Source organism: Oryza sativa, chromosome 3 (assembly GCF_034140825.1).
Source record: "Oryza sativa Japonica Group chromosome 3, ASM3414082v1".
NCBI lineage: Eukaryota > Viridiplantae > Streptophyta > Magnoliopsida > Poales > Poaceae > Oryza > Oryza sativa.
Window position 1 is genome coordinate 32,326,260 of NC_089037.1, and position 64,565 is coordinate 32,390,824.

General features: G+C 42.7%; 10 protein-coding genes across 13 annotated transcripts in view; 7 read left to right on the forward strand and 3 right to left on the reverse strand.

The window, feature by feature from the left end:
* LOC4334173 (uncharacterized) overlaps nt 1–1,717 on the forward strand; it is a 2,814-nt gene extending 1,097 nt beyond the window's left edge. The window contains exons 3-5 of the mRNA XM_015773218.2: nt 271–395; nt 896–1,042; nt 1,412–1,717. Coding sequence (XP_015628704.1) covers nt 271–395; nt 896–1,042; nt 1,412–1,546 — 407 coding nt within the window. The 3' untranslated portion in view covers nt 1,547–1,717. The remainder of the gene's footprint in view (nt 1–270; nt 396–895; nt 1,043–1,411) is intronic.
* A 1,983-nt stretch (nt 1,718–3,700) lies between these two features.
* On the reverse strand, nt 3,701–4,733 carry LOC4334174 (early nodulin-like protein 16). Its single transcript, XM_015773547.3, has 2 exons — nt 4,428–4,733; nt 3,701–4,292 (listed from the first exon to the last, which is right to left on the reverse strand). The coding sequence occupies exons 1-2, from the start codon at nt 4,594–4,596 to the stop codon at nt 3,964–3,966; spliced, it is 498 nt and encodes a 165-aa protein (XP_015629033.1). The 5' UTR covers nt 4,597–4,733; the 3' UTR covers nt 3,701–3,963.
* A 14,346-nt stretch (nt 4,734–19,079) lies between these two features.
* Nucleotides 19,080–25,710, forward strand: LOC4334175 (uncharacterized). Of its 2 annotated transcripts, none has more exons than XM_066308379.1 (5): nt 19,080–20,177; nt 20,621–20,866; nt 21,362–21,596; nt 21,726–22,488; nt 23,478–25,710. In XM_066308379.1, exons 3-5 carry the CDS (start codon nt 21,372–21,374, stop codon nt 25,460–25,462), a joined length of 2,973 nt encoding a protein of 990 aa, XP_066164476.1. In that variant the 5' UTR covers nt 19,080–20,177; nt 20,621–20,866; nt 21,362–21,371; the 3' UTR covers nt 25,463–25,710. The 2 variants fall into 2 exon arrangements, with proteins under 2 accessions (XP_066164476.1, XP_015631139.1); XM_015775653.3 differs by having other exon boundaries at nt 19,080–19,578.
* Nucleotides 25,711–26,552: 842 nt separating this feature from the next.
* LOC4334176 (mitotic checkpoint protein BUB3.3) lies at nt 26,553–31,455 on the forward strand. 2 transcript variants are annotated; one of them, XM_015775480.3, is made up of 9 exons: nt 26,553–26,702; nt 26,956–27,086; nt 27,655–27,737; nt 28,088–28,342; nt 28,820–28,892; nt 29,357–29,437; nt 29,552–29,630; nt 30,096–30,196; nt 31,052–31,455. In XM_015775480.3, exons 1-9 carry the CDS (start codon nt 26,598–26,600, stop codon nt 31,095–31,097), a joined length of 954 nt encoding a protein of 317 aa, XP_015630966.1. In that variant the 5' UTR covers nt 26,553–26,597; the 3' UTR covers nt 31,098–31,455. The 2 variants fall into 2 exon arrangements, with proteins under 2 accessions (XP_015630966.1, XP_066164478.1); XM_066308381.1 differs by lacking the exon at nt 28,088–28,342.
* Nucleotides 31,456–32,647: 1,192 nt separating this feature from the next.
* LOC4334177 (eukaryotic translation initiation factor 5A-2) lies at nt 32,648–35,030 on the forward strand. Its single transcript, XM_015775481.3, has 6 exons — nt 32,648–32,710; nt 32,818–32,967; nt 33,950–34,072; nt 34,158–34,214; nt 34,499–34,573; nt 34,665–35,030. Exons 2-6 carry the CDS (start codon nt 32,842–32,844, stop codon nt 34,767–34,769), a joined length of 486 nt encoding a protein of 161 aa, XP_015630967.2. The 5' UTR covers nt 32,648–32,710; nt 32,818–32,841; the 3' UTR covers nt 34,770–35,030.
* Nucleotides 35,031–35,667: 637 nt separating this feature from the next.
* On the forward strand, nt 35,668–38,314 carry LOC4334178 (uncharacterized). Its single transcript, XM_015775477.3, has 7 exons — nt 35,668–35,985; nt 36,125–36,219; nt 36,434–36,551; nt 36,637–36,755; nt 36,844–37,030; nt 37,117–37,263; nt 37,679–38,314. The coding sequence occupies exons 1-7, from the start codon at nt 35,725–35,727 to the stop codon at nt 37,967–37,969; spliced, it is 1,218 nt and encodes a 405-aa protein (XP_015630963.3). The 5' UTR covers nt 35,668–35,724; the 3' UTR covers nt 37,970–38,314.
* An 890-nt stretch (nt 38,315–39,204) lies between these two features.
* LOC107276591 (probable WRKY transcription factor 58) lies at nt 39,205–43,486 on the forward strand. Its single transcript, XM_015775479.3, has 4 exons — nt 39,205–40,052; nt 40,463–41,121; nt 41,259–41,402; nt 42,756–43,486. The coding sequence occupies exons 1-4, from the start codon at nt 39,777–39,779 to the stop codon at nt 42,994–42,996; spliced, it is 1,320 nt and encodes a 439-aa protein (XP_015630965.1). The 5' UTR covers nt 39,205–39,776; the 3' UTR covers nt 42,997–43,486.
* Nucleotides 43,487–43,535: 49 nt separating this feature from the next.
* Nucleotides 43,536–48,341, reverse strand: LOC4334179 (uncharacterized). Of its 2 annotated transcripts, XM_015775474.3 has the most exons (11): nt 47,806–48,341; nt 46,288–46,589; nt 45,882–46,170; nt 45,686–45,784; nt 45,217–45,576; nt 44,930–45,065; nt 44,684–44,846; nt 44,465–44,590; nt 44,184–44,378; nt 43,934–44,056; nt 43,536–43,849 (listed from the first exon to the last, which is right to left on the reverse strand). In XM_015775474.3, the coding sequence occupies exons 3-11, from the start codon at nt 46,147–46,149 to the stop codon at nt 43,736–43,738; spliced, it is 1,584 nt and encodes a 527-aa protein (XP_015630960.1). In that variant the 5' UTR covers nt 46,150–46,170; nt 46,288–46,589; nt 47,806–48,341; the 3' UTR covers nt 43,536–43,735. The 2 variants fall into 2 exon arrangements, with proteins under 2 accessions (XP_015630960.1, XP_015630962.1); XM_015775476.3 differs by lacking the exon at nt 46,288–46,589.
* Nucleotides 48,342–55,145: 6,804 nt separating this feature from the next.
* On the forward strand, nt 55,146–57,608 carry LOC4334180 (origin of replication complex subunit 1-like). Its single transcript, NM_001418720.1, has 4 exons — nt 55,146–56,078; nt 56,223–56,648; nt 56,735–57,047; nt 57,171–57,608. The coding sequence occupies exons 1-4, from the start codon at nt 55,294–55,296 to the stop codon at nt 57,219–57,221; spliced, it is 1,575 nt and encodes a 524-aa protein (NP_001405649.1). The 5' UTR covers nt 55,146–55,293; the 3' UTR covers nt 57,222–57,608.
* Nucleotides 57,609–58,508: 900 nt separating this feature from the next.
* LOC107276688 (probable receptor-like protein kinase At5g61350) lies at nt 58,509–61,673 on the reverse strand. The gene has a single exon (XM_015772854.3). It carries the CDS (start codon nt 61,452–61,454, stop codon nt 58,776–58,778), a length of 2,679 nt encoding a protein of 892 aa, XP_015628340.1. The 5' UTR covers nt 61,455–61,673; the 3' UTR covers nt 58,509–58,775.
* Between the last annotated feature and the right edge of the window lie 2,892 nt (nt 61,674–64,565).

The following is a 64,565-nucleotide window of genomic DNA, read 5'->3' on the forward strand; positions in this document are numbered from 1 at the left end:
TGCCGCGCTAGTGTGCATATACTGCAAGAATATTTAGAGCTGACATGCATAACTAGAGAAGGATTGTTTTATAGAGGAATTTTGACATTTCTATTTTTGAATATTATTGTTCTTTGTGAAATTGCCTCAGTTGCCATGTAGTAGATATGTCTTTAGTAGCAAGCATTACAGTGGCATCTTTGCTTTTCTTCTGTTTAACATTTAAATAGTCTTATATTTATTATTTGTATGTTCTTGCTGACTGGTGTAATGATAAATTTGCAATGTCAGGTGCTAATGTTGATTTGACAACCGATGCTGGCCGGACTGCTCTTCATTATGCTGCCAGTAAAGGACGGCTTAATATAGCAGAAACACTAATAGCGCACAGTGCAAATGTCAACAAGAAAGATAAGGTATCTTAAACTACTCAGTACTAACAATCTAGGAGAATATTCTTGTTATATTACCAAGTCTCATTTTCCTGAATAATAGCATGGTTTCATTGATCAAAACACAAACAATAGAAATAAGGAAATATTATTTAGTTAGGGGTGTGCTAGTATGAACTAATCAACATCAAGTTTGCCAAGAAAACTGACTATGCTGTAAACTGCCTGTATAATAATGTAATATGGATTCTTCTATATCGAAGAATATGTTTTGTAAACATCTACGTATTTTTAAAATATTTCATCATATTATGTCTGTTTAGTGAGCTGATCCGCTAATCCGCATATAGCTTATTTTAAGCGGATTGACATGCTAACAAGCAAAAAAAAGACAAGTGGGTTGACGGGTCAGCTCATGTACACTCCTAGCTAGTGTTTCTGTATATGTCTACCACTTCTTACATTTTCACTGTACTGTAATTGAATTTTTCAGACATGTAAACACTGAATTACTCTCTTTTCAGTTTGGGTGCACACCCTTACATAGAGCTGCCAGTACAGGAAATGCTGAACTGTGTGAATTCCTAATTGAGGAGGGGGCTGATGTTGATGCAGTTGACAAAACAGGACAAACACCACTAATGCATGCTGTTATTTCTGAGGACAAAGCGGTAATCTTCATTGCCTCCCTTGCCCCAATGTGTTGATATGCATAATTTTTGTGATGGCTCCATTCTTATATTATATATGATGTTCTGCATGAATACCCCTTAGGTGTACATTTATATTTCTTTCTTTTTGCTGGGAACATTTATATTTCATTTAATAGTTCCTGTCAATGTTTCTAGCATTTTCCACTGACTTAGAACCTATTGAATATTTATTAGAAACACGGTTGCTTCCAAATGTCAAGTAATACACCTGACTCTCCAGTAGTTTGTTTTATTGCACAATATTAAGGACCTGGTTGATTGCCTCTGGTTTCCTGAAGTATGTGGATGTAGATTATAACTTATTCTTGTATGGCAATCATTCTGTAGGTTGCTCTTCTGCTAGTTAGACATGGTGCTGATGTTGCCATTGAGGACAAGGAAGGCTATACCGTACTTGGTCGAGCATCTGATAGCTTTAGACCTGCACTAATTGATGCAGCCAAGGCAATGCTTGAAGGCTGAAAATGTTATGCTGCACAAAGGTTAACGAAGGGGAACAAATTTTGGTATCGAAAACCTGTACTAATTTTTTTTGGTTGAATCCTGTCTTTTTTAAGTATGAACCATTCTGATCTAGAATCAGATTTGATCAACTGGACCATAATTCATACTAGCCAAGAATTATTGTAGTAACTGTCATGTCAGTTTGCTCTTGCGTTTCCTTAGCTATTTTATCAAGTTCTCCACCCAAGCTCAACAATCATCATAGTTTTGGACAAAATAAGAAGCCCAGCTAAAGTTCGTGCTACTTACATGTTAGCCCAGCTAAAGTTCGTGCTACTTCATACGGGCCATTACTCCCATTAGACGTGGGTAATTCTGGCTAACCTAGAAAAAGATAGGCAGGAAAGTACCCAGCCTTTTCTCGATCTGCTGATAACTTCTTGATAGTAAGACTTTAGACGAGTAGTACTATGTTGAAAAACTGTTTCCAGTTAATCCGCATCATACGCCTGTAATGTGCCGGCCATTCATTCAATGATTTGTGCTCCACTCAGCTAAAACAAAGGCATTGTGTCGCTGACAGTAATGATACCTGGTGCACCGTCCACGCTGGAGGAACGCAAATCGCGCAGCGATATCGGCGGCCACTGCAGGGAGCCGTGCAAACCGGATGTGCCTTCATTGATGTCACATGATCAGTAGTAGTACTATCTTTCATTATCGCTTGCATGATTATAGCTAAAACTACTTATGATCGGCAATTCGATGTGCCCCTTTGCAATATCCAGCTCCTATCTTTTTCCCTGCATTCCCAAGAAAATGCGGCTGTTTGGTCTGCTGCATCTACACGCTATACCTGTTTTCCTTTTGATTTCGTGCTTGCTAACCATAGGGTGTATTTAGTTCACGTTAAAATTAGAAGTTTAATTGAAATTGGAACGATGTGACGGAAAAGTTGAAAATTTGTGTGCGTAGGAAAGTTTTGATGTGATGGAAAAGTTGGAAGTTTGAAAAAAAAGTTGGGAACTAAACAAGGCCATATTTAGAACAAATTTTGGTGTCTACTCCCTTTATTAAAAAAAACAACCTAGTATGTGACTTTTTTTTAATGATACGGAGGGAGTATGGCTCATTCCATTCAGGTTGGCTGGGTGGGCGAGCATTTGATACGCTTACACAACCTATAAATGAGAAGCTGCAATGCATAAGCTAGCTATACATGCATGGTCTCCTGTTCTGGTGTATCTTCCTGCTGTTTCCTTCTCCTTGTTTGAGAGATCATAACCGCCCTGGTCCAGGGATGAAGCGGAAATGCACTATCCAAAAAAAAAAAAATACGTGCAAGCTGCATTCAAACAAGGGCACGTGATGTCCAACGCAGATGCATGTGATTCGACCACAATCTGCCCACTGAGCACACTGGCTCGTCTGGATCCTGACCATGCTGCTGCCTGTGGGTAGCTCTCTCATTGAAGACGAGCAGCAGCTGCTCGAGCAAGCAAGTACTCCGCATTTATCCACGATGATTAGTGCATGTATTATTAGGTGAGAAAAGAAAACGCTAGCGTAGTGCTGAATAAGTTTGGCTCCTAATAAACCATCAGATTATGTTGGTCTGTTGCAGCTTCTGAAACAGCCTTCTCACTAGGAGTAGTATCACTGAACAAGTGAACAGCCAGTGGCCCAAGCCAAGCACTGCATCGGATAACTCTGCGGTTGCCAGTATTGCGGCCACAGTAGCGTTTTTCGCGCACTTGTTCGGTGCACAAAACACGGAGAGGCTGTAGACTGTAGTTACGGACAAGCCAAGCAAAATCGTTACGCTCCAACGAACCGTCTAGAACGTCTTCCCAGAAACTACTGCTTCCTCCGTCTCGGATTTTGAGTTTTATTTGCAACGTTTAACCATTTGTCTTATTTAAAAAAATTTTAATTATTATTTATTTTATTTGTGACTTACTTTTTTATCATTGGTACTTTAAGCACAACTTTTCGTTTTTTATATTTGTAAAAATAATTTGAATAAGACGAGTGATCAAACGTTACAAGCAAAAAATTTAAAATCCCTTGTACTGTAGAAGAGAGGGAGTAGCACTGTTAATACTAAACCATTATCAATGCGGCATTTCGAAGATACTACTGGTAGTAAAGTGGAAAAGGAGAGACAAATGGTGGATTAAAAAATGCTGTTATCTAGATTCAAGATGCAGAGTCAAAACTACTCCGTCTCTGGACCTGCAGAGTAGCTCTGAATTTCTTCACCTTGGTAGAATGATTGACTGATCTTTGCTCAATTGACAGCTTACGGCTTACGCAAATCCACACTAATAATCGAGGTTCTACTAAAATTTCCAGGGTTCCAAACACACTAAAAAAATCAGGGGAGGACCTCCAAATCAGACGAAGACAGCAGACAACGCTACTACTACTAGCAGCTAAAACATCCTGAGAATCGCGGCGAGCACGGCGGCGGCGGCGGCGTAGAAGAGCGAGGCGCGCGAGGCGGTGAATGCGGCGGCGGACTTGTCCTTGGCGGCGGCCGGCGGGGACGGTGGCGGGAGCTTCTCGGTCTTGATTTGGAGGCGCATGCCGCCGAAGCAGTAGCCGTAGCTGCAGATGAAGTAGTAGGTCTTGGTCTCGTTGAGCTCGAAGGCGTAGGTGCGGCCCTTGCTGTAGTTGGAGATGGCGTTGGTGGCGTCGCACGTATTGTACCCCGCCGCGTCCACCTGGATCACGTCCGCCTGCCCCGCCGTGTAGTAGAACACTGCCCACATCCCAAATCAGAGATGAGAAGAATCAAAATCAAACCAAATGAGAAATCAAGCGTTTCATCTGCCAGATCTGGGCACACGAGAGGCGGGTGAAGCAGGAGGAGGAGGAGGGGGAGAGGGGAGAGTACCGAGCCAGTCGCCCTTGTAGAAGGGGCCGTGCTGGGCGGGCCAGTCGGAGTAGTTGGTGTTGGGCTTCCAGTTGATGGAGAACTTGTTCGCCGTCGTGGTCGACGGCAGCGCCGCGCACGCGCACATCGCCACCACCAGCAGCGCCGCCCTCCTCCTCGTCATCACCATCGCCGTTGCACTCACCTCCTCCCCCTCAAAAAAAAAACACAAATCGAGCTGAGAGAATTCGCTTGCTCTCCCGCTCTCGCCGCCTGAAACGAAACGAGAGTGGTGAGGTGGCCGGCGTGGCGGGGGGAAGCTCTCTCTCTCACTCGCCTCGACGCGGCGGGCTTAAAGAAGCCGTGGGGGTGGCGAGAGGCACATGGGTTGCAGGGGTGGGGGGTGCAGACACCGTTGGATCGCGACCGTCCGTTGGGGCATCGTACGGGCAAGGGGGGGGGGCAAGAACATACACTTCACAGTATAACGCGGTAGGGGAGCGGGGCCCACGTGCGCGTCGTTGGGGGGCGGGAAGGCTGGCGTGGAGGGCGTCACTCTCGACTCCACTCTCACCTGTGGTGTGGTGTGGTGTGGTGTGTGACTGGACTGTGGCTGTCCGCGTCGGTTTAGGGCAACACAAAAACAAAAAAAATTTGTCCCTCCGCACCACGTCGGATATACGGACGCACAACACAAAAACAAAAAATTTTGTCCCTCCGTACCACATCGGATATACGGACGCATATTATATTTAAAGTATTAAACATAATCTAATAACAAAATAAATTATAGATTCCGCTAGAAAACTGTAAGATGAATTTATTAAGCATAATTAATCGGTCATTAGCAAATGTTATTATAGTACCACATTATCAAATCATGGCGCAATTAGGTTTAAAAGATTCGTCTCACAGTTTTCTGATAAACTGTATAATTACTTTTTTTTATATTTAATACTTCATAAATATCTCCCAATATTGAATGTGACAGCGAAAAAAATTTGTTTGGAACTAAAGATGCCCTTAACTCCGACCGGGATGTCCCGTTCACATCACACCGGACTACTATGACGTGTACTCCCCCGTAAAAAAAAAGTCAAAGACTGGTTTTCCTTGTCCAACTTTAACCGTTGATCTTATAGTAATTTTTTTTATAATTCGTATTTTCATTGTTGTTAGATGATAAAACATGATTAATATTTTATGCGTGACTTTTTAAAAAAAATTCATATTTTTTTCAAATAAGACGAACATTCAAACGTTGGGCACGGAAACCAGGATTTATCTTCTTTTTTTTGGACGGATGGAGTAGCCGTGTGCCCCAGCGTAGCCACGCTGCCAGGGGTAATCTTCTTTTTTTTTAATAACTTTTTACGGCAAAATATACTTATAGTATATCCGGTCAGTATAAATAGTCTAATTACGTAAAATTGACTGTATTATAAAATTAAAGGGGTGGGGTTGGGGGAGGGTAAAATGGTCTTTATCTATGCCAGATAATCTCTCACACTCTAGTTATCCAGCACGAGTTAATGTTTTACGCGTTTGATGAATCTATTGATCCGATCAGGAGGAATTTGATTGTGCCATTAATCAACTGTGTATCCGGCCAATAATCCGATCTAACGCGCAAAAAAAAATGATATTACTATCGCAGTGAAGATAATATCATACCATAGCAGCTCCCACATAGAAAGCGCTCAATACAATTTAGAAATAAAGTAGTAAACAATGGAAATCGGTTTGAAATTTCCGCTTTTTTGCAATTTGGTTGGCCTAACAAGCGTTTGTCAACTTGAGCGTGGTCGAAAACTCTAAAATTTCATTAAAAAAAACGGGTGGATTTCGTCAGTTTTAGTAAACCCTAATTCGAGCCATCAAAACACAGAAACAAAAAAAATATTCTTCCAATATAAAAGGATCTTATAATAGACGAGTATTCCCTTTGTCCCATAAAAAACTAAACTAGTACTGGATGTGACACTATTACGAATCTAGACATACCTCTGTCCATATATCATAACCAGTTTTAAATTCTTTTTTTTTTTGACAAAGGGAGTATATGTCTGAGTAACTTTTATGCATAATTTCAATATGGACTTGTTTTAGGGCAGTGGGTGTATGATAGATCTGGTTTCCATGATCCATCCAAAGCCTTTTTTAAAAAAATCAAATAAGAAACCTCTTTAGATTTGTATCGCACTACTTTAATACAGAACTACCTCTGGTCTTTTTTGGTTGATGCCCTGAAAGTTACAACTGAACTCACCTTTCCAGGTATTACATCCGTTGAAATGTTTGACGCCGTTGACTTTTTTAAACATATTTGACCGTTTGTCTTATTCAAAAAATCTAAGTAATTATTAATTCTTTTCCTATCATTTGATTCATTGTTAAATATATTTTTATGTAGGTATATAATTTTACATATTTCACAAAAGTTTTTGAATAAGACGAACGGTCAAACATGTGCTAAAAAACCAATGATGCCAAACATTTCGAAACGGATGGAGTATCAAACACATGTTGGGACTTGGCAGGTGCAGTACTCCACAGTCCACACTATCCTGCGGTCGAAGAAGAGTCGTACTACATCAAACTCACGGCCTAAAAACGTCGTAATTTCAAACCTAGCATAATATAGGTCACGATTCAAATCTAGCGAAACCCAAAACATTCCTACCAGATCTGGACGCTTGGCTAATCAAAGCGCAAGTGCTGCTTTGATTTGAGAGCTTTTTTTTTTCTTTTCTCTTGCGGTTCTTTTCGCTTTGGTTGCTCAGTGCTCAGTGGCACACTGGCAGTGCTCATATGGTTTGCAGCCAATTGGGCCGCTAGTAGAAGTGTGGTCCACATACCAGTCTTTTCTATCTGTAGCCCGTCCCTTTTTGTCTCTTGCAAGTTGCACCCAGATTGGATCGAAATAAGGGCCTTTTCATGGGCTATATGAAGCCGAGAAGCCCATTCGGCCAGTGCCTGATTGAAATCAGATGAAATAGGCCTCCAAGACAAATACTAACTTTGGATTTAGTAGATATAGGCCCATAACTATAGACACATTGTACCATTTATCTAAACTTTTTGCACACCACGTTACTCCCTCCCTTGGAAAATACTCCATCCGTTCAAAATATAATAACCTCGTACCGAATGGGACACATTCTAATACATATCCAGATAGGATATATCTAGGTTATTATATTATATTATGGGACAAAGGGAGTACAAGGCACGCATTTTAGTATTTAAACTACATTTTGACAACTAGCAATCAATTAGTAAAATATATTTTGTGATATAAAATAGTGTGGTTGAATTCCAATTAAGATGTACATTCATTTTCATATGATATAGTGCTACCACCGTCTCGGGAAAACTTCATCGTTTTTATACACGAATTTTGACAAATATATCTATAGATTTGTGTCTAAAAGTGAATCCTTTTGGAACTGGGAAGTAGGTCTCACTACCGATGACAATATACCTTAAAATAATTGGTGGTTAAAGTTCGATGTTAGAGACGGGAGAGCCCTTATATTTACACACGGATGGAGTACCTTTCTTCTTCAGTTGTTCTCAACAAATGGGTGAAAATTATCTATCCCTTTTATTTAAGGACAGGACCAATAATCAGAATAGAAAAGAAGATGACACGACAAAGCACTGAAACCGAGACGATGAGTTGCTCCAAGAACAGGGCAATGATCGATCTAGACGGCCAGTTTTGTTAAGTGATCATCATTGGCCGATGTATAGATGCTAGCTAGCGTTGTTAAGTGTCGGACGTGACGCGTCGCCATCATCGAGTTCTCCGGATCACCACGAATGCTAAAAAGCTCTCTTCTCTTCACTGTCCATCCATGCCCCTGGGCTGTCTTCCAATTCCATGCCGTTCTCTCAAAATTGTCCGCATCCATTTTTTACATAGCTCACCTGTCCATAGCAGTAAACATTTGTCATGAGTAGTGGAAGATCCAAACTGATTCCCTGCTCACCTTGTTGCAGCTTACACGCATCCATGGGAACTTTTTCAAGTTGTTTTTTCTGAGGTGTATCTTTTTTTATCGGAGGTTGAATTGATCATCAGAAGAAAAACTAGGCAGCTAAAAGTTAGAACGTATTTTGAAATAAAAAATAAAAAATCCCTACTAGAAGAGAAGCAATGAAATGTTTTTACAAAAATTCTCATAGAGTCGAGAACTTCAGAGATATTGCCTCCTATATAAATATGGGATCCCTATAAATATTTAGTATACTGATTCAAATATGCTAGAATTCGAGCATTTTTACCCAATCAGGTACAGCATGAGTAGAATTCAAGCAATTCAAAAATTAACCATGGAAGTATTTATACTCCTAACAGTTCAAAAATATTTAAGAGGTAACAGTAGACGAAAGCAGAAGGACAAGAACTGCAAAAATATTTGGTGTGATCGGGCGGGTTCAGGATTAGTGCAGCCTTTGCAGTTTTTTTTTTCCTGCACAGTACTGAGACAAGCAATGCAGGATGTTGCAGTTGCATTGCAGCAGAGGACCGGAGTAGTAGTACTGTCTGAAACTCTGAATGACTGAACCGTTCAGTTGTTGACCGGGGTACTCCACTGCCTAGCTCATCACAGTAATCTTCAGAGTTCTCTCTGTGGCCGATGTGTGTTGTGGGTTTGATGTGTGTGTGTGTGTGCAGGGACAGGGAGGAATTAAATGCGTAACCTAAATTTGCCAGTTCTAATCTGGCAGTGTGGGGCCCACAAGTGCCCCCTGTCATGTGAGAAGTCTTTAACTTTGCTCGGATCTCGTGATCCGTATGATTGCACACTCGCCGCCTACTTGTTGTTTGATTATGTTTAGCTAAAGTCTGTGTTCGTTGCCTTTCATGTTACTCCAAACCACCATTTCTTTATTTCCTTTTAGATTTGCAGGCTTGTTTAGAGTTGTAGTGGCAGTAGTGCTTGTGAGCATTTTGAGAATGGGTTATTCTCGACTCTCTCTTTTTTTTTCGGTTTGATTTAGATTATTGCCATGGATTATTTAACTTAATTGTACTATTCCATCAAATATATTAGAAATTAAAGTAAATAAGGGCTTATTCACTTTGCTACCATTTTCAACCTTACCAAGTTTTGGCATTGCCAAATTTTGGTAATACTGCTAAAATTTTGGCAATGTTACTAAATTTTGACAAGATTTCATATGTAGTTACTAAAATTTGGCAACAAACTAAAGCTATTTTTTATAACTTTGCCAAAACTTGGTAAGGTTAAAAATGGTAGCAAAGTGAATAACCTTAAGATTGTTTAAAATGAGTGGTCTAAGTTATGCGGTACAAGAAAGTATTTTAAGGAAGTGTACTTCTTTAAGCGTAGAACAAATAATTTGTTTTAATAATTCAATAAATAAGATGATTATTTTTTCTAACAAAGTCTCCACCTAGTATGACATACACATGTACTAGTATTTTCTCGAATAAAAACATCACAATGGACAATCTTTTTAAAATATTACATTTTCTTAAAGAGAAAATTCTGAAGCACGTGAGCCCTACAAATCTATTGTGTTTGACCCTTTCGGTATCAAAATCTTACGCAACCGCTGTGTTGAGGGAAAAAAAAAACAGATCTGAACGTGACCTTTGATCACAACATAAGTATTTTGCAGAGGAGAGATGTGCCGACAGGGCAATTAGTTAGGCGTCCTCTAATTCCACAATCATTATCATCATTTCCATTACTGCAAAGGTGTCAATGCAAAGGCAAGTGACACAACTTCTGAAGAAAACCCAGTCATACAGCTGCTGCTTAGATCCTTTCTCCCAAATGGACAATTGAGAAAGAATGTCATGACCCATTCTCACATTGGAAAAGGGAAATAAAGCAATTCATCAGAAGCACTCTCAGCAAAACGGCAGCAATTCCTGGATAAGATCCAGGGCTTTCTTCAGCAGCCACATGAACCCTAGACTTGGAGCTTTTCAAGCCAACCAACAGGAGCTAAAAGGCTTAAAAAGGAGGAGGAAGAAGAAAGGCTGCAAAGCTACTCCTTCTCTTGTCATGGAGTGTTTGCTTGCCTGTCTGTCTGTGTCACTGTGTGTGTATGTGTGTGTGAGTGCCACTACTGTTTGATAGTATATGTGATTAAATCAGTCACTGGCCAGATAAAGTTGTGAGCAGGGTAAAGCTGGTGCTTAAACATTGTTGCTTGCTATACTTTTCTTGTGACAAGCTTTTTGGGTTCTCCTCTCCCCCCTGGACCTTTTTGGGTTTCCATTTTGCACATCTCCAAATGTACAAATGCTACTCAAGTAGACACCTGTAATTCTCACTTTTTTAACAAATCCCTTGTTGAAAGTAGGAGGAGCATAATAAGTGCACCGTACGTCATGTCGTTATGGTGTGATGATAATCTTCAGTTTATGGTGACAATAGTATGACTCATTTTTTAAATTATGGTAAAAAGAAAATGATAACTTTGACCTTTACACTAACTAACAATAGTACATATAACCATATCTAATTATCACTACGATTTAAGCCTCGATGGATGGATCGAGTTATACACTTTATACTCCACTGCTACACTAATAGTAGTACTAATGTTTTTTTTTTCTTGAAACTGCTTTTCATGGCACACTGGCTCCCCCACCAGTTGAAAAGTTACCACTTACAAGTACAACTGGTGTCACACTATAGTTGGTAATCTGTAAATGGACAAGAAATTATTATCACGTATAATATACTTTCTCTGTTTTAAAATATAGTAGCCTAATATCAAATTAGATACATTATTATAGTGTTAAAAATTTTGAACGACGTTATATATTTTATAACGAATGGAGTATAAGGATGTGACGAAAAAGTTAGAAGTTTGTGTATATTTTATAACGAATTTTAAAAGTTTTGATGTGATAGAAAAGTTGAAAGTTTGAAGAAAAAAATTGGAACTAAACTTAGGCATAAATTTACGCAAACAGTTCGATTGCCGTAAGAATCAATAGATTTCTCGAGCTCCAAACAGGACCAGAATCTGATACCTCTTCACCACCAACCAACCGGTTGGCGTTTTCCCTGGTATAACAGCCAGTTGTTTTGGGATAAACACAGGTGCTCTGCATCACAGACTTACCGAGTCTGCTAACATTGCCAACCACGCCAGCTACCAATATTTTTTTACTGTCAACTGTATATCACATAATCTAATCTAAACTCAAAAAAATAACTATGCTAATCTTGTTCCCAATCCCATCATCCCATGATAACTTACAGATATCAATTCCCATGGCAACAAGTGGGGACTAGTACTACTCCAGCAGCAGCGGCATCTGGGCCCAAAGTTCCAAGAGAGTTGGTTGCTTTCACAGGAAATGGTAGGGTGCCAAACTGCCACCCGGCCACTAGATACTAGTCGTACCACCAGTACTCCCCAACATCAACATGCGTGTCCTTTTTCACGCCCACACATACTCCCTCCGTTAGGAAATAAACTAATTTATAGAGTTTAAAATTTATCTCAAAATAAATTAATTTTTACCCTCTTACTCTCTTCATCAAAAAAATCAACCTAATATATGAAGTGGTATATCCTAGCACAATAAATCTGAATAAGTCTTTATACAAATTCATTGGTATAGGATAGATCACATTCTATATTACATTGATTATTTTTTGAACGGAGAGAGTACCTACTACTCCATCCAAAAAAAGACCAATCGTAACAATGAATTAGATTTTTTGGGACGGAGGTGTACCATAGATCCGTAAATCGAGAAAGTTTATATTTTCAATACCTTTCACCTACCACCCATCAATATAACTTTATTATTAATTAGAAGTATTTTGATCCTTTGACTTTCCCTTAAATCCACCATGGAAAGCTAGGGTTGGAGTTTTTAAAGTACAAAGAGTATTTTGTTAAGTATTAAACTCCTAAATTTAATTTCAGTAATTAGATCTGGAGTAGAGTTATAAAGCTACATGAACCCAGTTTTATCTCTCTAATTTATTTTATTTTGTGAGAACACTCTAAACAGCTCCATTCCCCTTTTGGGTGGCCTTTGGTTGAGCTCCTGCTGGAGCTAAAATTGTGCCAAATGGACCTATACTCACACACACATGATAGTATGATACTGCTGCTGGGCCCCACCTGCAGGGACCAAAGGCCTCTCCTGGCTGGCTGTACCGCTGTAGTAGTATCTCTGTATCTCCTGCCCAAAGAATTTATGGATGTCATGTGTGTTGTGTAGTACTCCTCGGATGTACTACAGTAGTAATTGTACGTACGGTTTGTAGCGTTGATGTGGTGTATTATACTCCTCGTATGTATGGATGGATATATGTACGTACAAGTTCTGTAGTCAGGCAGGATGGCATGGGCGTGCTCTTAATTTGTACGGTGTATTTTCTGTAGATACTGGGCCACTAAGGAGACATGTAGTATCTTCTTTTGTTTGGGTAGCACTTTGGGAAAGTTTTGGGCATGTTCACTTTGATGCCAAAAAATACCTTACCAAATTTTGGCATTGGCAAGATTTTTTATATAGTCACCAAAATTTGATAGCAAACTAAATATAGCCATTTTTTTAGCAACTTTATCAAAATTTAGTAAGATTTAAAATGGTATCAAAGTAAACATACCCTTTCTTTTCTGCTGGTTTTTTCGCGTACTGTATGTTTTATTAATGCGTGTGGGTCCTGTGAAAGTGTGAATTAGTTTGCGTGTGTGTACGGTGGAGCAGTGTGATTTCGCCCTGCAACAGGATATGATGGGAGTTTAATTAGCGTAATCAAGTCAATCATTGTCGATGTACAGTACAATGCACAAACAAATGTCCATGTACTAGTATCTTGAATGTACACAAAATAGTAACTTTCAATTGTATTGTGTTTGCCAGTGTGCATACTTTTTCTCTTAGAGATTGCGTGTTATCCTTCACCCGTTTCATATTATTAGTACGTGTCACATTATGTTTAAGATCAGTCTAATTTAGGACAGACAGAGTAGACACTCTCTACATTACTGTAGTAGCATTACCATGCTGTAGATTAATGCCACAAATAATTGTAGCAATAGTTGTCAAATCTATTGCTTTAACGCTTGATCTGAACCGTCGACTACAGATCTAAGGGTGCACAATACAGATAATGATATACTTTATTTGTCCAAAAAAAAATCTCGTACTCCATATTAGAATGTGACACATACTAATACAACGAGCCTAAATATACTATATATCCAATTTATTGTATTATGATATATCACAAGTTGTCTTTTTTTTTCTTTTTACGGAAGAAGTATTCTTTTCCTCTGCCGGAGCAACGTGCCAGGGCAGAGCTGCAGAGGATACCGTTCCGTCGGGATTCATGTTTTTGAGCAATATTGTCTTATGAAAAACACCATGTCCATTTTTAATGTATTTTTTTAGTACATACTCTAAGAATATCAGAAGTCAATAGTATAAGGTAGTAAGATTATAGAGTAATTAAAACGACCAGTATAATTCACTCCGTGAATAGAAAATTCACCACCACTCTGAACTTTGTTTTTTTAAAAAACAAGTGTATTCTCTGCAAGTGGTAGGATAGCTCGTGGATCAGCACGTGCTCAAGGATACACTTCCTCGTATCTTCCGTCCTTTTCCTATTATATTTTAGGGTCAAATAAAAATGATATAATAAGATGGTGTAAACGATCTCAACAAAAATTATCACATTATATTTATGCTGAGTTAAAAGAGAGAAGAGAAAAGAAAAGACAAATACATAGATTTGTAGCCAACTACGATATAGCCTTCAAAAAATCATGAGGTAGTGAAGTGGGATAAAGTATTATGGCCTCTTCGGATTGAGGGATTTTTAGAGGAGTACTATAGATAGGAAATATTTCCTTTCATGTCGTTCAGTTCACATGAATCAATCCGAAGGAAAATTAAAGGAGACATTCCTTTCCTGTGGAATCAATAGAGAAACAAAGAAAAATTTACATCCACTCCTACCTCATTTTTTCCATTTCCTACGTTTTTACTCTGTCTATCCGAACACATGTTTACCAATCATAGCTACAGAATTTCTGTGTTTTTCAATCCTCTATTTTATCTATGCATTCCTATCATATTCCTATGATTTTTCTATTCCTACATTTTTACAATCCCGTGATCCGAATAAGCCCTTAATGCTGTAGTCTGAATAAATAGCTAGCTAATGTGTATTATTAGGCTATTAGGTTAAATGAAGATGATATGGCAAGATATAGGGATTCTACTATTAACTTTGCTCTAGCTATATGCAGCAGTTCCATTTCAGCAAAGGACAGAAAAAAAAAGAACTATACTATAACAGGGAGCAGTCGCTAAAACCATGCTATTTCTCGTAAACAGACGGTGATAAATGGTTTGCCACCATCTAATTAGCCCTTCAGATTGCAGGGATTTGAAAAGAACAAGTTCGTCGAGCCAAATACCCTTTTCAAAGGAGACCTTTACAAATAGAAAAACTACGCTATCATGTGTTTCATCATGCATGTGAGGAGGATATCGAAAGAAGATGCCGAATAACAAGCTTTCGGAAAACTATTTTCTTGCATTTTCACAACATGCATTCCATGTGCACGCGAACGTCCTTTTTCGCTTACGCGTGAAGAGATCGTGAAACAAGTTTAAGGTTGATTCTAAAGAAAGCCATAGGAGAAAAAAATCAACATATAACTAGTACTATCTCGGTCGACAAGTATATCAAATATTCTTATAAAAGATTCTATTTTTTAGAGAGTACTTTTTTACCCAACCTATATATTCAATCGGATATATATAGTCTTTTTAAATTTAAAACTTAACCCATCAGATAACTCAATCTGAAATTCACTTATATAGAAATTTAAACTTAGAAATTTGGGGTGCTACTCAGATCGATCCCGTAGCAGGTTCAGACAGGCCACAGCGCTGAATGAGTTCTCTGTACGCAGATCTCACCATAAATATGCCCGTAGATGTCTTTTCGCTATAAAAGATTCTATGTAATTTAATTAAGGCTAAAAATAAGTTTAATATATCACAAGTCATCTATATAGCCAGCTTATCCTCTACTTTATGCAACCCAACACAATTTTGATGTTATAACTTTTACCATATTATTTATACTTGCATCAACTTATTATACTTGTTATAAGATAAGATCATCTATAATTTACTTGATCAGAAAAAAAACATGTTTAGGAGTGGTTTTGAAAAAAAACTATAATCAAAGTCCTTTGTATTTCTGAATAAATTTTTAAGCCTGGAAATCCAGACAAAGGGAGCATTATACTTCCTCCATCAAAGAAATTAAGTTTGTTTTCACCATCTCACACATATCAATATAAAACAAAAAAATATAACACCTCATTTATCAAATTACAATGCAATTATTCTTCTCTTTATTTACTCGCAAATACATTTATCTTCTATTTAAACTATGATGTGCTAATTACTAGTAAAAACAAACTTATTTTAATACAAACAGAAAAGGAAAAAGAAAAGGAACTTGTCTGAGTCGAAAAGAAACGCACGTGAGCTAGGCGTGCCTATGTACGCAGTCGCGTGCAGTACGTCGCGTCAAGGGAACGCGACCACCCAGGCGTGGCCTATGAACAGTGACACCCTACCAGTGCTCTACTACCGGTACATGCGAATGATGGTCAGCTTGTGTACATCGCCATTAATAACTCCAAAAGAAAAAAAAATATGTGTACTGTTTGGTGCACATATATACCGTGTCGTGAAGAGCTCGTAGCCTCGTACTACCTCTGTTCAACCACACCAGTACACCGCAATTTAATTGATGGTCCGGTCGAGCCCATCCACCATTGAGCATGCGGCTCCTTGTTTTTACACGGATTATTTACTGGTAATTACTTCGGATTATTTCCTTCACTCTTTTATGGCCGTGGATTATTTCCTCTGTCCCAAATTATAGGACGCCCCTTTTTCAAGAAAATAAAACTTGATAGATTTTGACTAATAATCATACTAATTATATCTATACTAAGTATTATACATGTTATACCACTAAATTCATATTTTTAAGTACTTACATATGATGCTAATTTTATATTTGTTGGAGAATGAAATAAGAATGCTTGTCAAAGTATGTTATTATAGATCGTGCAAAAAAAAATATAAGCCTTATAATTTGGAACAGAAGAAGTATTTAGTAAGTTTATTTCTATTCCTAAATTTAATGTACTGTTATTATAATTACGTATTATCCCGTCCTAAAATAAAATATAGTAACCTAAAACTTGATGGAACATATCCTATCCTAGTCAACGAATCTGGACAACCTCTTATCCAGATTGATCTATCTAGGATATATCACTCTAATATCAAATTATTATATTTTAGAATGGATAGAGTAATAATTACTAAATAGTAAAACTATTCGGATAAATCCGGTAAATGAAAAGGGCCAACCTGCTAGGCTGTTACTGCTAACTGTACATGTGCAAGTGTGGTTGAAAAAGTACACCGACATCAATACGACTATACGAGCCACAGGCTCTGCGGTGCCCGGCTAAATATCTTGAACTGCAGTGCGACCACATCAATTTTCATTGAAGTTGCGATTGAGGAAATGGTATGGAAATTTTTGCTGTACTTTGTGCCGGTTAATAATGGCAGGTTATATCCATATCGGTGTTTTAAATAAAAGAGATCCAACAGGGTCTGTGTAATCAGTTATATCAAATATTAGGTGGGTAACCTGTTGAGTAACGATGTTTGTACGTACAATCGGCTTTAGAGCAGTGTTGCAATATCTCGGTAATTTTACGTTTTTTTTAACCGAACCGTAGTAACATATCTTGATTATCTCTTTTGCCTTACAAAAATTGTAATAATCCGTACAACTTTTATCGGCAAATCTTAAACTTTTCACACTAACCGTGCTATCGCTGGGTCAGATAACTCCCTCTTCGAGGTTATTTACAAACATTATAGTCATGATTCTCGATTATATTTCGGACTACTTTTTTTATAAATAAAATCTCAACATCATAGTATAAGATTTTCCATACCGTGCGGCGTAAATTTTCATTCTCTTTTCCTTTTCTAATTCTTCCAGCATGATCTGGTTGCTGTTGTGTTGAACAATCAATGTGCTATTATCCCTTGTGATGGAAGCATTCGTTTGCCTCGCTGCCCCGATAGGGGACCGAGCTCTGTGTGTTCCAGGCGCGTATTGGAAACCGGACGCCTCTCCTGCCTCTTGGCTCAGCTCAGCTCGAGGAATCCGAGGCCGAATCGGCAAAATCCCCACGCCCAAACCAAAACCGGCCGGGTCGCCGTCGCGAGGACGAGCAAGAAGCAGCTAGCAGCAACATGAGCTGGGAAAAAAAAGCTTCATATCGTATCACGCCCGGTTGGACGGTCCAGATCACGGAGAATGAGGATGAGATGACAATTGATTAGTGAATGAATCAGACGAATTGATCGGATAGTGGGTTATCATCATAATTATGGATATGCTTTAAATATTTTGATAAATAAATCTACCACACACTAACTTAGTTTCGTCCCAAATACAAGAAGTTTTGGTTGGATGATACACATATGTTCAGATTCGTAGCACTGTGATATGCCTCACCCCATCTAACCAAAGCTTCTTATATCTTGGGATAAATAGAATATTACTTATTAGAAGAGTTTATAGTTGCGGTAACTTTTCCCGAAATCTCCGGCCTACAAAATCAGATTCCCACTTAAAATTTTTGAATTCATAGATATAGAATTAAAAAAAAGTAAAAAACTATAAGCCACAAGTTTGAAAACCCATCTCAGTAGAATTTTAGAATCTAATTACTAACTAGCTGATTCTTAAAGTATTATAGAGCCATCATTTCACTTGGAATAAGCAAAACAAAATATTTGCAAATCAAAAGTAATATGTGAATAAAACTTTTATATACTTGTTCTTAGCGACTTAAAAGTAAAGACTGAGAAAAAAAACTTCGATGAAAAACCTCAAAATTAGCTCCAAATCTAAAGGTGGAAATTCAAATGTTAGCTGATAAGTATAAGCATAAGCGAAAAAATGAGGCTCTTAAGTTCCCGAAATAGTCCAATAATGGATCTAAGCAGTATATATGCATTTTTATAAAAAAAAAGAGAGAAACTTTAGAGGTGGAACAAATAATCCGCGACAATAATCGGGTGAAGTGGTGAAAAGCTCATGATGTTTGCTCCCTCTTGGTGAGACTGACGAGGTGGCCCCACATGGCAGAAACAGCTAAGCTGAAACTGAAGGAGGTGGACACTCGCCAGATTGCCAGATTCTCTCAAGTCCCAATCCTCACTGGCTCACTGACCGAAAGGGACAGAGATAATATAACTAGTCTAGCCAGCATCAAGTTAAACAACAACTGTCTGGTCTGATGATCCCACAGGGAAATCAGATCCTTAACAAGACTCCCCTCCATAATTAAATCCGGCTTGAAATGCATACTTTCACACCGAAATTATGAAAGAGACAGCAGCAGGTGCGCAGGGGAAAAAAAGAGATGTTAGGAAACATTAATTCTTGATGAGAGAGAAAGTGAGAGAAGGATAGAGAGAGAAAGAGAGTGGGTGAGAAGGATCAGCAGGAAGAGCTAAGAGGAGGAGGAGGAGGAGGAGGAGAGAGAATAAAAAGACCAGATGCCAACAAATCTGCTGTGATTGCTCGTAGTTTAGAAGAAGGTCGTTCCATTCTCTTCCTCAGAGGAGAGAGAGAAAGGGACCAAACAACACCCATCCAAGAACCCCACAAAAGGAGAAAATTTCCATTATTTTTATTTTTTGGGGGGAGAAGGAGAAGAAAGAAGAAGTGCGTCGTCATTCTTTGAGGCAAGAACAGCAACAACAGCAAGAACCAACCACCCCCTTCCTCCTCATCCTCCTCCTCTTGCTTGTTCTTCTTCCTCCGTGGCCCATCGAATCCAATTATCCTCCACCTCGATCGATCGCCTCTCTCTCTCTCTCTCTTACCCTGGAATTTTGGTTCGGATTTAGCCCATAAAAAATCCTGCCTCTTGAGGTCAACCTGGGACTCTTTGATGCTGGGTTTCTAGCGGGGACATGGCCGTGGTGGTGCCTGCGAGGCTGTTCGTCCTCCGGATGCTGCGTGTCGTCAGGCTCAACCCTCTCCAGCGCGGTGCCGCGAGCGTCGTCGAGGTGAACCAAATGTTATGAGAGCTTGGGTTTTATCACTTGTGTGATGCTTTTGTTGCTGTAAAAAAAAAGAAAAGAAGAAAAAAAACCGTGCAGTTTTCCTGCCTTTTCTGCTCGGGCAATTCGATTTTGCGCTGTGGGTTTATTGGCTGAAATTTTCGGTTGAAGTTGGTGAAAATTTCGACTTCTTTTTTGATGAACTGATGGCGATGGATAAAATCTTTCTTTCTTTCTTTCTTTCTTTCTGCCCTGAAAGGCGTGATTTTTAGAGGGAGGGAGTGACTTTGTCCGAGTTGGTTGAGCTACCGCGTATCGAGGGGGGTTGACTTGTATTGTCTCCCGCACGACGACGAGCCGACAGCCGCGCCGCCGCCGCCGCCATCCATGCATGTCTTCTCCGGCCACGGCGGCCGGCGGTGAGGTCGTCACCCAGATCCGGCGACTCGGTCGGGGCCGGCAGCCGCAGATCCAGTGGATCCATCGGAAGCCGCCCCGGATCGAGGTCCCCGCGTGAGGGATACACCTGGCCTCGAGCTCTGCGACGCTGGATTTGCTCGTGGAGGCCACATCCCCGGTCAAGTTGGGCTCCTGAGCTCGAGAAGGCAAGTTGGGGGGCACCCAGATTTCATGGGATTTCTTCGCCTCCGCTCTCGCCTGCCTTCTCAGATCAGATGGAGATGGCCTTGTCTGGGAATGCTTGAATTCGATCATAGCATCAGGAAAAAAAAGTTGCAAACTTCTCCTAGAAGCTCACATTTGGAAACGAGTGATAGGACCACCTGAAGATCATCATAGGCTTTAGTGGCTCACGCCATAGCTTAGTGTTCTTTCGTTATGTTTTCTCTTGAATGGAAAAAAAACTGAACTACTCTCCTTCAATTTCTTAAAAATGTAAGCTGCTTCTTTCGATGCAAAGTTCGTTTTCTGGGGGGAATATTAGATAGGAATGGTGCGCTTTGATATTGTGTTTCATCCGTGCTATGATACACTTTCGTATTTTGTTTGGTAGATCATCGTAGTACTCACTACAGTATTTCTTGAACAGGATATTTCTTGAAGCACCATTCAAACTGGGAAGCCATATTGGTTGATCATACAGCTGGATTGGTTGAGCTATCCATTTGGCTGATCAGTTCAGAACAGTGAAGAGTCGCATTGTATATTTCCGTTGTGTCGACTCTCCAATTTTTGACTTGGTGCACTTGATGCGAAGATTGCAAAACACTCACAGGCTGGTTCCATTCCACGGCAACGGGGGATCGTATATGATCAATGCAGGCGTCTTGTTTTGGTATTTATTCTATGGAAGCTTGAAATAACTTATTTTTGCATGTCTCTGTTTGACATTACTTAGCTGCTCTACTTATGCTGCTTGCTGCCAATTTTAAGTACCGCAATTTAGCTGATCAGATCGTCTTAAATCTTATCAATTTTCCTTTGCTGAATTGTTGCTTAGGGTGATGCTCTTAGAATTACCTGTGAGTAGGTACTATGCTTATGTTACTTGTATTGAAGCTTTTGTGCCTCTCAAATTTGTTGTAAGAAAATGTGATTTGGCATTATGCCTGTAAATGTACTACAAACCATGAAAGTGAAGTTTTGTCTTTCTCAGCGTTTATGGTTGACCATCGTGTTAGTTTCCAGTTTACTCTTTCTGTTTCCTTCTTCAAGAAAATTAAAAATGCCCATTTGTTGTTTTGCTATATTTGAGGTTGATATTGCAAAAGTGGTAACTGGTCTTGTTTCACTTTGTATAATTCAAAATTTTGAATGTTCTGTTGAACAGATTAGCAAGAATGGGAGCAAAGGTAGAAGGTGACAATTACATGCTTGGATATTATGCCATGGGGGATTTCAACATGGATGCAAATGGTAGGTGGTCTCCATACCATGATGAGAAGATGTCGAATGGTCATATGTGCAATGGCTTCATGACAAAACCAGCAAATGGTTATTCAGAATACGACAAAGAGATGCTCACGCGTACTATGCTTGAACATGAAGCTATATTTAGGCAACAAGTGAGTATCCTGACATGACTTACATAAGCATCTTAATCCATCATTATAAGGCAAAACAGCACAGCAGTAATTTTCATTTCCCCCCTCATGTTTCCTTATGTCATACCTGACAATCCTGCCAATATCCAGGTGTATGAATTGCACCGGGTTTACAAAATACAGAGAGACCTGATGAAACAATATCAAAACAAAGATATATATGCATACCCAATGCTGGAAGATGCATCAAAGACGAATTCACCATCACAGCTTCCACCAAATGGTGCAAAGATGAGTTGGCCGATTCAGACACCTCCTATGTCCATAACATACAAAAAGGCTTCTATTGCAGAGCATGGTGTTATGAATCATCCCTTGAAGTTCCTTAGAGAAGGCAGTGTACAGTCCTCTCCAAATGGATTTCCCCCAAGCGATGTTGCTTTGAACGCCAGACAAGGCACTTTTGACCTTCAGCTTTCTGCTGATCATTATGTTGATGATGACAATGCATCAGATAATGGCCCTATAGATTTCCTTGGTGTAGCACCAGACAAAAAACCTCAGAATAATGCTGACCTCACATTAGTTAGTCCGGAAGGTTTAGGGAGGTTCAGTGATAATAGTTCAACCTCAGGATTGCATGCTACAAATAATGTAGGAGGCCGGCAAGTTGTTGACCTGAATGAGCCAATTACAGGCACATATATGGGTAGAGCTAACGGGTCAGTATCCAGAGGTCTTTCCTATACCTTGGAAAACTCATGGCACCAATCTATATTGAAACCAAGCACAGCTAACTTCAATTACAATAAAGAATACTCCAAAGAGAAACATTTGGATGAAGGAACAAGCTCAAATTTCTTTGCTGCAAATGCCAAGACAAAGCAGGAGGAGAAACAGTTGATTGATAAAGGTAATGATATGCATTATGCAAACTTATTTATTCATGGCCAGATGAGTCATTTTTATGTTTGGACGATAAAAATCTTAATACCATACTTACCAGATTTATTTTACTGGAAACAAATTTGTGTGCATGGTATGGGTTCATTGTGGAATTTGGGACGAAATGATCAGCAGAAAGCTGAAGGTCAAAAGTACTACCATTTGTTTTACAAGGACGTTGATACTAGAGTGACTAGATTCCAACGTCCTTGTAACTATGGTCAATACAGTACTACCATTAGTACAGTTTTCTAATTTTCTAAGTCCAATAGGGACATAACTAGTTGCGACAACAAGCAGCAAAGAGAAACATACCATGCGTGTTAGGAATGACATAGCAGCCTATTGCTAAGCTGAAAATGATAAATATATTGAGTTTCTAGTCTCAGTTGTGTGTAACAGTTCTCTCCTGTACATTCAAAACTGTGTTTCCTTTAACTATGCTAGTTTCTCATTCCCATGCTATACTTGATTGTGGTTGGAACACCTTCATGAGTCATGACCTTAAACCTTTCTTTTCGTTCAGTCAGTGCTTTGACCTGATAGATGTGATTTATAGCATGGACCATATAGTGTGCAGGTTGGTTTTTTCTAGTCCTGTAGTTCTGCATTAATGTAGTAATTGATAAATTAATAGTTACTTCTTGTCTGTGGCTTCCTAGCATTCTTGTTTTGTTGATTAAACTTGTAACCCTTTTTTCTTTCTGATACCGTAACCTACTTGTGTTTGAATGCACTGCATATCCATTTTTTGTGTGTGTTTCATATGTTGCTCTCCACTTCTTTAGTCTCTACTACATGTGGACACTTGGGTATCATTATGCATAGAGCCTAGGAAGCATATGTGGATGCTCTTTTCAGTAGCTGGCACATTTGTTTACTGGTCTTTTTCTTACAACTGATTCGATCCAGTCTAAATGTCTTAACATTTATTCTGTCTCTTGCTTCATCCATCAGGTAAACAGGTCAGCAGCATACATGTTTTCACACCCAGATACAGCGATGCAAATCCACAAATGTCCATGAAAGGTGTTGATGGGAGATCTGCAAGCAATAACCAGTTTTTTCACCAAGGTCAAAATGGTTCAATTGGATGGTTTGCAAGAAGTCCTCTGGAAGCCCCTGCCATCAATAATTTTCCTAGGCTTGATCGGTCACATAATTCAAGTCTTGGTGCACTTGCTCCTCCGATGTCTATTCCTCGCATAGACCATCCTTCAGGTGCTTCCCCGATAGGTTCCTGTACGGTAGATCCAAGGAGCAGTGCTATCAATAACGCTACATTCCAACCGATTCCAAGCTTCAAAGGTTCTTCAACTGTGAACCAAAGCATTGGAACTTCGATTCTTAAGGTGAAGAAGAATGAGGACTTAGATGGCAACTGTCCAGGTTTTGCACTTGATCCGTTTTGTGCATCAAGGCCACAGCATCAGGTGGCAATTTCAAGTGACGAGGAGCAAACCGAGTGCTTGATGTTTGAACATTCAGCACGGCATCGTGAGAATCCTCATTTTGCAAATGACAAGGGCCCAAAGAACTTTAACTTGAATGAAGCATTATCGGATGGACAGGAAGATTATCTTGTAGAACAAGATGGGGGAAGCGTTAGTAGCTTACCACAGAGTAAAGCCAGTGGGTTCCCGTGGCTCATAAAAACAACAGATACATGTACTCGCCCATCAGATTTGCAAAATCCAAGGAAGGTTTTTGCCCATTCAAATAGGATTGTAATCGATCTGAACAGCAATACTGATAGGAAAGAAGCAGCTTTGACTATTCATAGCCTGTCAGATTCTGCTTCAACATCCCTAGACTGTGGGGTTAAGAAGGAATCCCAGGATTGCGGGATTAAAAAGGATGAGGCGTTCGGGGACATTACCACTAGAACTGAGGTGGCATGTAATACGACTCAGGAGAGTGCTACATGTTTACCTGTTCTATGCCAGGAATATGTGCCTGGAGATGATAAAGCTGCTAATGGAGGTGACAAGAAAAGCAGTGCTCCTGTAAGGAATTTCATTGATCTGAATGATGATGCACCAAATGAAGACAATTCAGAGTCATCTGTGGTGTCACATGAATGCCATGTGGTCTCCTTACAGAACAACCATGGTAAACGCAAATTTGTCATTGATTTAGAAGTGCCTGCTTGTGAAGAAGGTGTGGCCTGGGATTTTAATCAGGAATGTTCTCCTTCTGGCAAACTTGATGTAACTCAGGAGGCTGATGATGCACATTTTACATGCACTAAAATTGCAGCAGAGAGCATTATTGCTTTGTCCATGCATGTGCCAACAATTGCAGAGACGCCTGATGATATGCTGCAGTGGTTTGCAGATCTTGCTTTATCAAGCACTGATGACCACGTTGAGCAAGCAGAAGCCCATGATTGCGTGAATAATTCCAGTGATGATGGTCTGGATTCATTTGAATCGTTGACACTGAAGCTGGAAGAGACCAAGATTGATGAGTACTGGAGCAGGCCACAGGCTCCTGAAATACCAAATGATGAACAAGCAGGATTATCAGTGAACCTTCTCACTAAGCCAAAACGAGGCCAGCAAAGGAGGAGGCGGCAGAAGCGCGATTTTCAGAAAGATATCTTGCCTGGCCTTACATCACTTGCGAGACCTGAAATCATAGAGGACATTCAGTTACTTGAGGGGTTAGTACAGGCATCTGGTGGATCTTGGCAATCAAGTTTAACTAGGCGAGGAAGATATGGTGGGCGGCCAAGAGGAAGAAAACCTCGCAAGAATCTGTCAGAAACTATAGAGGAAGAAGAAGTCCCGGTTAGTCCACCGGCAAAACCGGATACTGCAAAGCCAGATGCTGCGGAGATAGAAGCTAGTGATAGGGGGATCATTGGTTGGGGGCGAACAACGAGACGTTGTCGCAGACCGAGGTGTCCATCAGGCTACAACATTTCTGCCGCATCTTGAAAAGATGCCGACAGAAAACATCGGACTATATTTGGATTTGTAGTAGAGATCTTGATGGAGTGGTATAAGAAGGTAAGTATAGCCATGAGTGCACATACCTCGTTGGCCTATTTGGGCTCCCAACTTTCATGCTTTGGGGTTGAGACATGGTGTACATTTTTAATAAGAAATTCTTAAATTAGTTCATAAGATATTTCTGCAACAACATTGTATTAAGCTGTTCCGATGAAATATGGTATGATTCGTTATGAGAATTGCCAGGGATGTAACTCTGGCTGATATCTGAAGAAAAGCCTATGAAGAATGATAGCAGCAAAATGGGTGTACAAATGAGAGTTCTAGCCTGTATGAGTGTACTATGCTTTAGCAGGTTATGCATGTGCTGAATTGCCAATATTCAGAAACTGAAATACCAATTGATTCTTCCAATTCCCTGAATCTTGCATGCTTGTAGTTTTTGGACAGCTTGCAAGTGATGCTTCGGTGTATGGCTGTATCAAAAGGAGGTTGATAAATGGAGCACAAAAACTTGTTCAAAGCGGCAACAAAAGATGCAATCTTGTCACCTGAATGTTGCTTTCTGGATTAATTGCGGAATTAGAGAGTTTGATCATAACCTTTATATGTGCTAATAACAGCTCTTATATAAATGCATTTTCGTCAAAATGTCTGTCCACGGATGGAATCAAAAGCGTGTGTTTATTGACTCTGAACACAAACTTTACTTTCCGATCTGATGCGTGTTACATACTTGGCATGTCAAACAATTTGACCCTGACTTACCTAGATTCAAATACTCAATACATGCGTATAATTTATACAAACATTCCAAACCGGATCCTAATTTGGCGAATTACATGCCAGACCAAAAGGGGCTCACAAACAAAAATGTATATTTGGTTTTAACGTTAAAAAACCAAATAAAATCAAACTAATCGACGGAGCCCAAACACGAAAGCCCAACATTACTGGGCCAAGGTGGCCCAACAGCAGGTGGCCTGCTTGCTGCGGCCCACGGACAAGGCAAGTTCACCAGCGGGAAAAAAAGAGCGGCTAAAAACTCAAAACTCGAAACCCCACCACTCTCCTCGAAGTCTCCGGCGCTCGCAGCAAATCCAGCATCGGCGGTGAATCGATGGGATGGCGGCGGCGGGAGGGCGGCGGCGCCGTCGCCGGCGCGGCCTCGAGGCTTCGGTTCGCGCCGTCCTCCAACCACCTGCTCGTCTCCTCGTGGGATTCGGTGAGATTCCTTCTCCTCCTCATCCCCTCTCGTGATTTAGGGTGGCTTCGCCGTTTGGGGTTGGATGGATTGGGCGCGTGGGGGTGCTTCTGACTTGGTCCAGTTCGTAGGAGGAACCTGGGCGGGTTCTGAATTGTTTGCGAGCTTCCGGTTTTGAGTTGTCTCATCTCGTGAAAATGCGAAATCGGAGGAGGACGGAGAGGCCTGATTAGTGTTTTTTTTGCTTCCCATTTTGGTGGGATTTGTTCCGTAGGGGCTGAGGCTGTACGACGCAGACGCGTGCGAGCTCCGGATGGAGGCGAAATCGGAGGCGGCGCTTCTAGACTGCTGCTTCCAGGATGAGGCCGTGGCGCTCACAGGTGGCTCCGATGGATCCATAACCAGGTAACATTCCTATAAAAGTGGGCTGCAATCGGTGGTGCGATGGTGTTGTACGTTGGGCAGTGCAAGATAGGAACCCCTCCCCACGCACGTAAAATAGAGCAACGGATTAGTGCATGATTAGTTAAGTATTAGCTTAAAAAGACTTCAACATGGATTAATATTTTTTTTAAAGCAACTTTCCGACAGAAACTTTTTCTACAAAAAAAAAACGTACTAGCATTTAGCAGTTCGAGAAACGTGCGGGTGGAAAACGAAGGACCCAATAGCTTAAAAAAACTTCAAAATGAATTAATATGTTTGGAACTCACCCTTAGTTAATATGCTCACTGCTTCATTTCCTTAGATGATCTTTATCTGCTGAATTTTGGACCAAGTTAAGAGTTATCAGCTCGTGTTCGCATGTATTGTTGTGGGGTGCATGACGGCACTAGTCCTATTAGGTTGTTTATACTGATATTGAATTCTATATGTAGCATTTCGTGCAAATACTAAGCAATGCTCCATTCTCCATGTTATATAATTTAAATATGGAAATTTTATGTATTAGTACTTTGGGAAATGTTCTCAGGTATGACTTGCATTCAGGGGCTCAAGGTACTATTGGGCAACACCACGAAGTGGTTTCCTGCATCGAGTTCTCCCAGATAACTGGTAAGGGGCAGTTCATTGCGTTGATGCTTTTCTTGGTTCGATGGACGCTTGGCCCGGGCATCCAATAGGTGAAAACTTTAACACTGCCTGCCTATGTGTCCTTATTTGCTGAAAAGTTTTCAGCATCTGACATTTTCTGTACGCAAATAATAATAATGATACTAGGAAAGAAAGTTATGCTAGTATGTGACTATAGTTTTTTTGGTATTTGTAAATGGATTCCTGTAATAATTATCTATTTAGTGAGTTCTTTTTATTTTTTGCGTCGAATCTATTTAGCGAGTTTCATAATAGAAATGACAACCTTTACTTATTAATTTGTGTTTATTGTTGTGTCGTGTTCTTATCAGGTCAAGTTGTAACTGCTACCCTTGACAAAAAGTTAATGTTCTGGGATTCTCAAACAAGAAATGTGAACCCGAACAGCATAAAAAATTTGGATTCAGATGTGGCATCACTTTCAGTCTGCGAAATGTATATATTAGCAGCAATTGAGAGAGAAGTTTACATTTATGACATGAGGAACCTGATAGGACCAGTAAAAGTAAAAGATTCCCCTGTGGAATATCATTTAAGAAGCCTTCACTCTTCTCCAGAGTGGAAAGGTAGGGTTTCTATTTATATTTATGAGTTCTTATATATTTTTCTTGATACTAATGAAGGCTAAGACTAGTTTCCTTTCCGAAGTTCTCAATGCGAAGATGAAATTTGTAACAACAGTAGTTGTTATAAATATTACCATTGTTGTCCCGCTATAAAACCTAGCCCAGAGCCCTCTTTGTTTCGTCTTCCTTAAGAAAAAGGAAATCCTTACCAGTGATGGTCATCATCTTGTAGATGGTGATATCTTTTCGAGAATGGGGACACCCATGTAACCTAGTATTAAAACATACGATATTGTTGATGGTATGTGTTGAAGTCTCCATTCTCGTTTAAATCAAACATATGTACATTCAGACGTTCTCGTACTTATTCTTTTCTTTATTTTATATCCTTCCAAGGTGTTACTGATTGTTTGTTTATCTGAAACAGTTATTTTTGAACAACAGATAATCAACTTATGATTGGCTTTTTTTCCCCAGGATACGCAGCAGGATCTGTGGATGGAGTTGTTGCAGTGAAGTACTTTGATCGTGGAACCGATGGTGATATGGGGTATTTTTTTGTGCTTTCACTAGAGAAATCAATGGCAAATGTTTAAAACAAATAATCGATGACCGCTAATTCACTATAAAGAGAAGATCATTTCTTATTTGAATAGAGATAGCGTGGAAATTTACTCACATTTTCAGGCCTCTTCTCTCAAACTATATCTATTTGCTGTGAAGTAGAAACTTATTCTAATCCAAAAGACAAGAATAATAACACATAATTTTTTTGCATGATATATCTTTTTAGACAAATTTCTTATGTGCTGAGTTAGTTTGTCTTTTTTTTTTGTGTGTGTGTGTGTGTGAAAGGACCAACTTGGAACAAAAGGTGGTGATGCATGAATCAATCTTGACGTCTTATTAAGTTTTATGTAGCGGAACCAAAACAAGTCCTATAATAATGTATTATGTATAGATGCCCAAAGTACTCACCCTCAGAACTTAATTGAGATACTTGTATTTTTGCAGATATGTTTTCCGGTGTCATCCAAAATCTAGAGATGGAAGATCCAGTATGGTTCCCATTAATAGCATCGGAATTCATCCGTTGTATGTTTTGTATTTTTTTTTTGTGCATCTTCCAGCTGTCCTGTTCCTCAAAGTGATTTTTTTTTTTGAAACGAACCTCAAAGTGATGTGGACACACTGGTTTCTGATTGGCAGTGACAAAACTTTTGTTACTGGAGATAATGAAGGATATGTCATTGCCTGGGATGCTCAATCAAAAAAGAAGCTGCATGAGGTAACATGTGATCCTTGAGGTGAAAGCATATTGTCTGCAACTGTTTTGATTGTGGCAATTTAAAATTGACTAAGAATGAAATGACTTACCTGTAGGCCCTTCTGCTAACTCTTCTCTCACCCTGCTTTCACTTATCTCTCCTATTGCCTTCTGTAAATACTGTTAGCATCTATTTTCTGAGGACTTAGTTGCAAAAGAATATTTCTAATGTTATATATATATTAGAGCAATGTTGCAGAAGTGTACACTGCAAATGTCCAGTGATCAAGATTGGATTGTTCTTAATTCCTATGGTTCTCTGTGTTAAATGACGGATGCTGTCTTGAACAACTATAAATGAAACTTGGCTGTTGTATCCTGTGTGCAATAGCAATTCAATTTTCCTAACGCAGTTTAGTTAATCAGTATATGTACCTCTTTTCTGTTGGCGGGTTAATAATTTAGATCTGTATTTTACCTGTGCAGTTTCCTATCTACTCAGGCAGTGTGGCATCGATAGCGTTCAATCATAATGGTCAAATTTTTGCAGTTGCTTCAAACAGCAACTATCAAGAATCAGATAAAATGTGAGTAGCTACTGAACCAGAAAATTACCTATTGCTTCATTGTCATCAATAATTGCCATTACATTCAATATTTATTCAGATGTAATCATGTGATGGTAGAACATGGTTTCCTATCAAAATCTATTGCACAAGACGTTTCCACTTATAAGTTATAAATATCTAAATTTGGCTGGTGAACCCCCTTTTTTTTTAGAAAGAGAGGGGTCGTCTCCCATTTTCATTACCAGAAATGAAGGTTCAACAAGCACTAACCTGGCAACCACGACTAAACCAGAGTCACCAAAGTGCTAATTAAGGTGCCATCTCACCATTATAGCACTTCTGGTGAAAGTTTTCTACTAAATAATCTACTGTCAGCTATTTAGGCAAATAGGAAAGCAGTTTACAGCCTACTATGTTTAACCTATTGCATTCCCAGGAAGAGTTTTGCTTCCAATATATAAACCACATGTGTGTTGTACATGGAAGGTATGCATGGAGGGGTCTGGTAGTTGAGCGTTCTGATTATTTCATTCAACCAAGTAACCTTTCCATTTGCTGCATACGTGCAGCAATCTTTTCTTAGTTGATCAGTACGCTGATTACTTGATGCTTGGTCTTTTGTCATTGCCTTCAATTTGTGGTTGTTTGTTTTGGAAAAAAGTGGTCCACTGTCATACCTAACTATGCTTCTTTCTGATGAGAAGCACTTCTCCTCATTCTCTGATATGATTACAAAGTATCCTAAACATTTGGATTTGGTTACTATAGTGATAGTATTTCATCTTTGTTGAATCGAAGTATCATGTTTGTTCCACCTCATCATTAAGAAAGCATTCAATCTACCTACTGATCATCTCGCTTGCACGTTTTCAGGGTAGAGGAGCACCAGATATTTTTCGAAATGAAGCAGCACTTCTAAGGAGGTGTGCCTCACCTTTTAGCAGGAGGTCCCTACCTTCATGTTGTACAACTAATCGAGCTAAACTTATTCGTAGGTATTCTTTTCCACCCCATCATTTTGTTAGCTGCGCAGGATGTAGCTGAACGTTGTTGTATTGTTGTATGGGGAAGCATTATACTCATACAAATTAGCAGGTTTACCTATCTCAGCTTGTGTAGGCATGTGATTGTTCTCAAGCAAGGGCAGGGTAGATTTGTAGCGACTGTGTGTAAACTAGTACATCATGTACTGTATGTTCAAACTGCTATTAGGAAATGTAACACATGTTATTGGACATTTGGACTTGGATCTGGTTATGCAAAATGGTTGAAGCAAATTTGAGTTTTTCTTTTCTGCTAGTAGGGAAACGAGTAGGAATATTTTCTCGAGAGGAATCTTTTGCTTCTCAAGCACATTCTTTCTTTTGGAGTTGATCCAGACATTGAATTGTGTCTCTTTTGGTGTTGCTCCAGACATATTGAAGTGTGTGTATCTGTTTGACCTGATGCGTTTGCGTCTGGAATCTTTGCTGCACTAGGATGCTGTGACTTCCAGCTAGTGCTATGTTGCTAGTATCTGGCTTTCCCCTTTTCTGGGTTTTTCACCATTTGATCTTTTAGAACATTTATTTAACAAATAGATAAAAAAAAGACTTATTCTGATTCTTTTTTTGGCACCACCGTTATTGGTCTCGTGGTTCAACATGACCGTGCCAATGACATTGGCGCTGTTCTACATTCTCCGGTGGACTAATGTGAAGTGATGCCAATATCATTGGCGTTGTTACGTTGGACCACAACGTCAATAATGTTAATGTTGTGAAAATGATTTATTCCTAAATATGTTTTTTTAATTCTATTTTTAAAATCAATTTTTTAAAAGGATTATAATGTGAAAAATCTGGCTCCCCATTCTTAGGGATGTAAATTTTCAGACGGTAACCTTACTGCTTAAAAGTATTATGGAAAGGCTCACCGGGGGTATGTATGGATCATGTCAAATGACTCAGTAGAGCACAAAAGTGCTTTCTGGGTTTATCTTAACCTTTGTACCGTCCATTTATCGGTAGGAGAACACGTGCCATTTTTTGCTGGCTTACAGATATATCGTGACAGGTGACAAACACGCAAAGGTACATTTCAGCCGACCAAAAAAAATGTTGTACAGTGAACTGCAATCTGCAATTTTCATCGTGCACTACTCCTGCTAGTGCACCACGACGACACGCAATCCCAGGCGAAGCGGCTTCTGCGCGCTGCGAAAAGTCAGCAGCAAAACCGCCGCCTGCCGTTGGGTGGGCCCCACGTCTATGAAAAGGACGAGCCGCTTTTGTCTCACGTGCGGCCGGATCCGGCTGGACCCTTTCGATCCGACGGCTACGCTAGGTACGCGCGGGCGCCACCCGGCCGACCAAAGTAACTATCACGACGGGCCGAGCCGAATGGGCCGGCGGAAAAGCCCATCCCACGGCCCGCTCTCCGCGGATGCGGCGCCTCATACATAAATGTCTCGCTGAGCTCCGCCCGTCCGGAACCCTAGTCGCCGGATCGCGTCTCTCCCATCCTCTCGCGCATCCTCCTCCGACTACCTCGGTGAGCCGCCGCCGCCTCTTCCACTCTCGTCTTCTTGATCTGATCTAGGGGGTCGCGGCGTTCCTGACCTGTGCGCGCCTGGTGGTGGTTGTTGTTGTTGGTGGCAGGTTGGGTTTTGGGGGCGGCTGGAGATGTCGGACTCCGAGGAGCACCACTTCGAGTCGAAGGCCGACGCCGGCGCGTCCAAGACCTACCCGCAGCAGGCTGGTACTATTCGCAAGAACGGTCATATTGTCATCAAGAACCGCCCATGCAAGGTCTGGATCCCCGTTTCTGTCCCCCTCTTTTTCGCTTAGATTTGTTTTGAGTTAGGAGTTGTCCTCTGTGTTCTTGTCTGCTCTGTAAACTCGAAAGGTTGGCGCTGATTACTGCGGGATTCGGCTGGTTTGTTAGTTCCAATAATAATCTATTAGTAGCCATTTGTAAATTTTTATACCTTATATGTTCATACGTTTAGATTTATCTGTGTAGTCTGAATTGTGCTTATGCAATTTTCTGGATAGTGTCGCAACTGTGGGTTTAATTCCCCTTTTGCACTTTCTTTTTTTTTTTGCGTCAGCAGTGACCAGCCATTTTTGTTATACAGCGCTAACTAGTCAACTTTTTGTTGTTGAATCTATTTTGTTTTGTTTCGTTCATCATGGAAATGATGATTTTGCAATTGTGGTGTTTGTAATGCATGGTATTTGCTGATTTGGGGTTGTGCTCACTATTTCTCTTGCCGGGTGTATTTTCATCCATATATAGTCACTGTCATTGTTGTAGTGTGGATATGATTATGTTATCTCAAAGGCAAAAGTACTGTTTCTGCGGGTGACTTGACTATTGATGATTTCAGCCAAAAGGTTGAAATGAAATTTGCACGCCCTTTTTAGCTTTTTGTTAGTGCAACGCTTTGCCTGTTACCAAACTAATACCTCATTTCATCACTGCGATTCAGGCCTTAATTTAAAATACTCATTTTGTCAATGCGACGTGTGCTTTAATTTAAAATGCCTTAATGTGGTTATCATATTTTGTGCTATCTTCTTGCAATTATTGGTTGGTGAACGACTCCTGTTTTCTTTTCTTTGATGAATGTTATAGTGGAGTGGGAACCATGCTAGTCTTCTTGTTGATACGAAGGTTTGATGACCACATAATGCATTTATACAAGTATCTTATCTTCTCCTTCCTTTTGTAGGTTGTTGAGGTCTCCACTTTTTATACAAGTATCTTATCTTCTCCTTCCTTTTGTAGGTTGTTGAGGTCTCCACCTCCAAGACTGGGAAGCATGGACATGCAAAATGCCACTTTGTGGCCATTGACATCTTCAATGGGAAGAAGCTTGAAGATATTGTGCCCTCCTCCCACAACTGTGACGTAAGTATAAATTCTTAACCATGTTAAGACTACTGTTTGCTTGGTTCGTGCTGTGTGGTTTACTTGTTTTCCTTCTTCTGTGCAGGTCCCCCACGTGAACCGTACTGATTATCAGCTGATTGACATTTCTGAAGATGGATTTGTATGTTTCTTTAGTCCTTTTAGCTATCTCTTGATTATTTCTCTTTTAGCTATCTCTTGATTATTTCTGAAGATGGATTTGTATGTTTCTTTAGTCCTTTTAAGATGGATTTGTATGTTTCTTTAGTCCTTTTAAGATGGATTTGTATGTTTCTTTAGTCCTTTTAGCTATCTCTTGATTATTTCTGAAGATGGATTTGTATGTTTCTTTAGTCCTTTTAGCTATCTCTTGATTTGGCTCTTGGTATTATTTAGTCTGTAATGCACGTCTCACACATTCCACAGGTCAGCCTCCTGACTGAAAGTGGAGGCACTAAGGATGACCTGAGGCTCCCTAGTGATGAGGCTCTGCTTACTCAGGTTAGTGATTTGGTCTTAAGCTGTAGCTTTGGCATCCACATCTTCTTTCCAGAATTGCTCAAACTCTTTTTCTTGTTGTTGTTGCTATAAGATCAAGGATGGATTCGCCGAGGGGAAGGATCTGATTGTTACCGTGATGTCTGCCATGGGTGAGGAGCAGATCTGCGCTCTGAAGGATATTGGCCCCAAGAACTAGAATACCTTGTTACCGTGTTTGGCTACCTGTCTGGTCGCTTTAAGTTTGGAGCTGGTCTTGAGATTATATATAAACTTTTGATTTGAGCGTAAGTTAAGAAGACATATGGGCCGTTGTTCCATCTTGCGGTTTATACCGAATGATTTGGATGTACCTTTGCTATATGTAATGCTATTTTGAACCAGTAGTTTTACAGTCTTTATGGTTATTTATATACAATGTTCTTTGGGTTATATGCAAAATTTCTTGTAATCCATCCTATATTCTGTTGCATCATTTTTTGGGTGCTCTTTGACTTAGTCGAAGTGATCCTCTTGACTTCTTACGTATCGGTTTCGATTATTTTGGTTATTGTGTTGAACAATTGTGAATTTCTGTGAGCCATGTTTGCAAGTCCTAAACGGTCAAATTTTGCTTTCCACTTTCAAAATGAATCGCATGGAGCTTAGCTTTACAGGTGAAAATGGTCTCAGATTTCAATCAATGTCATTTTTGGTCAAATTTTGCTTTCCATTTTTGGTCAGATTTTCACCTTTTGGTGGCAACGTTGTTTTGCCAGGCGTGACAAAGTGAATTGGCCGCGCCAGGCCGTACCTTGTAGCCAAAAGGTTTATATTTAAAAATACTTTAGAAAAAGACTATTAATAAAATTAAAAATAAAGAGTCTAAAAAATAAAAATATTTTTAAGTTTGGATGTGTTTGCTTCATGCTAAAATTGGAAGTTTGGTTGAAATTGGAACGATGTGACGGAAAAATTGGAAGTTTATGCATGTAGAAAAGTTTCGATGCGATAGAAACTTTGGAAGTTTGACGAAGTCCGTGTGCGTCACCGACATATGGGTCCCTTCTAGCGGTGCAGAAAGTGATAAGGTTCAACCAAAGTCGCAAGTCCGCAACGCGACTGTGCACACGAGGCCACTCCACTCCTCTCCTTTGCGCTCGCTCTGCTCTGCCATGGCGGAGGCGCTCGTCGCCGTCCTCCGGCTCGCGGCGTCCGCCGCCGCCACCGCACGCCCTCAAAGCCGCAGCGGCCGCCACGGCTCCTGCGCGGCGCGCGTCCCCTGCCCCGGCCCGTCCCCGTTCCGCCGCGGCAGGCTCTGCGCGCGGGCCGCGGTGGCCGGCCCGCCGGAGGTGGACGACGACGACGCGATGACCATCGACAATCTCCGCCGCTTCTTCGACGTCAACGTCGGCAAGTGGAATGGAGCATTCTACGTGCGCGCTCGCCTCCCTCTAGTTCTTCTTCTTCTTCTTCTTCTTCTTCTTCTTCTTCTTCTCTGGGTTTGTAGTCTGCAAGACTGAGACGCTGAGTGTTCTTGTTCGTGTGCCTGTGTGCTTGTGTTCTTCTCGTCAGCAATTCGATGCGCACGGGAGGGTGCTGCAGGGGATCAGCACGCGGCTGTCAGTGAGCACCTACGGGGAGGACGACCTCATCAGCCTCCTGCAATCGTAATGACACTCCACTTACTCATGTTAAATCCTTTTTTGTTCAGTTCTGATAGCACACTTCAATTATCGCATTTTTTTATTTAATTCAGTATTGTTTCATGTGTTCCATGTTTATATCATATCCTTTGTGATTGTCAGTAATCAAGAACAATGTTTTGGCCGTTCTGTTGTGGCCAGGGATCCTTACGGCATATTTACCTATTGTGTTTTCCAGGCTGTATATCAAGCAAGCTTCTTCTCAGATATCGTTTGTAGATGAGGAGGATTCTGAAGAGTGGGTGGAGTACAAAATCAAAGAGACAAACATGTTCACTGTAGATAAATACCAGCAGGTGCACTGAAGTTTGATGATCTCTTGACATTTTTAAAAAATTTGTGTAGTTCTGAGTATTTTTAATGAGCGGTGTTGTTTAGTAGGTAGGATTCTTTCAAGAGGAAAAGGCATTTGCTCTGAGGTATCAGACTGCTGGAATGCTGGAGACTGTCCTTCGGGCTGGTGTGCTAGGAGAAGATGATACTGGTGAAGAATCCCCCAAGTAAACAACCTAGAAACATTGTTACATGCTTACTGCACTGCGATGCTTGTATAATGAGCTGTTACTTATCTGTTTTGTACTTCACCAGAAACTTGAAGATCCCTTCTCGTAAGCCATCTATTGTATGTGAGAATTGCCTTTACTCTCGTGAAGGCAATGGCCGAGTAAGGGCTTTCCACATCATGGACCCAAAGGGAGTGCTCGATATGCTTATAATTTTCCATGAAAAGCAGGGATCTGAAGTCCCACTTATGTACTCTTCAGATGATGCAGATGTGAGTTCTTATATAAGCAAATGCTATAGTTTCAAACGATCTGACAATGGGATGATGCTAAAAATAGCCCTTTTCTTTTGCACTAGATCACCAACAGTGATAGAATAGCTCCACTACTGGGAAGATGGGAAGGCCGTTCTGTGACTAAGAGGAGCGGGGTGTATGGAGCAACACTTTCTGAAGCTGATACGGTGGTTCTCCTTGAAAAGGACCGCAATGGTCAGCTAATTCTGGTATGCTGCAGAATTACATTTTGCGTATCATTATTCTCCTTAGACTTTTAACTATGGAGTATGGAAATATGTGCTTCTATAAAGATGATAATCCCAATCAGTGTCTTGGCAAAAATTGACCTAAAACACAGCCGTAAACCTATGGGTGATGGATTTCAAAATTTGCATGCAATGGGTGGACAAGCGGGTGTGTCTGCACTAGTATGTGCATCAGCATATTGTGTTCGTTCTTTACCTTACAGTTGCATTCATATAATTAGGTAGATTTATAGTTTACAGGCATTGGAAAATTTCTAATCAGGTCAATCTTATGATTTATAAAAATTATAAATGCACTTGCCTAAAAAGTGTTTGTTTTCAGTAGCACTATATCGTGTTCATAACTTGTGTTACATGTTGTTCATGCTGTTCATAGGATAACATGTCAACAAAATCTGGATCTAGCACAACAACAACTGTTCACTGGACAGGATCAGCAAATAACAACTTGCTTCAGTTTGATGGAGGATATGAAATGACCTTGTTACCTGGAGGAATGTACATGGGATATCCGACAGACATCGGTAAGATTGTGAATGACATGGATTCTTTTCATTTGGAGTTCTGCTGGATGGAATCACCAGGAAAGAGGCAGCGGCTTGTGCGGACTTATGACTCAGCTGGTTTGGCTGTTTCATCAACTTACTTCTTTGAGACTAAAGTATGAAGGACAACTTTTACTTCGATAATTCGTAGATTTTCTCCAATGATCTCATTGAAGTGTGCGTACTTAGTCTTGCGGCTTGTTACTCGGTATGCGATAGCAGAGTATATATTTTTGGACAGCTTCATCCTATGCGAATAGGAGAAACTTATGAGAGCAGTGTTTTGCTCTTCATTGGCTAAAATTCTACTAGCATGTCGCATTCATATATTTCCAAGTGGCTTTTTTTCCCTGGTGTGGCTGGGGTAGTTAAACCTTTAGGTTTGGAATTTGTCTCCCCTTGTAAATGCCGATATCATCCTGGTCGAATTTGGTTTTGTTGAATACAAGTATTTTGAAACTGAAAAAGATTATGGCCGTGGATCGTTCTTCATATTTCTGCTGCAAAACTTAGGAGTCAAAATTTCTGACCAATTCGTTATGGGGAGGGGGAAAAACTGACTAATTATGCTGGTTCAGTCAGTTGTTGTACCAAAGCCAATTTGAAACCATAGTCTAAAAGACAATGGAAGACATACTCTACCTAGTAACAAAAGGTGACTTTCTGTCTCAAAAAACAACGTCATAGGGATATATATGTGATATGGATGGAGTGATGTTACAAAGGCATACTCCTACCTCTGTGACTGCTGTTACCATCACGACATTCTAGGGTCTACCATATGATATGGATGGAACATAAAGGTGATTTAACTCCCTGGAAGGAAACCTCTGTTGGTAATCCAGGAATATTTTACTCTACAATAACCGTGTTCTTGCTTCTGTCTTGTAGTACTCCAGTGAAAAGAGATATACAGCTAGAAATTACTAAAGAATTAGATGTCTCTAATCAAGGAATTAATGTGTAATACTTGTTTGGCCACCAATGGCGCCAGCAAACCGCGTGGAAAGATCTTTACATAGAGCTGGAGAAAGCTGCTGTTTATCAAAGAAATGAAATATGGTATTTGACCATGATGGTTGCAAAAATATACTTTTGCCAACAGTTTGAAAGAAACGTGTAGCATTATAAAACTGCCTTGGGGGTTAGTGCGATACATGTATATATCTCATATTATAAATGTGCCAAGACATTCCACTGGCTAAGAGATACTGGTGAGGTTATATATATAGCGTGCACAAGATGGAGATTTTTTTTTTTAATCTTGCCTCAAATCCTCAATGTTGTAGAGAGGATTACACTTGTAAGTTTTTGGCTTTTGCATTTGATCCTATGAGAACCAATTGGTCCACGTTGTGCAATGCCCCTCCACAATTATCCCCCACACACAGCTCCCAAATCTCTGTTCTTGAGAAAATAATGCTGCTTAATTAGTTGTACACAGCAGGCAGAGGATGCAGCTAATCTTCCAGATAATCAAACTGTAAACTTAAAAGCTAGCTTAAGCTAATATAGGAACCCCATATGTCACATCGTTGAAGAGGCTCTCAAGTCTCAAACCTCATCATCATCTTCGTCGCCGTGTCGGCGACCATGGCCGGACACCTGATCTGAGCAATGCCAATCGTGTCGCCGGTGAAGGAGAAGGCGGCGATCGCTTTCGACGCCGGCGAGTAGCCGCCGTCACCGCCGCCGCGATCGATCGAGCAAAGTCACCGGAGGAAGGAGACAGCTTCCGTTGGTTTTGGAAATATTCAGCTCAAGCAGTTGGAGCGAGTCAGTCCAATCCCAACACATCTCGCTCGGATCCCCTCTCTTGGTCGGCAGCCGTCGTTGTCATCGATCGGGAGGCGTTGCCATTGCACGTTTCAGCTTGTTTTTGTCGCTTAGTAGAAGCAAAGGAAGCTAACGCGGGCGGCGGCGGTGGCAATGGCCGATCGGCGCCGCAGCGACGGCGGCGGCGGCATGCAGCAGCAGCCGTTCACGTCGCCGGGGCAGGAGAGGGTGTTCGACGGCGGCGGTGTTCCTGGGCAGGTGGCGGCGCCGTATGGGAGTGATTTTGATCAGAGCTCTTACATGGCGCTTCTCGCCGCCGGCGCCGTCGGCGTCGGCGTCGGGGTCCAGCCGACGGCGGCGCCGTGGGCTGTCGAAGAGGACGTCGCCGCGGCGCCTCCTGGGATTAGCTTGGCACCTCAGTTCTCCATGGTAATGTTGGTCTCTTGGATTCTCTTCTCGTGATTAATTTGGTGGTGAGAATTTGCTGCTGCTGATACTTACTTCTGATTAATTCTGAAGAATTCTTCTCGAAATTGGAATCCCGTGGTATACAGATATTTGATCGGTATTTGCTATCGGGTTATTTCATGAGATTCTAATTGCAAACAAAAGCTCCGTTTTATGTTCTTACTGAGATTAATTTGCAAGGTTTACTGTAGCAACTAGTTACATAATTTGAATTACATTTGTTACTTAGTTTGACACTTTGACCTACTTGCATGAGATATATACTTGCATCATCACAAGCAAAAACACAGTGAGAAAATTCATTCAAGAAAATTCACTGAAGAAAAAAAAAGATTTGCACCTTAATTTGTTCGCCATGGCTCCATGCACAGGCGAACTATGCGCCGCCGCCGTCGTACCAACACCCTGCAACCCTCGTCTCCCCGCCGCTCGCCGCCGGCCTCCACCCCTACCCGCCGTATCTCCACGGAGTCGACGCGCCACCGCCGCAATGGCCTCCACGACCGGCGCCGCCGCCCAGCTTCAGCGTCCTCGACCTCGCCGCCGCGGCTGCTCCGCACGAGCAGCGCCACAGCATGCAACAGCTGCTCCTCCGCGCCGCGGCGTTCGGCGGCGGCATGCACGCGGCGGCGGCGCCGGCGCCGGCGGCCGCCGCCGCCATCGAGCAGCCGGCGAAGGACGGGTACAATTGGCGCAAGTACGGGCAGAAGCAGCTCAAGGACGCCGAGTCGCCGCGGAGCTACTACAAGTGCACCCGCGACGGCTGCCCCGTGAAGAAGATCGTCGAGCGCTCGTCCGACGGCTGCATCAAGGAGATCACCTACAAGGGCCGGCACAGCCACCCCCGTCCCGTCGAGCCCCGCCGCGGCGGCGCCGCCAGCAGCAGCAGCTCCGCCATGGCCGCCGGTACTGATCACAATGCCGGCGCCGCCGCGGACGACGCCGCCGCCGCCGACGAGGACGACCCCAGCGATGACGACGACACGTTGTTGCACGAGGACGACGACGACGGCGAGGAAGGGCATGACAGGTGGGTCCAGCAATCGATCATCGTGCCGATGATTATCAACCGTCGGATCAAATTACGAGCAATTTTACACTAATTTTTTTAAAAAAATTGCTCTCAAATTACTGTGTAGTTGATGGTCGTGTGATTTTGGTTGTTAGGGGTGTAGATGGCGAGGTGGGGCAAAGGGTGGTGAGGAAGCCCAAGATCATATTGCAGACTCGCAGCGAGGTTGATCTGCTCGACGACGGCTACCGGTGGCGCAAGTACGGCCAGAAAGTTGTCAAGGGCAACCCACGACCAAGGTAAACACGTCTCTGCTAATATTTTGTTCTTCTAAAAACACGTAAAAGTTTTGCACGTCAATGCATTTAGAAAGGGGGGAAAACAACTGGAAAATCCATTTAAAACTTAGGTGCACATATATATACAACCATGCGCTCATCTTTTTCATATCATTATTGTCTGATCATTTCATCTATAGCAACATGTAACGCTTATTAACGATCGGAAAACAATTTATGGATAAAACTTTAAGTAAATTTCACAAAACCACATATACTTAAAAATAACTTTTGCAAAACTACAGATTTAAGACGGAGTGTCAACAAATAAAGATTGAGTAGTAAATTTATCACAAAACTACAAGTTTAGTGTCAAGTTAATCATAAAACTACAATGTTTACAACTCTAACAGACTGTAGTGCTCTGGATTTAAATTTTAGAATATGTAGTTTTATGATTACTCCAATATTAAATCTCTAGTTTTGTGATACTTGGTCTTAAATTTATAGTTTTACAATAAATTGATCGCTAAATCTATAGTTTTGTGATATAACGTCTTAAATATATAGTTTTGTAATAGTTTGATAAAACTATATGTGGTTTTGTGAAATTTACTCTAAATTTTTTATACATTTTTGTATGTGTTCTTAGTGGGTTAAAAACTAATGCCGGAAAATAAACTTCGGTAAAAAAATTAAATTAACTCTAAAATTAATTTTTGATAATTTAAATTTAGTTGTAGCTAATAAATTGGAGAGGAGATGGTCATATTTTTTTTTAGAAAAAACAATAACATATATTTTTTAGAGGAAACCAACAACATATTACAATGTTATATACTCCCTCCGTCCCATGATATAAGGGATTTTGGAGGGATGTGACACATTCTAGAACTACGAATCTGGACATGTTCTTATCCAGATTCGTAGTCCTAGGATGCGTCACAATCCTATAAAATCTCTTATATTACGGGACGGAAGGAGTATCACTCCACTAGTATACAATACCAAACTCCACGCACACATCCCCGCAGGAAAAAAAATATGGACATTGTTGGTACTATTCATGAATGAGTTTGTTTATTTTGTTTCTTGTTGTGTATATTGAATTTTGACTTGATTTTCTACCAGATTGTAGATGTATCATATATGCTAAATCAATGTTATAAAAAACTCTAGGAATTATGTCTTTTTAAATTGTAAATGACAAGCAGAACGAATACGCATATACTTGAGCTATAAAATCCATGTCCCGAAAGAACCCAATAAATGAGCATTGCAATTCACAACTTGAGTGTGACGAACCTGACACGCACGTTACAGCCTGAAACTCTGAACCCGCCCCCTGAATCCTGAACCGAATGTGCTGCGCAGGAGCTACTACAAGTGCACGGCGGACGGCTGCAACGTGCGGAAGCAGATCGAGAGGGCGTCGGCCGATCCCAAGTGCGTCCTGACGACGTACACCGGCCGCCACAACCACGACCCGCCGGGGAGGCCGCCCGCCGCCGCTAACCTTCAGATGCCTGGCCCGGCGGCCATGAGGTTGGCCGGCGGTGGCACGGCTCATCAGCAACCGAGCGGCGGCGCTCACCAGATGAAAGAGGAGACATAGCCGGGAGGATGAATTAACACACTCCTGTGTTGCACGGATGCTTCTGTCTGGTGATCTCTGTGTTTTCTTTTTCGCTGTGTGAATAATAATAGAGATGAATGGTGATTGATTCTTTAATTTGGGCAGATTTTCCTGCCGGCTAGTTGTTGTTGTTGTTGTTGTTCGTCTTCTTTTTTTTTCGCGAATACGCAAAAAGGCTTGCGTATTATGATGGCTAGTTGTTGCTGTTCATCATGATTGATTAGATGTCAGTTGTTTTTCTAGGGAGGCTGACATGTTGGTTCTGGCTGCAGTTTGTCTGTGGCTGCTTCTTGGCTTTGCTTTTTAATGGTTTGTACAGTAACTCTGTATATTTGTTGTTTTCCCTTGCATTTTTCAATGGAAAGATGCTAGGGTTAGAGTGGTGGCTTTAACATCACCACTGTAAATTGTAAATGGTTTCAGAATGCAAGCTTTTTTTTTCTTTTTGAGGAAAAGTTTCAGAATGCAAGTTATTCGATCAGCTGAAAATTAGATAATGGATTAGTGAAAAGTACAGCTTCTCACTGCAGAATGCTCCTGTTGTCATTCTTTGGCAAATAAATGAGTATTTACACGATGTTTATGCAGCTTAATGCATAAATTTGTGTTAGTTTCTACTCCACTCTCCCGATTTGTACAGATCTCTCTCTCTCTCTCTCTCTCTCTCTCTCTCTCTCTCTCTCTCTCAAAGTTAGTAAATTTCAGTGACATTAAAAATTTATTCGTCACTGGACATTATCAATGTTGGTATTTGCCCGCTGTCGGCAAAGTCGATCTTATTCAGCCTCATGCAGCACAAGACATGCTCAGGTAGCTCCTCTGCCTTCTGTGCCTGCATCAAGATCAGAACATGCTTGAGTCAGAATTTCAGTCAAGAACAAGTTTTTCTTTCAGGCCAAGAGCAAAAGAAAAGTACCTGAATGGTCAGGCCAAGATCAAGAACTCCATGTTTCAATCGTTCCCTGAAGGCCTCAAGCCCTTTCCTTGAAATGAAGCTGAAACGGTGGACATCGAGATCGATCTCGAAGTAGTTTGGCCCCTGCATTACAATGAACATATATTGATCTTTCAGTCAGAATTCGTAGTCGTAGAACATGAAGATTTCAGCATGTGTAATCAATTGATGTATAGATGGGATCAAGTCTGAAGATGCAGATTGCTATTACCTTGAAGAATTTGTGCTGGGGGCGAGACAGCACCGGTTTCTGGTTGTAGGTTTGCACAAGCTTCCTCTCAGCTGCACTGAGCTGTAAGTCGTCAGGGTTCACCAAACCAGCCAGAATTTTCAGCCTCTCAGTGTAGGGCACATTGCTGTCTACCGGAAACCCCTTAACTCTCTCCATTTCATCACCCATAAGCTTCTGTAGTACAACCAAGTAGCCATCAGCAATTTGGCCAAGGGGCACTGAAAAAGGGTGAGATGAAAATGCAAGCAATCTGAACATACCTTGATGCTTTCTTTTAGTTGAGGAGAAATTTCCTTGTCAAAACTGTCAGATAGCTTGAAATAAAGAACTAGGCTTATCCCATCGCCGTCGTTCTCGCCAAACACGGTTGCTGGATAGGTAGGCATCTGTGGAAATCAGTAGAAGTTGTTAGGTTCAGAGATGACCAAAGAAATTAATAGATGTTAGAAAAAGCAGTAGTTGAGTCCTTCTGAATTTACCTGAATGTTCACAATGAGGAGTGATGGGAAGGTCTCATGAGCCTTCAGAGATGGAAGAGCGAGATGCTGCGCAATGTGATTTATCTTCCTTGTGCAGGCAAACATGTCTGCTCCAATTGGGATGTATGGTGAGCAGTTCGGAGCTGGGGATTTCCTCTTGTCTCTGCAAAGCATTTCAAGAATTCAGTCAAGGATACTGATGAACATCATGCACAATGTGTGTTTATCGATGCAATTGCTTCTTACTTGAAGAAACTCTCCCCTCGGACTCTGAACACTGACGGCTCAATAGCTGACCAACAACCATCTGACAGTTTTTCGCCGGTCGAGCACGGCAACGATGAACCGGCTCTTGGACGGTACAGATAGTTCGTAGAGCCACCTGCATTGTTAAATTTGTCAGCAAAGTGAAGAAAGATTGATCGCGCACATCAACACGCTGCAAGATTAGCAAGCTGAGTGCTGAATTGCTGATGCTTTTTTTGAAGATAGAAAAGAAAAATTAGTGCTGAATTGCTGATGCTAAGACTCACTCATTTCAGTCATCTCGTCACCCTCGTATGATCTCCTCCTGAAGGAGAGCCTGACGACGGCGGATTTCTTCTTCTGGCTGTGCGGGCTGACGCTGACGATCGGCATCGGCTGGATCTTGTTGCTCGGAATCGACGGCGGGAATGGCGGCCGCGTCGAGCTCGCCGCCGATTCCTTCAGGCCACCGCCGCTGCTGCTGCAGCACTCGTCAGCAGCAGCAGCAGCGTTTGATTCTTCAGCTTTCCCGGGAGGATCATCATCCTGGCATGCCTCTGCGCTCGCGATGCTCCTCAGGCGATGCACGGCGTCGAGCAAGCTCGTCGACGTCGACGTCGCCGTCGCGGTGACATCCGGGAGAGGATCTGGGTTGGAATACGAGACGTGAAAAAGCTTTTGAGCTGTCTGAAAAAACTCTGAAACTACACTGAATTACTTGACATTTTTGACAGTGTCTGAAGAAAAACATTTTACCTCCACTGACGCTGGCGAAGTCGTTGTCGAGATCGTCGTCTTCGGAGTCGGCCGAGTCGAGGATGCTGACGGAGTCGTACCACGCTTCTTCACAGATCACTGGTTCGACCAAAAAAAAAGTTTCAGAGATTTGAGAAATTTCATAACCAGGAAGATTTTAAAAAAGTTTCAGAAAATTTGTATGCTATTGTTTTACCACTGCCTGCGTCCATCTGGCTGTGCTGCCACTGCAGCTGCGTGAGGTGAAGCGTCACGTTGGACACGGGCGCCTCGACGTGGACGACCTCGTGGCGCGCGAAGCAGTTCGCCGCCGCCACCTCGCCGCCGGCGCCGCCGCCGCCGCCGGAGCGGGCGATGGGCGCGTCGGCGATCGCCGCGGACACCTTCCGGCGGAACTTCCTCGCCGCCACCGACAGCTTCCTCGACCTCCGCCGCCGCCTCGTCGTCGACACGCAAGAACCCATGGTTACTTCACCTCACCTCACCTGAATCAACCAACCAAGAATCCAAGTTTTTACACCTTCAATTTGCAGAGTTAGCGAAAAATTAACTGTACTTTCAAGTACTCAAAGGACAAAAAAGATAGAATTACTGAAGATTACCACTCCAATCAATCAATCAACCAATCAAATGAGCTCCAATAATCTCTCCCTCTCTTTGGGATAATGCTACCTAAAACAAGAACAGGAAGAATGCTTCTGCAAGCTCACTGACGCCAATATAATCCTGAATTTTTCCAGCAACAATCCAAAACACCCAATCCTGCCTGTGCCTTCCTCTCTACTACTTGTAACTTGCAACGCATCGTCTCATCGGCAAGAACGTGATGTGCATGCCATTAGTTTAATCCGTGTATGGACTAAAGCATGTTGATATCGATCTCTCTGTGTCTGTCTGAGCTTTTCTGTTCAGCAAAGGCAATGGCATATAAATCAAAGGAGACAGATAAAAGAAAGGGGAAGAGGGAGATGGTACAGGTCGCTGTCACGCGTGTTTGAAGAGCCAAGCCGCCCGGGGCAGCAAACAGTACAACGACTTGGCTAAACAAATACTCCTACGGCCATGAAGGTTCTAAAAATTCTTGCTTGCTATTTGATGTTCTTGTATTCTTGTGGGTGTTGGGGACAGGGAATACCACTGGTTAGGTGAGACAACTGCAGATGCATGGTTTGATCTGGCCAGGCTTGGCACAATCCTAGTCAATGAATTGTAGGTGCATGTATAACATTCTTGGGTTTATTGTAAGAAAAAAAATGTAGGTGTTATCTTTTTTTGTATATCAACTTGGCTCAAAGGGAAGATATTGGATAGAAGGGAAAGGAAGAATTAGTGGAGAAAATCTCAAATTGGTGATTTTGGCATGGCTTGCAAATTTCAGCAACGTATATTGTACAGGGAGAGAAAATCTTCAGATTCTTTTGTTTGATGTGTGCAAAGCTAAGGGATTATGACCGGTGATGCAGACATCTATGGAAATACTATCAGAGTTGTATCAATTGTTTGATTGATGCTTTGTGTAAACACTAAATGCTCTCATGATTAACGATATGTTTGTGCTTGTTCAAATTAAAAATAAAAAGGTCTCTTTTTCCTTAAGGAAGCTGCATGCAAACTGAAGAGGGAATTTTGGGGCGTGATAAACAAATGGTTTGTAACCAACTGCTGAAAAGGTCATCCAACCTGATCATCAACAAAGCTTAGGGCCAGTTATTTAAACAAGGAGACATTAAACAATGATGCAACCAGTCAAAGTGTGACCTTTTCAAATAGAAGAGCACATCATACTACCCTCCTTTATTTCCCTGTTCCCCTGTCTGTTGGTGTGCTCTCCATGTCGGAGCACGCACATAAATGATGTGTTGTCAAATCAAGCTCCAATAAAAAGGAGAAAAAAAAAAAGAACAACTGTAATGCAGATAGTGTCAACCATGCTCCCCAAAAATGAAAGAATTGCAAGCATGCAGACAGTCTATCAGCAACTCTAGCGCAACATGAATGATATAATGCAACTTGCTGTATTCTCTGAAGACTTAACATTTCCAAACCAAACACAGCATTAAAACCCAACAGAAACACTAGCATTATGATTTTATGATTAAGTGAAAGAATTGACACTTCACCTGTTGATCACTAGAGTATAGTACTGTAGTGTAGAGTAGATGCCCTGCCAGTGTATGTGCTCACAAGAACCAGATGCTATAAGAAACGCCAATGCATCTGTGATAAACAGCTAGCAGAACAAGTAGATGATATTTTATATTATATGGACGCTGCGAAACAAGGCCTGGAATCTGGAGACGATCGATCAAGTCGCTCTCAGTCCTCTCTCTCGGCAAACTTGGTGGCTGCAGGTACAGATGCTGTCTCTTGATGTTGCCATTGCACGAGAAGCAGTAGGAGAATGAGAAGGAGAAGGACGACGGCCAATCGGCCATGGCTGTGGCTGATGGCCTAAAAAGGCTTCTCGAGACGGCGACGTGTGTGCAGTGCAGCCGCAAAGCGCCGCGCACTGCCCGTGGTGGATCGATGGCGGCCGGAGCGCGCGGGGAGGGGTCGTCTGCAGTGTTGGCTAGCTGCGTGCCGCTGCCGGTGGCCGCCGCGTTTCGCTGTCTCGAGTGGTTGTTCGCATCGGCTGCTGCTGCTGTGCAGATATGCTGATGCTGATGCGCTTTGGTTTCTCCTTTTGTCTCGCCTCGCGGCGAGCAGCGAAGGTCGACGTCGACTGCTCTCCTCGGATCGATTGGTTTGGCTCCTCGTTGGGGGAGCACGTGGCTGGCTCGCTGTCGTCGGATTGGAAGCGAGCGGTTCAGATATTACCCGTGTAGGATGTAGAGTGTTCGAGAGGAGAGGATCAGAGAATATACCTGAAACGAGATAAACCATTAAGTATTAATTATTTTATTTTATTTATAAAATAGATTAATATGGTTTTTAAAAGGAAAAAGTACGAATTACACCCTCGAACTATCGTGGTCGTCCGAATTACCCCCTGAACCACAAAACCAGACATTCTTCACCCCCAACTATGCAAACCGGACAAATTACCCCCATCGGTTCAATCTACAGTGGTTTTGGTCTACGTGGCGTACGCGTGGCAGTCCAGCCAGCATTGTATTTATAAAAAAAATTACGGGACCCACGTGTCATACTCTTCATCCCTCTCTTCTCTCTCTGTATGCCTCACTTTTCCTCTCTCTCTCTCTCACGGGTGGGTCGGCGGCGGCGGGCGACCACGGGCGGCGGGCGGGGCCGAAGACGGCAGCGAGCGGCGGGTGGGCGCGAGGCTGGCGACAGGCGGGGGCGGAGGAGGAGGCGGCGGGCGGTGGTCGAGGAGCCGAGGCCGGCGATGGGCGGTGGCGGAGAAGGCAGCGGGCGGCGGGTGGGCGCTAGGCTAGCGATGGGCGGGGGCGGAGGCGGCAGCGGGCGGCGGTCGAGGAGCCGAGGTCGCTCGAGCGCCGGCGGGCAGCGAGGAGCCGAGGCCGAAGGTGGCTGCATGCGGCGGGCGCGGCTCGAGCGACCTCCTTCTTGCCGCCCTCATGCGTGCGCGCGTGCAAGGGGCTTGGAGAGCGCCCCGCGAGCCCACCCGCGGCGGCGGACGAGGAGAGGCGGCGGCGACGCGAGGAGCCGCTGCCCCCGCGCGCCTACGACGAGGAGGAGGAGCCCGCCGCCCACCGTGCGTCCCCGCTCGCCTGGTCGGCCTCCGCCTCCGTCGCCGGCCGCCGTCATCCTCGGGCCCCCTCCGCCACCCGCCACTGGCTCCGCCCCCGCGCGCCGCCGTCCTCACCTCACCGCCGCCACGCTCCTCCGCCGTCTCCGCCTCCGCCTCCGTGCCGACGTCCACGCCGTCTGCGCCGTCCTCGCCGACCGCCCGTCCCCGCGCCATCCTCGCCGACCGCCCGCGCCCACCGCCCGTCCTCGCCGTGCGCGCTGTGCGCCGGCCTTCTCCACCCCCGCCAGTCGCCGCCCTCGGCTCCTCGACCACCGCCCGCCGCCTCCTCCGCCCCCACCCGCCGCCCGTCGCCGCCTTCGCCCCCGCCCGCCACCGCCGACCCACCCGTGAGAGAGAGAGGAAAAGTGAGGCATAGATTGAGAGAGAGAAGAGAGAGAGGAAGAGTATGACATGTGAGTCCCGCAAAATTTTTTATAAATAAAATGTTGACTGGGCTGCCACGCGTAAACCACGTAGACCAAAACCACTATGGATTGAACCGAGGGGGGTAATTCGTCCGGTTTGCATAGTTGGGGGTGAAGAATGTCCGGTTTTGTGGTTCAGGGGTAATTCGGATGACCGCGATAGTTCGGGGGTGTAATTCGTACTTTTTCCTTTTTAAAATAATTATTTTATATAATTTTTTTAAAAAAACGTACCGTTTAGCTGTTTATGAAACGTGCGTACGAAAACAGACATTTTTTCACTCGATTCTCTTCAATCAAACACAGTCGTATATAGACTATATTCCTATACTGATGTTGATTTATTTTAGAAGTGGAGTAGTTGGTTGGTAGTTCTACTAGTGTGGCGTGTTAAAGCCTTAAACAATTGTTGAATGGGATTACTTTAGTAGAGACGCGTAATCGGTCTGTAAGCTGGGAAGGCTTAATTACATGGCTTGCAGTTAGCTTCGTTATTAAGCATATGTTATGATTAATCACAGTTTGGTTAACTTCAGAAATCAAAGTTAGAATTTGGGTTAACCGAGCCAGACCGCTGATTGATGATGTATACTCGTCTATGGACTATGGTTAGGTAAAATTCACCAGGCGTCAGGGAAATATAATACGACTAGATAAAAGCCAAATCGCCAGTAGTGCACTAGTGCTGCTCCTTTTTCGCACACTGCTGGGTCTCCTTTTTAGGGGCTGTTTGGTTTCCAGGTCCCTGTCACATCGGATGTTTGGACACTAATTTAGAGTATTAAACATATACTAATTACAAAACCCATTTCATAACATTGGACTAATTCACGAGACGAATCTTTTGAGTCGAATTACGTCATAATTTTAACAATGTGATGCTACAGTAAACTTTTGATAATTATGGATTAATTAGGCTTAAAAAATTCGTCTCGTGGATTAGCTCTCATTTATGAAATTAGTTTTTTTATTAGTCTATGTTTAATACTCTAAATTAGCGTCCAAACATCCGATGTGACATGGGCTAAAAAATTTTAGCCCCATCTAAACACCCCCTTAGTCTTCAAAAATTATTGTTCCTCTTTTGGGGAAAAAAAGAAATGTTTGAGAGTGAAGGACATATACCTGCAGTGGTTGATCAACCCCACTAGTCCACTACTGTACTGTAGCTGTTCCTTGCTCTTTACACAGAAATTTCTTGTGGTTTTCGACAACATTGGATTCTGAAAAGCATGTCTTATCTAAAAAAAATGACTTTACTGTTGGTCAACATGTGTTGTCGTTGCCATGAGATCAAACCGCTCTGCATCACAAATTCACAATTGCTTTAGGATATACTGCCGGTTAAGTCAACACATTTGACTGTGCCCATATCGTGTAGTACTGTAGTGAATAATTGATCGGCTTCATATGAAATATCTATCCTATACGCACGCGCTATCTTTTAGGGAGGATCAGGCACGAGGGTTTTTTAGGTGAGGATCTTGCAAGAGTTTAATGGAGTAAGCCATTACATCCGTTCTCAAATAGATGACGTGTAAAATACGAACGAACAAGCTTAAAATAATATAATTTGGTTTCTATATATTATATAAATTTACATATGATATATGAAAATGTCATAAATATATTTAAACCACATTCATTAGTTATCTCTTTGAGTAAACATTATAAAATATATGATCAGATCAGAGAAAAATAATCAAGCATGTGCGTTAGAGATTGCTTCAAACATTAAGAAAAAGAAGGGAGATATTTACTTTACTATGGGTTGGGTGCTGTTCCCTTTGAAGCTTTCTCCCCTGTCGCATTGTAATCATGTTGATGTGGAAAGACGCTGCATTATGATACCAACGACAGGTCTCCATCAGCATGTCCTGAGTGATACTTATTACTACTACTCCTCTTGGTTACCCATCCGTTAATTTTTAAGCTTAATTACTTGGATGATAAGCTTAAGCTGCCCAAATCGATCCTTCACAAGATTATCCTTGCTTGTGACAGTAATTAATTAACAAGAAGAGTTCTCGGAATGTTTGATTATGGTGGGTATAGACGAGTTGATTGAGCAGCAGTCTAACTGTGGCGTTCCTTTGACAGGAAGACATCGTTCTAAAATATAAATACTTTTAAGTTGGACATAAGTATTAATTAAGAAAATAGGTACAAAGGAATTAAAATAATAGTGTTATTGATTAAGAATATAAAATATATGTAGAAATTAAATAAAGAATATTGCTTTGATTTCTTGATACCAGAATGAAGAACCTGTTATCGTGCTAGAAATAAAATTATTTTAGAACAGATGTGGTAAGTAGGAAGAACGGTGTGAACGTCAAGTCATCGTCTCGTGTGCACGTGGTAATTAACTAGGACCGTGTGGACGTCAGGACGTGTGGATTTTTTTTTTCCTTCAGGATTGTTTTTTTAGATAATGTTCTTCAGGATCATTTAAGCTCGTGTGCGCATGACTTGATGTTTGACGAGGTACATGATGATAGATCAAATGACTGGACAAACGCTGGAACAGTACAGTCTGGATAAATATTGGGTTTGGCATGGAGTTCTTTTTTGGAAGAAAACGAAGAACATGTCATGAACCATCTGTTTGTGATTTGTTCGAAGGAACTTTGGGTGTCCGGGAAAAATACTTTCAGGACAGATAGATACTGGGCCATCCATTTTGCTCACGTATATGTGGACGATGACAGTGCATAAACTCATTTAAAAAATTATGACGGTGCATACATAAAACAAGACAGCCTTTTTTTGGGTAGATACATCACAATTCAAAATTGTATGAGAAAATAAGAAAAAAAAGTGGACCATTCGATCATGCTATAGGTTGAAACTATAACAGCACACTTGATCGCTATATACGTAAACAAGAAAAAATATATATTTATATATCTTTCTTTTCTCTCTTAACTACTTATTCGCAAACGATATCTCTTAAGTCTTACTCCATCCATCCCATAAAAATCTAATCCTGAGTTAAATCTGAATATAGTGTATGTCTAGATTCAAATCCGGGATTTGATTTTTTATGGGATGGAGGAAATAAGTCTCAACTACTTTAAAAGTACATGCGTTATCCTTCATCCTTAAAAAAAAACTACCTCTCCTTAAAAGAACTTTCCCTAAAAAAAACTGCCTTGAAAAGTTGTCATGGTCCCGTTACATGTAACAAGTATAATCCTGAAAGATCGAATCGTATATCAAAATATCAAATCAGTATAGTTACATACTCCGACTGGCAGCATGCTTTCTTTGATGGGCCGAGCCCCGGTAGGCTGCAGCATGTTGGCCCATTCACCGGCCTACAAAACCCCATTCCACGGCCCATCGCGTGCTATACGACCCCACCAATAGGAAAAAGTACACCGAAGATCCCTCAACTTGTCATCTGGATAAAAAACGTCCTCGAACCGTAAAACCAGATATACGGGGTCCCTTAACTATACAAAACCAGTCACCCGAATTCCTTCGGTGGTTTGACCCCGGTTTTGGTCTACATGGCGGCTGAGTCAGCGTGAGACCCACGTGGGCCCCATATGTCAAGTGTCCACGTCAACTCTCTCTTTCCCCTCTTCTCTTTCTCTATTTCTCTCCTTCCTCCCTCTCGCTCTCTCTCGCATGGCATGGGGCTGCAGCAACTAGGGCACCCATGGCGGCGCACACGGGCGGAGGATGGTGAGGCTGGCGACGACAGCTCCAGGGGTGTCGTCGAGGAGGCTGAGGAGGTCGTCAGCCGTGGAGATGTGGAGGGAGTGGGAGCGGCGGCGGGCACGGGAGCAGCAGCCGCGGTGCGGGGAGGTGGCGGGCGGGACGGCGGCAGAGTGCGCCGCGGTTTTCTGCTGCTTCCCCTTCACTGTAATCAAGCTCGTCGTCCTCGCGACCGTTTGCATCCCCGCCGCGCTCTGCCGCCGCGCCGTCCAAGGTGGCGTTGCCGCGTCTGCTCGGCCTTGTCGGCAGCGGCGGGTCTGGGCACGGGCGGAGCAGAGCGACGGGGAAGGGGGGGCGCGGCGGCTCCGAGCGGCAGCCATCTCTGAGAGGCGGTGGGAAGGCGTGGGCGTCGCAGGTGGCGGGGAGGCGCGGGCGTCGACGGGGAGGCGAGAACGGCGCAGGCGTGCAGTGGTTGTGCGAGGGCCGCGACGCCGGTGGGGGAAGCGATGGGGCTAGGCGCGACGGTGGGAGAGGAGGTCTAGCGGTCGGCGAACTCGAGCAAACACATGGCATAGTCGCGCGCAGCATTCTAGATGGTGTCGTCCGGTGAGGAGGCTGGGGACGTCATGTGCGGCCATGGCGGGGGTTGGGGAAGGACTTTATGTCGACGTCGCGGCCGGTGAGGAGGTCGCCGCTGGCCTCCCCGCCCCCTTGCTTGCCCTACCTCCATCCTCGACGGCGGCCCGCCTCCGTGCCTGCGGCCTTTGCAACGGCGGGCGAGAGCGGTGGCGGTGACGCGTCGCCAGCCGCTGCTGTTGTGTCACCCGCCACCGTCATAACGCCCGTCATGTCACTCTTCTCCCACATCGCCCCACCGAAGTTAGCAGCCCGCCGACCCCCCTACCCAGCTGCCTACCCAAACGAGGAGAAGAGTGAGAGAGAGGGAGGAGAAAGGGAGAGGATGGGAGAGAGTGATGACGTGGCCAGCTAACATGTGGGGCCCACGCAGGGAGCTTGGGGCATCTGGGGACGAGGCGACCAGCTGCGGAGCCGCTCCTTCACCTTATTCTCCTTCAACATCGGTGGCTCGCTAGCGGAGGAGGCGGCCGCAGCTGCCGCAGCGCCGCATACCTGCGGACGGCGGCAACTTTTGCTGCTGCCGCGACGGATCTTCCTACCGGCCTTGACGAGCACGCGACGCTTGGACGATGATACACCAGCCAACAGGATGGGGCGGCTTAACCGTGAGGGCCAGCGCCGATTCCGCCGCGGCCTTCATCGCCCGCGGTTGCGGCGGCGCACCCCCCCCCCCCCCCCCCCCACGGGTTGCCGCCCCGTCCCGCGAGGCCTGTGGCGCGTCGAGCAGCCGCTGCCCGGAGATCCTCTCCTGCACGCCGATTGGGATGGGCAGCCGTGCGCGAGTTCACGCGGGGCTCGCCGGCCGCCGCCGACCCATGCACCGCCTCCGCCGGCCGAGTCGCGCTGTCGGGCCAGAAATAGGAGAAAAAGAGGAGAGGAGAGATGTGACATTGACATGTGGATCCCTCACGCCGAGTCAGCTGGTTAGACCGGATCAAAGCGCCACATCAGCAAATTATTTAGGGGCGAGGGGGAGATTTGGCCCCTATTTAAGGGAGTGAAAGTGGACTTTTTTTTTTCCATGCCCGCAACGTCCCGCCCAAAAATTCCCCAACTCCCGCTCACTCCGTCGTTCCCCTTTGTTCCCCGCGTCGCCCTCGCGCCTCAACTAGGTTTCCGACGCCCTCCTCGCGCCGCCGGCCGCCGCCGCCTCGCCGTCATCCGCCGCCATGTCCCAGCCCGTCACGCCTCGCCGCACCACCCGCTCCTCCGCGTCCGCCTCCCCCTCGCCCGCACCCGCCTCGCCAACATCTCCGCCCAAATCCAGGCCCAAACCCTCGCCCAGACGCCAGCTCCTCGCCGCCGCCGCCGCACCCCCGAAGGAGGATGGTTCCTCCGCCGACGCGCTCCTCGCCGAGCTCCCCGGCCGCCGCGCGCAGGCGATGGATATCCTCCGGCTCCTCGCGCCGGCGCCGGCCCTCCCCTTGATGCTCCACGGCGGCGCCGCCACCGGCAAGACGCGCGCCCTCCTCCTGGCGCTGCGGTACCTCCGCCCCAGCCAGCGCCTCGTCTACGCCGCACTCCGTTCCCTCCCTTCCCCTCGCGCCCTCTTCGCTTCTCTCCTCTCCCAGCTCAGCGCAACGCCATTCTCCACTTCCTCTCGCCACCGCGTCCCCGACAAGCCCTCCGACTTCGTCGCCGCACTCCGCGACGCCCTCAATGGTATCGTCTCCCAGGGCGAGGTCGTATACCTAGTGTTCGACAACTTGGAAGTTGTGAGGAGCTGGGATAAGGGTGGTCAGCTTCTCCCTCTCCTTCTCCGCCTCCACGACCTCCTCCAATTACCGCAGGTCGTGCTCGTGTATGTGAGCAGTGCAACGCCTGATGCGTACTACTCCATGACTGGCTCTGTTGAACCAAATTATGTTTACTTTCCGGATTACACAGTGGATGAAGTTCGCGACATTCTGATGCATGACCATCCCAACCCAAAGCTCTACTCATCCTTCCTGAGGTAAAGGTCACTGAAACAAGACTACCTTTGCGTCGATTGTGGTTGAAACTGAATTATGGTGTATTTTGCACAGCGCTGTAGCGCATGAGCAGCATGATTGGTTGTGATTACTAAAATGTGCTATTTTTTACTTGTGCTTGGCAGTGTGGCACTGAAGCCATTATTTCGCGTAACACGAAGAGTGGATGAGCTTTCGGCGGTGCTGGAACCGCTTTTCAGGAGGTACTGTGAGCCACTGGGTGACTTGAAGGCAGTTCCTGATGAAGGCATGAAGAGGAGGTTGTTTGAACATGTTCAGTCACATCTTGCAGTTGCGTTGAATGAGACATTCAATGTCCCCATGAGAGCTTCCATGGATGAAATCAAGGACGGTGGTTCTGCTGGGAAGGGCAGTGCTAAAAGGCAGTTTGCTGGTAAAGATGGACTCTCCAGTGAACTGGAGTTCCATATGTCTGTGTCAGCCAAGTACCTTCTGCTGTCTGCTTTCTTGGCTTCAAGGAACCCTGCTACTCTTGATGCAGCTTTGTTTGATTCAACTGGAGGCTTAGATAACCGCAAGCGCAAGAGAAAGTATGCTATGCTACCATCTCTTAGCTTATACACATTTTAAAGGCTTATTTCGATGACTCACATTATAATACTGCTCTTTGATGTAGGAGCTCCCAGGCTTCAATGCATATGAAGGATACCATAGTTGAAGAGATGCTTATGAAAGGGCCTGGTACATTTCCTCTTGAGAGGCTCTTGGCTATATTTCAGTGCATCACATCCGTGTCAGAAGATATACTTGATGAAATTGATTGCCCTGGCAATATGGCAAGTGAAAGTGGAACAACTGGTTTGATGTCGGATGTTCTACTACAGTTGTCAACATTGTGCAATTCTAATTTCCTCTCGAAAAGCCGGAGCTGCCCATTAGAGGGCTCAGCTAGGTACCGTTCAAACATTGATGAAGATTTAGCTCTCAAGGTGAGCATCTCACATCACTCAGCTGCAAGATCTCCAATACAATAACACCACAATTGCATAGTTTAGTATTTGCATCCTGTACTGAATTTTTTTTTATTAATTCATGCTTTTATTATTTGATAGGTCGCCAGGAGTGTGAATTTTCCCCTCTCAAAGTATATGTACAGAAGATAGCCTTTCGATATTTACTATAAGCAGCAAAAACTACTGGTGATGGTTCTCCAGTTACCTTGATTGTAGAGTATTGAGGCAAGTGCTAGATGTCCCCTTTTTCCTTTTAGTTTCTTCTGTTATTTCTCCTTCAAAGATTGAGTACTATAGCCAATTTTGAATTTAATGTTGACTGAGCAAGCTCCAGTTAACTGCCTTGGAAGTTTCAATATGTTGGCCATGTGACTTAACCATCAGTAAATCAAGGTTTCATACTGAAACATTTGGCTAGAATGTAAGCGTATGTTCTTCAAATCTAAATGTAATGGCAACTATCGTTGTTGTGTAATTCAATAGTTATGAGCTATGACTTGATAAACCACTTCTGCAATGTCATATTTGTTGGTAATATGGTAACTGAGTCAATATTTACTCCGTACACAATCATTAATTGTTCGAAATTACAATCCACCATTTTAACTTCTGTTTCTGTTTCCGTAGACAAATGATAAGAGCTGTTTATCATTGAGCTGTTGTTAAGTTGCTCCTATCAGCTGAGTGATCATTAAAGTACAGTTTTTTTTTTTGTGGGCTATTATGCCTTTCATGTGCTCTATCTGAATGGATCCATATAGCATCTCCAGATGTATGGAAATAAGAAAGTTTATGTTTCCAAAGTATCAATGGCAAATCTTGAACTATACGCATCCTTATCTTTAGTGTGTTTTTCCTTCTTTTTTTTTTGTGAATAATGAGATCAAATCTTCATTCAATATGCGCACGGATGATGCTGATTGCTGAACAACCCTTATCCTACAAATTATTATATTATTTGCGTGATGATGGTCTAAAATTTACATATATGTGAAATCTGGCATAAATAACGTCATAATATGAGCTATGGAGTATCTCATATCCATATTACTTGTACAAACTCCTTTTCTGTTCCATAATATATTATCACTGGCTGTTCTGAAGTTTACTAGTGGCAGATTGCAGCAGGGCTCTTCATGATTAATCTTCCTTTGAATTCTCAGTTTATTACATTAGATGGGTATTTTGTCAATGAAAGATCCTTTCTTATGTAGTTCTGTCCTGATAACTTCTGCCATAGAGATCTGTTACGTTTTACCTTGTTCCATTTCTGTTTAGGTGCATGCTATATGATGATTCTATATTACGATAGCTATTTGCATGGTGCATAAACTTAGAAATATTTGACACTAGTATTGCATTCAGCAGACGAGGGAGCATACTTTGCCTCTAAGCATGGAAAAATTATAATTATCTTCTGGTGTTATGTAATTTACAAACAGTTTGACAATTTTCTATAATTCAATAGCTGAAGAATATATTCTTAAATCATACAACACAATCACTACCTCTAGTTGTTCAAGTAAAAAAAGGCCATGGAGGATTTTCTGTTAGGAGCCTATCGCCAGTTCATTTTGTAGCATATCAAGGGAAAGTACTTCCTATTAAGGCAGTAGATATGTCTGCAACTCTGCATGATATTGCACTACAAAATACACTACTACCTTAATGGCTAATGCCTTTGTAGATTTTGATGACTCATCTTCATCTTCCTTGGACATAAGATGGAACTACATTGCCAGATTTCTCCATGCTATCACCACTTGTTACTTCTAAGCTCTTCATTGGGAATTGATTGCTGGTTCCATCAACAATGTCACCCTTTTCTTGAAGTTGCAAGGCAAATTCGAGTTTCCATAACACATCACCCATTGACGGGCGATCGACACCGTAGTCAGCAAGACATTTCTCAGCGGCCTCAGCAAATATTTCAAGTGAATCAGGACGGATTTGCCCTGAAATGTGGGGATCAATTATTTTATTCAGCTCTCCCTTGCGGTGCCATGTACGGGCCCATTCGGCAAGGTTCACCTGGTCTCTTGGAAGTGTTGGATTGATGGCTGGCCTTGCACACAATACTTCAAAGAGTACCACTCCGAAAGAGTATACGTCAGACTTCTCTGTCAGCTGTTGACGTCTGAAGTACTCTGGATCAAGATATCCAAAACTTCCTTTGACAGCTGTGCTGACATGAGTTTGCTCAAGGGATGGAGCAGCTTTTGATAAGCCAAAATCTGCAACTTTGGCTACAAAATTTTCATCAAGCAGTATATTGGTGGTCTTGACATCACGGTGAATTATGCCCTGAGCTGCACCTGTATGAAGATAATGCAGGCCCTTTGCTGCCCCAATGCTAATTTCCAGCCGTTGCTTCCAAGAGAGAGGCTTGATGTCTGTGCCACCATACAAATGATCCCTGAGCGGACCATTTGACATGAACTCATAAACCAGGATCATCTCATTGTTCTCATCACAGCAACCAATAAGTGAAACTAAGTGACGATGGCGAAGCTTTGATAACATTTGAATTTCAGTCAGGAACTCATTCATACCTTGATCAGAAGATGGATTTCCTCGTTTGATAGCCAGCTTTGTCCCATCCTCAAGAACACCAAGATAAACTTTTCCAAAGCCACCAACTCCAATAACAGCCTTCTCTTCAAAGTTTTTTGTGGCTTTCTGAATTTCCACAAAGGTGAAATAGCGCCCCAGTCCATATGCACTAGATGCAAAGATACTCGAAAACCCACTTTTGGTCCTTGTAGAGCCAAAACGATTTCTGGAGCTCAGCCTGCTGCAGGTGCTCATGAAGCTGGATTGTGTGGAGTTGAGTGGAAGGAACCAAGACTGGAAGCTATTTGTCTTCTGCCATCCAGGTCTATGGCGTCGCCTGCAGCACATGACTACAGCTAGAGCGGCAGCCATTACTGCCATTGCAAGCCCTATGCCAGTCATTGTCTTCTTGCCAAGCTGTGAACTTCTTTTTGGTGAAAAGAGCCCATCTAAGCTGTTTTCTTGGTTGCTTATCTTCATGATCTCAAGGCCATTAAGAATAGCATTGGGATTGCTGGTGTCAGTTGTGCCAGGGCCAATTTGCACTATGAGGGTGGAGTTGATGATACTGGAGGAGTCAATGATGAAGTCTCTGTAGTAGGGTACTGCAAGCCCCACTGTCAGGCTCGACAAGTCGAGGTTAAGGACACCCATCATGCCATTTATGTATACATTGAAGTAGAGGCTGTTGAGTGCCTTGCTGACAATGTCACAGAAATGTAGGCGGACAAAGTAGCTGAATCCTGGCTCAGTCACCATTTCCCATGTTATGTTGAATCTTGCATCCGACGTGTTTGTTGAGGCCATCTGTTGTGCGGTTGAGTAGATGTTTGCAGGAGCAATGAGGGGCGTGTTGGTCTTGTCATCTGGGTACTTTATGGTTCTAGGAGGAACCCAGGCTGCATTTGCTGCTGCCTGAAGTTTCAGAAATGGTGCATCTGGCAGCCAGATTCTACCTAGTGTGTCATTGAAGGCTGTAACCAGTGGTCCTCCCATGTTCAGCCGGTAGACAACCTGCAACGCATTGTTGGAGATGTCAAGTTGGCCCTGAGGAGCCATACCGGTGGTGGTATTTGGAATAAGGCTTGGAGGGGCTGAAACAACCTCAATGGCATTGATGAATGCTATTGAGTCCTTTTTAGGGGTAAAAATGATTTTCAAGGTGTCTCCCTGTGTTGCAACAATATACTCCCTAAGGACTGGGTTAGGAGGAGTGGCTATAAAGGAGAAGTCATGAAGAAGAACCATGTCATCAGTGGAGACAGAGAATGTAGCTGTAGTGAGGTTGTAATGGTCATCAGGGATAGGTAAAAAATGGAGACGAATCCAATGGTGACCAGGCTGGGAGATGAAGAAGCTATATGTCGAGATGTCAGAGAAAACTCTTGATGTAAGGTAGAGTTGGGATGATGGTGCACCTGAAGCCAGGGAGTTTTTAGCAGTAATCTTGATGTCCACCGGGGTGGAGAGAAAAGACGCCGAGTCGGGATCAGAACGGAACGTCCTGCCATCATCAAGCTGCACAGCAGCAGGCGCCCCGCAGCTGAGAAGGTAGTTGTCACGAGGTACGAACCTATCTGCTTGTGATGCAATGGCATAAGTGGTGGCTATATTGGTTATGGAAAGTATGAGGAGGATGGAGAACAATGGTACTCTCTTCCACCCAAGCATGCTTCTTGCCATCTTTGCCAAAGTTGGTATCAGAAGCATTGGCCTGTAGCATGAACTTGGTGATCTCTCATGAGAGGGGAGGAAAATGCTCTCAGGATTGAAGAGAGCAGAAGATGCAGGGACGAACGGAGTCTTTGATGGCTTTTGGAGGGAAAGCATTGATTCCTAACAGGGACGATGTATTGGTTGGATGCACGTTGGGATGAGATCAGGTCTCCATCTAAACATCATGTCTAGTGACTAACCTGTAGTATCTGCTTTAAGCTGTTATACAGAAATGACAGGTGGGTGCCTTAATGTGCTTTGCAAGGGAACCAGTCGACCAAACCATTCGCTGCAAAGTTCAATAATCATTCTGGAATCAGTCAAACGACAACTGCCCAGGTATGATTCTTTTTTTTTTCTAATTAATTATTGCTGTATCACGGTGGTTTTTCCAAGTTCAGATCTTTTAATCTTGGAGGTCTTGCGATTTTGTATGAGGAATTTTTCTGTGAGTCTGTCTTCTGTGGATATTAACACGGATTAATCAATCTACCTATCAATTGGGTGCTAGCGAGTAATTGCAATACTAAATACGAAAAACCTATAATGCCCAACTCTAAAACTAAATAGTACGGACGCTCCAAATATTTTATTTAGTTCCCCTTTGTAATTTTGTTTGATTTCATAACAATTTAGTGTTGCTCGCATGGGATTCTCTTTGAGAATATTATTACCTTTGTAGTTCATCTTACAAACAATTAACACTGGTTGCCCTGAAGATGGTGTTCATTGATTTTGCTCCTTGTCTTGTCATGCGCTTAAATATCGTTAGAGCAGATTGTGTAACTTGCTTCTCAACGAACGACACGGTAGATGATCAGTTTGTTGGACTGAATTCTTGTTCTCAATAGACGTGGGAGCCTTGTCCAGTTCAATTGTGCAATATCCTCCACCTGTTGGGAGAGCTGCAGCTGCGGATCATGTAGTGGCTGCCCATTCGCTCCGGCCAGGTATTTCTATGCTTGACCAGCTAATTAGTGGGTCTCCATTAACTTGTGCTGCAATAATCTTTTTATTATTTTCTCGATCTGATGCTTTAACCAGAAATACAACCAAATCATATGGTTTTTATTCAATGTCTTCTCGTATCAAACATAATCTCTGATCTATTAAAAGGTGAAAAACAAAGGTTGACCACCATTCGCTGTACGTCTATGATTGAGTATAGTTGTATGCAAGTACTGCCATTTTTTGGACGAGCAGCTTAACTGTATGTTGCTACCCTGTCTAAGTAAAAAACAGAAAAGTAATAATCAAACAAAAAAACTTAAGTAGAAAAGTAAAGCTTACGCTGAGGCCCAGCTGTGCTGAACGGAACTTAAAAGTTGATGGCCCATGTCTACACCCACGTTTGGGCCGGTTCTGTTGCACTAAGTTTGTTATGGGCCTTCTATACTGACTGGACCAAATCAATAATTGAAGTTGAGAAGTGTGTCGTCCCTTTTAACAATTGTTTCCTTTTCTTGGTTTTACTACATTATACTCCCTCTGTCCTATAATATAAGGGATTTTGGAGGGATGTGACATATGCTAGTACTATGAATCTGGGCATGCATCCTGTCCAAATTCGTAGTAATAGGATATGTCACATCCCTCCAAAATCGCTTATATTATGGGATGGAGGGAGTAGTAATGTAATTAGTGGGAAATAAAATAGTTCCCGGTGGAATCGATGCCCACCAGTTGTTATGCACCCAAAACTATACCAGTTTAAGGTCAAAAATGGAAAAAAAAAACTATACCAGTTTCATGCTTTCATGCATGAGTTTGATGTCTTGTAGTACAGTTGTTGGTCTAGTCTAGACTTTGCATTTTGCTGTTTAAATCTTTCATTTATTTGCATTTAATAAACTAGTACAGAGAGCCTCTGTTATCGCTCTTCTTCCAGTCATGTAGACACACTAACGGAATAGGAGGCCCGTGATCTATTGGACCATTCATGCACCTAAACTAGAGTTCTAGACAAGGTTGCTCTAAAAAAGGCCAAACAAGGTAGGCCACCTTCCGCGACCAGAACACAAGCGCGGACAACTTCATAGACTTGTCCTTTGGATTATGATGTCAACGTTAGCATACTTAATCCGTGCGAACTCGCTCTCATTCTACATGGACCCTTCACGAGCACCTAAAATCATGTAGCCATGCCGAAATGAACGCCTACTGACTGTACTTTCGTTTGGTACCGAATGACTTGTTTTATGTTCAATATATGCAGGAAAATCAGCTGCGAACGCTCCTCCCTTGTTTTCGAGAGTAAACTAAAGCAATATGTATTGTGCTTCTTGTTTTCTTTATGGTAGCCAATCCAAACAAATGATTACTAAAAGGTATGAATAGAGTCTAATTTAGGCTTATTGATGGCTACATATTTGACTGTTTCTGTCACAAGAAACGATTTTGGTTGTGTATTTTCCCTCAGGCCAATGATGAATGGGACCCTTCTTTGACGATCATGACATCAATAGCTCATCTTGCTGGAGCATCTTTGGTACGGATCCTGCAAACGTACTATCTGGCTAATATTTTGAGAAGTCCTCCAAGCTTATAATAAAAGTATATAATTCGTATACATGATTGCGAGTCAACGACCAATTTGTGCTAATTTGCAAAGGTATTTTAACTGTGAGCATGAAGGGGTTCGATTTGAACATTCTTCTCCCGTCACATAATTTCAACAATCTTCTTCCACCATATAATGATATAAGATACCACTCCTTTGTCATGTGTTACCCTAACATTAGGCACCGCTATCTCTGGAGGTTTGTTAGTGTTTGTACTCATATGCTTTCTTTTTTTCCAGGATTCGAATGGAAGATTCTTAATCCGTGGGGTTTTGTTTGTTGGGTAACTTTGCCGTCTCAGCTAGGCAAACAGGTAGTAGGAGCTAAGCAGCCTAATGACCTACTCTCCGATTATGATTTGACTCAACTTGGTGAGCATATCTTAACCATCCTCTCTACCTCTTGGATTTCTAAGCCTCTAGCTTTGCTTTTTTCCTGCATACTGCCATGGTACCATCGCCACTTTTTTCCTTGCATTTTTCCTGCATGCTGCCATTGAGGTTTTCACTGGTTAAATTACTTTCTTTATACTCCCTCTTTGTCCTATAATATAAGGGATTTTGATTTTTTTGTTTGTAACGTTTGATGTCTTATTCAAAAAGTTTGTGCAAATATAAAAAATGAAAAGTTGTGATTAACGTATTGTGGATAATAAAGTAAGTTA

Bases quoted from the DNA above. Each gene is read 5' to 3' on its own strand.
- LOC107276591 (XM_015775479.3), top strand. From the start codon at position 39,777: ATGGCCGATCGGCGCCGCAGCGACGGCGGCGGCGGCATGCAGCAGCAG. The intron at 41,122-41,258 runs GTGGGTCCAGCA...TTTGGTTGTTAG, and splicing joins GGCGAGGAAGGGCATGACAG to GGGTGTAGATGGCGAGGTGG. The intron at 41,403-42,755 runs GTAAACACGTCT...TGTGCTGCGCAG, and splicing joins AAGGGCAACCCACGACCAAG to GAGCTACTACAAGTGCACGG.
- LOC4334179 (XM_015775476.3), bottom strand. From the start codon at position 46,149: ATGGGTTCTTGCGTGTCGACGACGAGGCGGCGGCGGAGGTCGAGGAAG. The intron at 45,785-45,881 runs GTAAAACAATAG...TGGTCGAACCAG, and splicing joins CCAGATGGACGCAGGCAGTG to TGATCTGTGAAGAAGCGTGG. The intron at 44,591-44,683 runs GTAAATTCAGAA...TGATTTCCACAG, and splicing joins TCCTCATTGTGAACATTCAG to ATGCCTACCTATCCAGCAAC.
- LOC4334180 (NM_001418720.1), top strand. From the start codon at position 55,294: ATGTCCCAGCCCGTCACGCCTCGCCGCACCACCCGCTCCTCCGCGTCC. The intron at 56,079-56,222 runs GTAAAGGTCACT...TGTGCTTGGCAG, and splicing joins CTCTACTCATCCTTCCTGAG to TGTGGCACTGAAGCCATTAT. The intron at 56,649-56,734 runs GTATGCTATGCT...TCTTTGATGTAG, and splicing joins AACCGCAAGCGCAAGAGAAA to GAGCTCCCAGGCTTCAATGC.
- LOC4334175 (XM_066308379.1), top strand. From the start codon at position 21,372: ATGGGAGCAAAGGTAGAAGGTGACAATTACATGCTTGGATATTATGCC. The intron at 21,597-21,725 runs GTGAGTATCCTG...GCCAATATCCAG, and splicing joins AAGCTATATTTAGGCAACAA to GTGTATGAATTGCACCGGGT. The intron at 22,489-23,477 runs GTAATGATATGC...TTCATCCATCAG, and splicing joins GAAACAGTTGATTGATAAAG to GTAAACAGGTCAGCAGCATA.
- LOC4334174 (XM_015773547.3), bottom strand. From the start codon at position 4,596: ATGGTGATGACGAGGAGGAGGGCGGCGCTGCTGGTGGTGGCGATGTGC. The intron at 4,293-4,427 runs GTACTCTCCCCT...GGATGTGGGCAG, and splicing joins CTACAAGGGCGACTGGCTCG to TGTTCTACTACACGGCGGGG.
- LOC4334176 (XM_015775480.3), top strand. From the start codon at position 26,598: ATGGGATGGCGGCGGCGGGAGGGCGGCGGCGCCGTCGCCGGCGCGGCC. The intron at 28,893-29,356 runs GTATTTTTTTGT...GTATTTTTGCAG, and splicing joins GGAACCGATGGTGATATGGG to ATATGTTTTCCGGTGTCATC. The intron at 29,438-29,551 runs GTATGTTTTGTA...TCTGATTGGCAG, and splicing joins AGCATCGGAATTCATCCGTT to TGACAAAACTTTTGTTACTG.
- LOC4334178 (XM_015775477.3), top strand. From the start codon at position 35,725: ATGGCGGAGGCGCTCGTCGCCGTCCTCCGGCTCGCGGCGTCCGCCGCC. The intron at 35,986-36,124 runs GTGCGCGCTCGC...TCTTCTCGTCAG, and splicing joins AGTGGAATGGAGCATTCTAC to CAATTCGATGCGCACGGGAG. The intron at 36,552-36,636 runs GTGCACTGAAGT...GTTGTTTAGTAG, and splicing joins CTGTAGATAAATACCAGCAG to GTAGGATTCTTTCAAGAGGA.
- LOC107276688 (XM_015772854.3), bottom strand. From the start codon at position 61,454: ATGCTTTCCCTCCAAAAGCCATCAAAGACTCCGTTCGTCCCTGCATCT.
- LOC4334177 (XM_015775481.3), top strand. From the start codon at position 32,842: ATGTCGGACTCCGAGGAGCACCACTTCGAGTCGAAGGCCGACGCCGGC. The intron at 34,073-34,157 runs GTAAGTATAAAT...TCTTCTGTGCAG, and splicing joins CCTCCTCCCACAACTGTGAC to GTCCCCCACGTGAACCGTAC. The intron at 34,574-34,664 runs GTTAGTGATTTG...TGTTGCTATAAG, and splicing joins ATGAGGCTCTGCTTACTCAG to ATCAAGGATGGATTCGCCGA.